The sequence below is a fragment of the Dendropsophus ebraccatus genome, chromosome 1, assembly GCF_027789765.1.
Source record: "Dendropsophus ebraccatus isolate aDenEbr1 chromosome 1, aDenEbr1.pat, whole genome shotgun sequence".
NCBI classification, from domain to species: domain Eukaryota; kingdom Metazoa; phylum Chordata; class Amphibia; order Anura; family Hylidae; genus Dendropsophus; species Dendropsophus ebraccatus.
Genome location: NC_091454.1, coordinates 62776635 through 62848723, shown reverse-complemented (window position 1 = coordinate 62848723; position 72089 = coordinate 62776635).

Here is a 72089-nt window from a genome sequence, read left to right as displayed (position 1 = left end):
CACAGCGAACAATCAAGCTACGAGTGAGAAATTGTTCATTTCGTTCTTTCAACATGTTCTCAAATCGTCGTGGGTCGTTCGCCAAAAATTAGCAGATCGTTTTGTGTAAACAGTCTCTCACCGATTCACCCTATGTGTGAGATAGGCTTAAGCAATCTTAAAACGATCGCAATAACAATTTTTCCAGACAATATATTGTTCCGTCTGAATGCTGATTGTTATAAAAAACAAATAGTTATTTCAAAATCGTTAATCGTTCAATTGGGCGAATTATAGCTCAGTGTAAACGCAGCATAACTGTAACAGTACACTTAGGAGACTGTGGTGGCTGCCTAACAATTAAGTGTAGGGGTGCAAGAGACAGTATTTAACCCATTTTCATTTTGGGACATATTGCATGTGTGGTATTTGAACAACATTTTGTATTTATTCTGTTCAGCATACTAGAGCATACTGTGGAGTAGCACTTGCACTTTATTATTTATATATGCGTTTATGCTGACAGGTTTACTAAATGCTTGTCCAAGTAGTGGGGTCTCCCACCTTCCAGGCCTTGTTTTTAGTGTTTCTTGTGGTAGATCTAATAAAGTTTTGTCATGTTTCTAAATACATTGGTGTGAATTTAGTCATTGTGGGTTCCTTATGCTATGTACGTGTTTTTAACCCATTTTCTGCCTGCCAGCAACAGTGGTAGGGCGGGTTCACACTACGGAATTCTTGCGACAATGTCCGCGGAATTCCGTCAGCTGTCCGCCCGCACGGGCACGCGCTTTTCCGCCGGCTCCATAGACACCATTCTATGGGCCTGCGTATTCCGTGATCCGCTAAAAGAAGTGACAGAGAATATATAAACAACTTAAACAGATATGTGTTGTTGAACGTATAATTGGTGGGCAGGCACCATTCTAAGTCCAGCTGAACATTCTGAGCTCTGGGCATAGCACATTTTGATAGTAAAACTGTGTCTTTTAAAAACAGTTTACCGTGTACCCCCCAGAAATAGTTCTTTACACTGTGCCCTTAAATAAAACCCTTTCAATAAATTGTATGCTCTTCAATAAGTACCTCAATATACTGGGTCTCCTGAATAATGAAAACAATATATTGCACAATACAACTAACTTAAATGATATTACATCTCAAACTAGATTTGCATTTCCAGGGAAATACATAGTGCTTGAAAAGAGCGCCCCTTTACCAGTGACTTTCTTTTAAGAGAAACTTTAATCCTGGGTGCCGTCTCTTTAAGAGCATCTTGGGTCCCACCCCTTTAAGAGCAACTTGGCTCCCGTCCCTTTAAGAGCGACCTGGGTCGCTTTAGGAGCGACCTGGGTCCCTTTTCTCTCTTTCGCTCTTAAAGGGACCCAGGTCGCTCTTAAAGGGACCCATTTCGCTCTTAAAGGGACCCAGGTTGCTCTTAAAGGGACCCAGGTCGCTCTTAAAGGGACCCATTTTGCTCTTAAAGGGATATATTTCGCTCTTAACGGGACTTAGGTCACTCTTAAAGGGACACAGGTCCCTTTAAAAGGGACCCATTTTGCTCTTAAAAGTGACATATTTCCCTCTTAAAGGGACATATTTTGCTCTTAAAGGGACCCAGGTCGCTCTTAAAGGGACCCAGGTCGCTCTTAAAGGGACCCAGGTCGCTCTTAAAGAGACCCAGTCCGCTCTTAAAGTTACCCAGGTCGCTCTTAAAGGGACCCAGGTCGCTCTTGAAGGGACTCAGGTCGCTCTTAAAGGGACCCATTTTGCTCTTAAATGGACATATTTTGCTCTTAAAGGGACCAATGTGGCTCTTAAAGGGACCCATTTCGCTCTTAAAGAGACCCATTTCGCTCTTAAAGGGACCCAGGTCGCTCTTAAAGGCACTCAGGTCGCTCTTAAAGGCACCCAGGTCGCTCTTAAAGGGACCCATTTCGCTCTTAAAGGGACCAAGGTCGCTCTTAAAGGGACCAAGGTCGCTCTTAAAGGCACTTAAGTCGCTCTTAAAGGGACCCATTTAGAGCGACTTGGGTCCCTTTAAGAGCGACTTGGGTCCCGTCCCTTTAAGAGTGACTTGGGCACCGTCTGTTTAAGAGCGACTTGGGTCCCGTTCTTTTTAAGAGCGACTTGGGTACCGTACTTTAAGAGCGACTTGGGTGCCGTCCCTTTAGGAGTGACTTGGGTACCGTCCCTTTAAAAGCGACTTGGGTACCGTCCCTTTAAGAGCGACCTAGGTACTGTCCCTTTAAGAGCGACTTATGTAATTCCCCTTACACAGCGCCTTGGATACCGTCTCTTTAAGAATGGCTTGGGTACCATCCCTTTAAGAGCGGCTTGGGTGCCGTCCCTTTAAGAGCGGCTTGGGTGCCGTCCCTTTAAGAGCAGCTTGGGTACCATCCCTTTAAGAGCGGCTTGGGTACCGTCCCTTTAGGAGCAGCTTGGGTACCGTCCCTTTAAGAGCGGCTTGGGTACCATCCCTTTAAGAGCGGCTTGGGTACCCTCCCTGCTACATGGCTGCCTCAGCTCTGCTATTTTACTGACTGAACTCTGCTACTTATAATAGTAAAGATCATTGCTCGGTTACCATTGTTCGGTTATCTTACTCATGTCAGTGAGACTAAATCGTTAAGGACCTTCCATATATTACATCTTCTATTGGCCAATAGTGGACATGTGACTGTGGATGTTGTGATACATTGCCTGACGAGACCTTAGAATTTCTATTGGCTGCTATATTTCAGCTATTTGCATATGTGCTGTGATTGGCTGTTAGTGGTTAGAGTGTGGCCATTATTTCCAATGGGCCATTATTTTCTATGGGAAATTCGGGGTCTTTAAATGTAAATTTAAAAAAAAAAACGACAAATCCGATCGAAGCGAAAAATAGATAGCACACCTCATACCGCCGAGGGCTTCAAAACTCAACTTGAACGGAGTCTGTGCGCAAAGCGGTTCGGGCTGTATTACGCGCAGAAAAATGGCTGGAAGAAATGGAAGAAGAAGAAGAATACGGATTACAATATAGTGCTTTTCAAGCACTATAATTAAACTATACACTTGTAATCAATAGAATATTTTGTGATCCTGTCCAAGCAAAAGGTACACATCTGTTACAGTTTCAACCTTAATATCTTTTGTCTAGCTGATGCATGGTATGGCTAGGGGAAAGTTTAGGTACTGGTGCCACTGGATGGCGTCCTGCCAGAATTCCCTAGATTTGGCTTTAACCCCCTCCCGAAGCTGCACTGAAAATTAATATAGCTGCAGCCTATGCCCAAGACTGCATCAACCTTAATTTATGATACAGGATTACACAGGCACAGGAGCTGTGACTGTGTCATTCATAGCGAGTCCCGGCTGTCAGTGATAGCAGGGGAACCAGCTGCAACTGTTAGCCGCGCTCCGTTGCTGACAGTTAACCCTATAGATACTGCGGTCAGTGTGACCGCAGCATCTATAGAGCTTCAAACAGAGAATTCTCCCTTTTTTAAATAACTATCAGAGCTCTGCGATTTGATTGCGCAGCCCCGATTATAGTCATGGAAACCGGAAACCTCAGGATTCTGGTTTCCTAGCTATCAAGGCTAGCGGGGAAGGAAGGGAGGTAAGGCCGGCATGTGCCCACTGTCAACGCACGGACACAAGTTCTGCCCCCTCCCCTCTCTCCCCTGCCGCTGTTACAAGCTTCTAACAGCAGAAGGGGACAGAGGAGAGGGGGCAGAGCTATGGACATCAGCTTATGGGATCATTATGATCCCATAAGCTGAAGTCCAAAACAACCTGGGCATTGAGGCATCACTGACCCATGGTCTTAAAAGTGTTGACATGTTATTTAAAGCGTAACTGTCATGTTTTTTTTTATTGCAGAAATTAGTAGTATAAGTGATTTTAGGAAACTCTGTAATAGGTTTCATCAGCCAAAAAAGCCTCCTTCTGTACTCAAGAAGCAATCTCCCAGCCTCCCCCCCTGACTTCTTATCTGTGCATTATCAGGCAAAAACGTCTTCATTACAGAGAAGCCAGTGAAGACGGGCTCTGCTCTCTCCATTGTAAGCCTATGAAGAGGGGAGGGGCCGAGGGAGATGAGGGAGCAGGAAGAGGTGACATGAAGGTCAGCTGTTTGTAGACTCTCTGGGAACCTAAAACGCTAAATTCAGGTGTCAGAAAGGTCAGTGCTTATCTATGAACTTACTGAGAGAAGATTGCAGGGTGTTGTGCTGTGCAAGACTGCTCCGTGCTCAGTCACTCCTAACAGCCCCTCCCCTCTCCATAGCCACATAATGGAGACAGAAATCCTGCTTCATTTGATGTGAGGGGGGAGGCTGGGAGATTGCTTTTTCAGTACAGAAGGAAACTCTTTTAGTACATAAAACCTATTACAGAGTTTCTTAAAATCGCTTGTACTGTTGATATTTAATGTTTTCAGAAAAATGACCCTGAAATGACCGTTACGCTTTAATGTTATGTTATTTATATCCGGCTCTGTTGAAGCACCTTAATAAAGCTGCTGTTAAAGCCAATATTTGAAACTTTTTTTTTTTTTTTAGAGCCCTTAAAGCGGCTCTGTACCCACAATCTGACCCCCTCAAACCGCTTGTATCTTCAGATAGCTGCTTTTATTCCAAGATCTGTGCTGGGGTCCGTTTGGCAGCTGATGCAGTTATTTTCCATTATCGTGCCAAACAAGAGTTGCCTAGATTGTGTATGCATTAGGCTGACACACCCTCTCTGTCCCTCCTCCTCACCCTCTTCTTGATTAGGAATGCTCCATGCAGATTGTCTCCTATTCCTCAGCTGTTTAAGGTTGGCACATGGGCTGGATCGTTAAGCACCTGTGCAATGTTCAGACAGGAGAAAATGTTCCAGTGGCATTCCTAATGATGATGAGGGTGGGGAGGAGGAACGGAGGGTTGGTGCAAAGTTAGGGCACAGATACTCCCGTTGGGCACGGGGCTGCAAGTTTAAAAGTAGTTTTTTAGGACAATAACTGCATCACCTGCCGAGCGGACCCAGGACAGATCTTGGATTAAAAGCAGCTATCTGAAGGTACAAGTGGTTTGGGGGGGGTCAGTGGTTTGGGGGGGTTGTGGGTACAGAGTTGCTTTAAAATTTAATGGGATGGTTGGAAGGAGGGGTAGAAGAGGGGGAGATTGGTGTGGGGTAAGAGAAAAGGGGGCTAAGAATAGCCGTAGTGAACTCAACACAGCACTATGAAAATATACTTCTAATCTACGTCTAAGTATAAGGTAAATTTGCTGTTGTATAAATAGTACCGGATTAAAATAAGTTATGCTATGTTCACTTTTGCATTGAAAACCCATTGAAGGCGCCTAGAGGTGTATTGAAAAAGCTTGCATGTAAGGGTTTGTAGCATTAACCCTTGTTTTCATTATGTTTTGTATGCGCTTGAGCATAACAGCTTGTATTGCAGCTGTACGTGGTTTTCTTTCTTTCTTTTGGACTGCACATGCACTGTGCCTTTAAGTTATGACATTACAGGCGCATGCACCTTGACCTTTGTGGATGTAGATTGTGTGGTGCTGATATGATGGATAGTGAATACAACAGTGTGACTGTATTTCCAATTGAATTAAGGCATGTAACATGTTACTTGCCTTTTGACTACACTATAGCTGCCTGGCCAACCTATTTCACATCACTCCACAGTTCAGGATGGGTCATCAAAATAATTTCTTGCCTTGGTACTTTGAGAACCTTTTAGACACTTTATTATTCAGCAATATATTTTTTTATACATGTACATTTACTTTCTTGAAAGTGTTTATAGTCAGTTTGGCTATAAAAATATTTTTTGGTATCACTTCGCACTTTATGTTATAATTTGGTTTTAAGAGTATATGATTTAGGCTAGATTCACAGACAGTAAAACAAAAGCAAACTGTTGCCAGTTCATATCTAGGCATACATTGAAAAAAAGTTTGTTGTTACAATATGTGCAGATATTTTTCCATTATTAGATAATAAAAAAGTCCATATTTCTTTGTTTATGGCCACACTTTATTTTAATTTTTTTTTAACTGTGTGTGAATCCAGCTTTACTGTCCTGGTTCATAATACATTGTTCTATGGATGCAGCAGTGTGCGTTTCAAGCAGGGGACCGACACTGTGCTATTCTATGGGTTTTAATCTTTTTAAATTGTATATGATTTAGTTTTTTTTTTTCAATAAAGGATATTATCATGCATAATTGTTGTGGAGGTACAGCCATGTGTTTCTTTGTGTTTGCTTCTGACAACAGTTTAAAGCTTTTGGCACAACTGAAATACGATTTAAAGGCATTCATCAGAAATAGACTTCTCTTTTAACTTTTAAGTTTTGTGTTAAACATATATTTAGGAATTTTTAATACTGCATTTTCTGGCATGTAAGACGACCCTTGACTTTGAGGGCACAAACTCACTGGACTCACTGTTGCTGTCTCGCTGAAGATCCCTGCCCTGTACAGTCTGGCCAGACAAACCCGCTGCAGGATGCACATTTCGGTGCGAGTTTGTCAGCAGTTCGCCCTGTTAACCCCCGGCTGCCGGAGCGTATGCATCACCTGGTCCCTGCTCTGGCTTGCTTCGGGGCTCCCCGTGTCTTCACGTCCTGCACAGCCAATCAGTGCGCTGCGGCGGGGCAGCGCACTGCTTGGCAGAGCGGGACGAGCCGGGAACCCCCGAAGCAAGCCGGGACGGGGACTAGGTGATGTTTGTACCCTTAACCCCTTAAGGACCGGGCCTGAAATGGCCTTAAGGACCGGAGCAAATTTTATGAATTTGACCAGTGTCACTTTATTCATTAATTACTTCGGGATGCTTTTACCTATCCGGCTGATTCTGAGATTGTTTTCTCGTGACATATTGTACTTCACATTTCTTGTAAATTGGAGTCGATACTTATAACGAATCTTTATGAAAAAACCCAAAATAGCGTGAAAAATTGTGAAAAAATGCATTTTTCCAACTTTAAAACTTTTCTGCTTATACAGAAAATGGTTATACCACATAAATTATATATTAAATAGCATTAGCAACATGTCTACTTTATGTTGGCGGCATTTATTAAACTATATTTCATTATTTTTAGACAATAGGAAGCTTAAAACATTAGCAGCAAATTTCCAAATTTTCAGTAAAATTTCAAAATCAGATATTTTTAGGGAACTGTTCAGGTTTAAAGTGTATTTGAGGGGACTGTGTGTTAGAAAGCCTCACGAAGCACCCCATTTCAGAAACTGCACCCCCTAAACTCTGCAAAAGCACATCCAGAAAGTTTTTTAACCCTTTAGGGGAGTCACAGAAATAAAAGCTAAGTGTGTAAGAAATTTGAAAATTTTAATTTTCTGTGCAGAGATTTTATTGTAATCCAATATTTTTCATAATTATAAACCTATTACCAGAGAAATGCACCCCAATATTGATTGCCCCGTTTCTGCAGTTTATAGAAATACCCCATATGTGGCCCTATTGCGCTATTTGACGCAACCACAAGCCTCAGATATAAGGGAGCGCCTAGTGAATTTCAATGGCTCCGTTATTTTTGGTCATTTTTGACTGTACCACTTCAGGTTGGCAGAGGCTCTGGGGTGCCAAAACCTAAAAAACACCCCTAAAGGGACACCATTTAGAAAACTACACCCCTCAAGGAATGTAACAAGGGGTGCGGTGAGCATCTGGACCCCACAGGTGCTTCACAGATTTTCCAAACAATATGGCTTGAAAAAAGACTAAAGTATTTTTTACACTAAAATGTTGTTCTAGCCTTCAATTTTTCATTTTCACAAAGGGATAAAAGGAAAAAAAAAACACAAAACTTGTAGCACAGTTTCTCCCGAGTACGGAAATACCCCACATGTGGACATAAAGTGCCAAGCGGGCGCAGGACGAGCCTCCAAAGGGAAGGAGCGCCAATTGGCTTTTGGAAGCTGGATTTCACTGGAATGGATTTCAAGGGCCATGTCGCATTTACAGAGCCCTCGTGCTGCCAAGACACTGGAAACCCCCCACAATTGACCGCATTCTGGAAACTACACCCCTCAAGTAATTTAACAAGGGGTGCAGTAAGCATATGGACCCCACTGGTGACGGGCACAAATGTGGAAAAATGTGACGTGAAAGTGAAAATTTTCATTTTTTCACTTTCATGGCACAAATGTGCCCGTCATCCAGGGGTCCATATCCTCACTGCACCCCTTGTTAGATTCCTTGAGGGGTGTAGTTTCCAGAATGGGGTCACTTGTGGGGGGTTTCCAGTGTTTTGGCAGCACGAGGGCTCTGTAAATGCGACATGGCTTTCATCATCCATTCTAGCCAAATCCAGCCTCTAAAATCCAAATGGCGCTCCTTCCCTTCGGAGGCTTGCCCTGCGCCCACATGGCGCTTTATGTCCAGATGTGGGGTATTTACGGACTCGGGGGAAATTGCTCTACACATTTTTTTTTTTTTTTTCTCTTTTAACCCCTTGTGAAAATGATAAATTCAAGGCTAGACCAACATTATAGTGTAAAAAATTTAATATTTCATTTTCACGCCACATTGTTCCACATTTGTGCCCGTCACCAGTGGGGTCCATATGCTGACTACACCCCTTGTTACATTCCTTGAGGGGTGTAGTTTCCATAATAGGGTCACTTGTGGGGGGTTTAACTGTCTTGGCAACACAGGGGCCTTTTGAATGCAACATGGCCCCTCGAAATCCATTCCATCCAAATCCAGCCTTCAAATGGCGCACCTTCCCTTTGGAGGCTTACCCTGCACCCGCATGGCGCTTTATGTCCACATGTGGGGTATTTCCGTACTCAGGGGAAATTGCTCTACACATTGTGTTTTTTTTATCTTTTAACCCCTTGTGAAAATGAAAAAATCAAGACAAGATCAATGATTTAGAGTAAAAATTAAAAAAAAATTACACTAAATGTTGGTCTAGCCTTGATTTTTTTCCATTTCCACAAGGGGTTAAAAAAGAAAATGAACACAAAACGTGTAGGGTAGTTTCCCCTGAGTACGAAAATACCCCACATGTGGACATAATTTGCCATATGGGCACAGGGCAAGTCACCAAAAGGACAGAGCGCCATTTAGAGGCTGGAATGGGGGATGGAGGCCATGTCGCAATTACAAAGCTCCTGTGCTGCCAGAACAGTAGAAACCCCCGACAAGTGACCCAATTCTGGAAACTACACCCCATAAGGAATCTAACAAGGGGTGCAGTGAGCATATGGACCCCACTAGTGATGGGCACATGTGTAGAACATGTGCCGTGAAAATAAAAAATACCATTTTTTTCATTTTCACGTCCCAAATGTGGCCGTCACCAGGGGGCCATATACCCGCTGCCCCACTTGTTAGATTCCTTATGGGGTGTAGTTTCCAGAATGGGGTCACTTGTGGGGGGTTTCTACTGTCCTGGCCGCACAGAGGCTTTGTAATTGCATCATGGCATTTTCTAATGGGAATGGCGGCCATACCTATTTAGCTGGGGAAAAGGGACAATTCTAATTTATTTGGGGGTATTAGGCCAATTATTAGTTTATAAGGTTGAAAATGACAGGTGTCCATCAAATTCAACCTCGATCCAGAGGAAGGCAAAAACCCCTCGTGAGGCAGACGACAGTAGCCTCATCACAGGGGAAAAATTCCTTCCCGACTCCATAATGGCGATCAGAATAATCCCTGGATCAACGTGACCCCTGAAATAGGAATAAGGGACGGAATTTAGATAATGTAGAACCCCAGTGACGTGTGGTGCGTCTTGGAGCGATCCAGTATGCAGAGGCCGGGGGGATCAGGACAGGTGTCACACTGGTAAATGGCGTCCTTCCTGATCCCCCTGTTACCCCACACTCTGCACTTCTTCTGGGGTCTCCCGTTCTCCAGTGTGGGGGACGTCACCTGGAAAATGTTGCCCTGGTGCGATACGGGGTCCTTCATATCCAGAAGTGCTGGGTCCGCTCCATGGCTGCTAAATATTAGGGCGCTATTACTACTTCTGATATGTTCGGATCGTGCCGCAAGCTACAGTAGCTCGGGCAGCGAGGGATCGGAAGAGGGGGTGCTGGTATAAAAGTTATCCCCGTACAGGTGGTGACCTTTATCCAGCAGTGGGAAGATCAGTTCCCGGACGATGTCCCCACTAACTCCGAGGATGGGGGGGGAGGGGGCATCTGGGGGCTGGATTCGAGTGTCCCTTCCTTCATACACTCTAAGGGTACGTGCACACTGCGGAATCGCGAAGGATAACCCTTTGTGCATTCCGCAGTTGGCACCCGCCGGCGGACTGATGCAGGCGCACGTCTCCGTCCGTGTCGTAGACTCCATTCTATGCAGGGGCGGATTCCGCTCTGCGTCCAACGTGTTGATGGAATGACGGATGATGGAATCTGCCCATGCATAGGATAGAGTCTATGACACGGGCGGAGACGCGCCCCTGCATCAGTCCGCCGGCGGGTGCCAGCTGCGGAATGCACGAAGGGTTATCCTTCGCCATTCCGCAGTGTGCACGTACCCTAAATCTGTAAGTGTACCCTGAGGTACTCTCACAGAGTTTGTAGAATTTCACGCCATACCGTCATCTCTTATTGGGACGGTACTGGCGGAAAAGACGTGTCTGGGGGGCAGCGTACGCTACGCTACCCCCAGACATGTCACTGGATGATGAGGAGGATGAGGATGAATGGAGGAACAAAGGACCCCCCATTCATCCTCACTGGCTGTTTTGGTGTCGGAGGCAATAATAATGTATGCGTCCAATACCGAAAACACCCTGGGGGCCATCTTTATATGGGGATTGGTATATGGGGTATGTAGTGGTGTAGTGTAAAACTTTATTCAATGTAGTGTGGTGTAATGTAGTGTTTTTTTACGTGTTTTTTACAGTAAGTATACAAAAAAAACCTACGCCAAAAATGGTGTTGCTGATGAATGCCGCACTTATGTTCGGCACTTATCAGCAGACCGTGGCAGTAGGATATTAAAAAAAACACCCTACGCCAAAAAGGAGGAGTTGCTGATTAGCAGTGCACTTTCGTGCAATGCTGATCAACACTCAGCGGCGATAGGGTGCGGAAAATAGAAAAAAAAAAAATTGGGAAAAAAAATTTTTTTTTTAGTACATTCTGAACATCCCTGTAGTGGCTGATACGTGTATTACACTTATCAGCCGCTAGGGGGCAGCAGAGAGCAAGATCCGAAAATAGACGACGCTGGAGCCGGAAAAATACGAAAAAAGACGACGCTGGAGCCGGAAACAGACGATCGGGACTCACGGAAGAAGCCGAAGTCCCGACAAGATGAAGAGGACGCCGGGAACCCGGAAGACGCCGATCAGGACCCCGGGACAGGTGAGTAATGTACAAATACCTGCTCCGGACCCCTCAGCTACCTAGCTGAGGGGTCCGGAGCAGGTATTTATTACTTGTGGGGACTTTGATCGGCGTGAATGGCCGGCCGGCTGGCCGGCCGTTCACGGCGATCGGGACGGTGGTACCGTGACCACCATTACTTTTTACAGTAATGGCGGTCGGTGCCGTCCTCGGACAGCACCGACCGCCATTTTTTTCCGGGTCATCGGGCCACCGATGGCCCGGAAAGGTTCCGATCGCCGCTATGGGCTGATCAGCCCATAGCGGCGATCGTCGGCATGGGGGGGGTTAACAACCCTCCATGCCGACAGGGAGAGATGGCCTGCTATGTATTATAGCAGGCTATCTCCCCCGATCGGGACCCGGCCGGCCGCGGCGCCCGTTTAAAGGGCTGATGTACCGGTACGTCATGGGTCCTTAAGTGACAGTGATCCATGACGTGCCGGTACGTCATGGGTCCTTAAGAGGTTAAGAAGACTTTCAGGGGTTTATCTTATACAGCGGAAAATGTTAACCCCTGCCTGACCGCAACAGGGTTTACTAGCTGGAGCCCTGCTGCGATCAGGGAGGGGTTAACTGAAGTTGAAAAAAAAATTAAATAAATTAAAAAAAAATAAATAACTCACCTGTCACCTTTTCCTGGCAGCCGCATGTTTCTTATCATGTTCCCAGGGCAGGTGTGTGATGCACACTGCCTGCATCGGAGGTCCCTGAAGCTCTCCCAGCATCTGAGCGTTTCATCGGAGAAGCTCGAAGATGCTCGGTTGAGTAAAAATGTCCTTCGGCCTTGGGGACTTCCGGTGCTCCTGCCATTCTCCTGAAGCTCTCCCCGCAGCCGAGCGTCTCCAAGCTTCACCGATAAGACGCTCAGCTGCCAGGAGAGGTTCGGGGACCTCCGGCACAGCCAGTGTCTCTGCATTACATTGCCTGCGGCGGGAACATGACGGGAAACGCGTGGCTGCCGGGAACGGGTGACAGGTGAGTGAAATTTTTTTTTTTTTTTTGTTTTTTTTTATAGCGGTCGCCGCCACTATACCTGGTCTATAAGACGACCCCCGACTTCTGAAAAGATTTTTCGAGGTTAAAAAGCTGTCTTATATGCTAGAAAATACGTGTTTTTTTTAAAAATGTTATTTTATATTTTACAATTTTCATACTAGCCACTAAGCTGAATAATAAACTGATACTTCCTTTTCTGTAAATATCACTCTTATCGGTGTCCAGCATGGTGGCTCAGCGGTTAGCATGCTTGCGGAAGGTTTAGTATAAGGTGTATGGGGCTCTCCTGACTGTCCAATGGCAGATGATGTTGGTAAAAAGGGGATGGATGTTATGGAAAATCACTGCCTGACCCCTTTGTTTTCAAAGAGATAAGCCGCAGAGCCAGAGCAGATGATACATTCACCTTAAGTGCTATGTGCCGTATTGGAAAGGACAGGATGTGCCATATATGCTGGCCATCCTTCACATACTCATTTATCAAAATCATACCCCAGCATTTTGATTGGATAGGCTCCTGTTATTTTAACCTTGTATTGGCTACATGCAGTTTGACACATACCCTTATTATGCTTCGAAGAAATGTGGTGAAAGTGGTTAAATTATATTACAGATGCCGATGATAGAACACTTCCTGAGCATATTATAAGGGAAAGGTGCATACTGTTCTTTTATTTTATTGCACAAGATTTCAATTGAAGTAACAAAACAAGTGGATCATGACAATATGTTTTATTCAAGATGAAGTAAACACAAATGTCAAGTCCCCAGAGCTCTGCCAGCCATGACATAAGGTGTTGTATGCCAGTAGGATCTTGTGAGGTGTAACATCCCAGAATTATTTTTTTTACTATTTTCTGAACTGTCAATGTGAAATGAGGGATGGCTATTAAAAGAAGCTCTTGTTACCTGAAAGGAAGTGTAGAACTAATGAGCAGCTCCAGCTCCTACAGAGATATAAAGACCAGTTTAAGCCGACCTTGTGTACCTTTCCTGTCGGGATCACAAAGTCTCCTAGGTGACATTTGTATTGTTTCTTCAGTTGCCTGCCCTTCATTTATACTATAATAGATTTCAAACCAAAAGGGAAATGCAGGAAGCTCAGACACCAGAAAAATTTCACTGAGAAACCAAATCAAAGAGGAGCAACCGCCACATATTTATTTAATTCTGTGTAAAAATGCTGAACTATAAAATAAAGATAATTTTGTTTTGACAAAAAAGCTAAAATAAGACTTATGTCATTGAAAGTCACTTGCTATAAAAATGTATACTTTTCAAGATATGCTCAGAACAAAGAGACTCCTAAACAATCTGAAGATTTTAAACTTATTAACCCCTTAATGACGGAGCCAATTTTCGTCTTTACTTTTCGTTTTCCCCCTACAGACCCACATGAGCCCTTATTTTTTGCGTCACTAATTGTACTTTGCAACGGCAGACTTAATTTCTGCATAAAATATGCTGCGAAACCAGAAAAGAATTATATGCGCTGTGAAATTGAAAAGAGAGCCTGCAATTCTTTTTATTTGGAGGGGGGCTTAATTTTTACACTGTTTGTGTATATATATTATATATATTTCTCAAGTTGGTACGATTAAAACGATATGTAACTTGCATAACTTTTATATTATTTGATAGCTTTTTAAAAATAAAACCTTTTACAGAAAATAAATGTTCCTTAAAATTGCTCTATTACCATGCTTATAACGCTTTTATTGTTTTGTCTGTGGGGCTGTGTGAGCTGTAATTTTTTTTATTCCCCTGGGGGACTTCTAATATAACTACACTGATCCCTTATAGCAGGGGTCCCCAAACTACGGCCTGCGCATGCGTCCGCCCGAGGCTTTTTATCCGGCCCCTGCCGCACTTCCACACCGCTGCCTATCCCTGCCCTTGCCCCGTATCAACGCTGCCGTTGTCGTCATCCCTGGGCGGGCTGCAAAAAGCAGGTCATAACTAATGAGCATGGTCATTGTTTGGACAGTCATAATCAATTATGACCGGTGTGCTATACGGTCTATGCACTCCTGGCATACAATTGCCCTTTGGCTTCAATGAAGCACAATATTACATTACAAATTATGGCCATATTTTTACCTCAAAATCATAGCCATATTTTAGCTATTATTTACAGTCAAAGAAAAATTAGGTTGGCTTTCCTACAACATTATTCACACTAGGCAAGTTGCCAAGGCTGAAATTGTAGACGCACAAAAACACAAAAATTGCAACAGCTCACCGCAATGGCAAGATACAGACCCACCAATGAATATGATCACTGGCGGGCCCTGGAAGAATATATATTAGGAGGGGCAGGTCGGTAGGGAAGGATTGGTGCACCAAGGGCAGTAGTCCTGCCCCCAGTGCACCACATTGCCTAGTTTGCATATGAATAAAATGGTGCTGCGGATTAAGGCAAAAAAAATAATATTTATCCATCGTGTGCTATGAGGACATAGCTGCACTGCATGTAAGATGCTTCTAACCTGCTGGTAGTTTCCCTTAAACTTATATAGAGGAGATACTCTTAGATTAAGGGCACAGTAAGTTCTATTAATTACAGGAGCACCGTATTTATTAGCTAATTCTTCACACTATCACTCCACTTTCTACTTGCACACGAATAACAAATAGGTGTCAATATGTCAATTTTACCTTAAAGCCATGTTCACACTTTGTAAAACATGGGCCATTCTGTGATCCGACCGAGTCACAGAACAGCTGATGTTTGAGAAGATCATTCCAGTATCGGCCGAATGATCTTAATTTCTGATGAATTGGGATGTGGGCGCATCAGTGTGCGCCCACATCGCAATTAACTGCTGCACACAATGGATTCCCTCTAGCTGCAGCACAATGTTAGTAAAGTGTCAATTGATTAATACTTAACTTACGTTGTGTGAACATGACCTAATACTGTACCGAGAAGGAACTCTAGTCATTATGACATGAGTCTGGGTTTCCCCGCAGTACACAGCTTTATGCAACCTTATGTACTGCATGGCCCCAGGAGGTAAGAGGTGATGTGAGGCATCACCACCTTCTTCCTTAGGTATGTGGTGGAAAACATACATACCTATACTTCTGCAAAGAGCTGCAGGCTGTCCACCTTCTTCCCCTGATTAATTACATCATTGCACCTGCATTGGGGCATAGGTCACAATCTTCTGTCAGTGTAAGTTCATGTTTACACAACGTAAAAAAAAAATAGAAAAGGAGTCAGTTTTTTTCTATTTAAAAGACGTCCGTTATTGCTGTGATTTTACTGACTGTAATGCAATGCATAGAAGTCGATGAAATGAAGGACGATTAATGCGTACAATGTATAAAATGACAGACATCTGCGTGGATGTCAAAATAATGATCATGTTAATTATTTTTGGTCGTCTATTGCAAACAATTGACATTATTCTTTAGTTGTTCACACAGTTTTCCTTTTTCACCGTCCTTACACCGTTTTTACTATGAAATTCAATGGACTTTTCAACTAAAGACACATCCAAAGGCCAATTAGTCCACATAAACTAGAATAATGTGCCAACAGCCTTCATAACACTGATGGGCAGCCAAACAGAGAAATGACAGACGTAATTTTTGACTCAAAATGACGGACATAATTTTAAACGGAGCTGAAAAAATGTTGTGTAAACATAGCCTAAGCCGCATACAGCCCACAATGATCTGAATATCTTTCTGTGATCTCCTTTCTTATTATAATATGTATATCAAGTTGTCCATGTGTTGATTCAAAGCAGACATGTGTGTCTAATGTTAAATAGTATATATATAATATCTTATATTGTTATTAATAAATTTAGACATATAAAGGAGTTGTACAAGGTGAGGGGTATGACCTTGAGAGTTACCACAGATGCCTCTTCCAAACCTGTCTCTTAAGTGACAGGCCCCTTGGCCAATCACTGGCCGTGACGCTGCCCTGTCTTAGCCAATAATTGGCTGAGCGGCTTGTTACTTCAAAGATGGGGCCAGAAGTGTGAGCTGCAGCTGTGGTGACTGGAAACGTGGGCAGGTATGTATACCTTTATTATTATTTTTTACATTTAAAGCAAAGACTGCACAAACATTGCTAAAGATTACTATGCAGCCCTTGTTGCACAATAATTGAGCCACATAATAGGCTCTGTAAGCGAGCGCCGATCTGCTTAACCAAGGATATTGAGATGTTTTAAACGGCCCCTATTAGGCAAAAAATCTTGTCCCCCCAAGGCTGTGTTCCCTCCTGCTCCAATCACTTCTTATCTGTTCATTATTAAGAGAAAACTGTCTACAGAAGAGAGAAGCAGAGTGAAGTCGGGTTTGCATTGCCCATTATAGTTTATTGAGGGGGGAAGGGGTCAAAGGGCATGAGTGAGCAGGGAGGGCTGAGACACAGCTTGTGTAATGTGCAGACTTTATGGTCACAGAAAACACTTGATTCACATGTTAGACTGCTCAGTACTGGTCTGGGAAATTCTGAAGGTTTGCTACAGTGAGGTAGGATTGCAGGATGTTGTTGTTAGTGTGTATATATTGTATAGGAGCCATTACAGAGGCCAGTCTGAGCATAGAAAAGCTGAGCATAGAAAAGCAGACACAGATAGAGACTAGTGATGGGCAATCCCCATGTTCGGTTCAGATCCTGAACACAAAAAATAAAAAAAATATTGTGATCAGTTCGTGTTTGCTGAACATTCCTGACCATAATGCAAATGCGCAGAGATTATGAGGTGCAAAGTGTGAAATATGTAATAACAAAGCAATTAGGTAGCATTAGCGTATCTTTTATTCGCCAGTGCGTATATGTCACACAATCGAGCCGCATGCTCCATTGTGTGAACTGACAGGGTTTTCTGCAGCCAATATTCAATGAATAGCGGCCGCAGAAAACTGACTTGTCAGTTTCTCGCGGCGCTGCTACAGATCCCGGCCGGAGTGTAAACTATGCGTATACACTTCAGCCCGGATTCCCTCAGCCTTCAGCACAATGTCATTTCCATACTAATCATGGCCGTTACAGCAACGGCTGTGATTACTACAGGACTAACGTTGTGTGAATATGGCCTTATAGTGCTTAAACGTTGTATTTTGTCACCCTCCCTGCACTGACAATTTCACAACGTTCTACGCCCTACTCAGTCAGCTCTCCCTCCCTTGACGGACTAACTACCACTGTGAAAATTGCTGCCTAACTAAATTCAGATGCTGTCCCTGCTCGTTTCACTCTCCCTACTGAACGACACAAGAATTAGGAAAGACTGTGAGAAAATCGAGCATTTATAGCATGTACGTAACATATGTTATGACGCTTATCGTACAGCCACTCACAGTAATGCATTTTCATGATGTGCCCTTCTTTCCCCATATGTTCATTGGCTCTTTCAAATTAGTGGCAGTTGTGTACATTCGCATGTTTGAAAATGTTCTAAAAAAAAATGTTAAAGCCATTCCGATTATCAAAGAAATTGTTTGTGATTGATAAACCCGAACAATTAGCAGCATGTTCATATGAACATATAAACATTTACGAACATGTTTGCTCATCACTAATGGAGAGATGGTTTTCAGGGTGGTAATCAGGGGAAAAATGCCATATACTAGTTACAGAATGAGCCGATATATCCCTGCTTTAATTCCCAAGGATATTGTTGACAGTTAATATATAGGTATGTTATAATGATAGACTTACATCAAACAATCAGTCCCTGCTATACACTATTTTTGTACTTGTTTTCTGCATCACATGTAAGCATTAATTCAATACAGTGCAACCTATATTGTACTTTAAGCTTTGCATTGATTACTGTGTCAGATGTACAAAATGGCAAATCTCAGGAAATGTTCTGCATAGTAGTTACATGGAACATGAGGTTGGAAAAGATCAAATCCATCAAGGTCAACAAACTGTATGTCAAGTCAATATGTCAAAAACTGACATTTCCGCTGAGTAGTGATCCTCAAGAAGATGTGTATGCATAAAGAATAAGTACGACATTATATGCTAGGTCTTGATGAATAGAAAAAAAAAATTACTTGTGCCTGTCAAATTTATCACAAAATTTTTAGTTCTATTATAGTTGTTCCTAGCTAAAATATGTATATACTGTTTAACCCCTCAAATCCAGGCAGTTTATGTCTCACTAAAGCATTTTGCTTTAGTCATGCCTATACCTTCAGAAATAACAAAGTAACCAGATGGGCGCAACTTCTTGTCTTGGGCGTAATTTCTTGTCTTTATAAAAAAATATATATATATGGAACGATTTTAAAAATGAAAAAGTAAAAGCAGATTTTATTTTATTATCATACTGATAAATTTTACAGCTTATCCAGGTTTAGAAAAGCATGGCAGATTTTTTTTTCAGAAAAAGCATGACTCTTGTCCCCAATTTGGGTGTAGTTTTGCAGCTCAGTTCCATTGAAGTGTATGGAGCTTAATTTTAATACCACACTCAACCTGTAGACAAATGTGAAGCTGTTTTTGCAAGAAAGTAGCTCTGCTTTTTCTAATCTTTTATAACCCTTAAAGAGCTCATTCAGACCATGATTTATGCCTCTGAAGCACCGATACATTGAGAAACTGTCAAAATGGCCTGCTCATACAGGAAAGGCCCTATTCATTTCAATGGTGGTTACCTAGTGACTTGGTTCAGGTTATTCACCAACCATACTTGAGTTTTGTCTCGGACTCAAGTCTGGTTTGCAGCACCTTTTAGTCCAAGACATAACTTGCATACTTAACATAGTAACTAGTTCATTACACTCAAGTCATTGAATTGATTGGGGCATGGGCCTGTCTAAGCAGCCATATGTCGGCATTTTGACAGTTCCCCAAAGTATTCATGCCTGGGAGTAAGAAATCATGGTGTGAACCCAGCCTGAGTGTAATTTACTAGTGATCACACTAGTTGCATGCAGGGAGAGTTTTCATCAGTTCTTAGAGGGAAGTGTTGAACTGAGTGATCAATATACTGTAGTTTTCCATAGCTTTCAAAAATGTCTTACTATGACTTCTAGTAACAGTACAAATCAGAAGTACAAAAGCAATTATGTTTTATCATGTAGTTGGAGAAGTACTTGACCTGATCCAGACTTATTTCACTTCACTTAGGCTACGTTCACACTGCGTTTTCAGCATCCGTTTGTGTGCATCCGTTTTTGATCCGTTTTTTTTTTTATAATGGAAGTCAATGGAAAAACGGATCAAAAACGGATGCACACAAATGCATCCGTTTTTTGCAAAAAACGGATGAGTTAAACGGATGCTGAAAACGCAGTGTGAACCTAGCCTAAAATGGATGCATTTTTTTTTACGCACAATAAAGTACTGTTGACACTACTTTTTTGACCGTTAAAAAAACGGATCCGTTAAACGGATTGCAAAAACGCAGTGTGACCCCCCAATAATATACCCAATAATGAGATACTGGGTATATAATATGATGACTGTACTTACAAATAATAATCTTAATATGTAGCATAACAGTAAATAGATATCTCACACAAAACATTTCTTCCTAAAGGAATCTTAATTTATGATAAAACTTATACTGCTGCAAGGATGACCTGAGAAGGGAGGAGAGGAGGGCCAGGAATTGGTGAGCACAGTTGCCAGATTATCTCATCATTTCTTGATTCTATATTCCATTGTGCTACAGGTACCCAGGAGGACTGGAAATAAAGGAGCAGTAGGTATAAGGAGGTATCTAGATCTAAAGCCTGAAAAACTCTCCTTAACACAATCCAGGGTGCAGGGGATTATTTGATACTAAACATATGTACTGTCAATTCTTTTCCTTCCTCTGTACTTACTGTACTTACTAATAATAATCTTACTATGTAGCATAACAGTAAATAGATATCTCACACAAAACATTTCTTCCTCTCAATAGAAACTGCACAAGCCAAAATAAAAAAAAAAACGAAAAAAAAAAAAAAAACCTCAATTAAGTGACAAACACATCACTTACATTCTATTTATTATTCCATATTTTGGGTAGATACTGAATATATCTATGACTACTTTCTAAATGTTCCCAAAACTCAGTGCTGTCACAGATACTGCTATTTTAATATAGTTTTTACCTCATTTTATATTTTATTCATGGAAACTGTAGGTCAAGAAATCATGCACAAAATAATAGGTGAGGGAGGCAGCGCTGTTATAAGCAATGCCTATACACTGTATTTTACCTATAACTCTGTGCTTGACAGATTTCTACTTTCAATAACATATACAGCAGCTGCCACAGAATTTCAATCATCTGCTCTGTCACCAAGAGTCGACAAAATGACTCGGAGGAACAAAATAAATATATATATTTTTCATGTTTTCCAAATGAGCATTACAATGTCATGGAAATTAGGTTAGAAAAAGCATAAAGCATCTGCATAAGATTCCGTGTCCTCAGTACTGTCAAGGTCACATATATTACATTCATACTGCATTATATAATGTTTGACCTTCCTGTTCCAATAAAAAGTATGATAATAAAAAAACAATGATGATAATAAAGAATTTCTTCTGTTGTAGCCACTTACATTCTGAATTATTACAAATGCAAATTTAATGAAATATGAGGAGGATATTCATAAAATAACTTTGCTAGCCATGCAGGGACTTTCTGACTGTACTGGAGTTATCTACTAGTATCTACTTTTAAATATAAGGGGGATACAAATGAAGGATGTATATAAATTTATTAGTTCTTTTGGTTCAACAGATATAGAATTTCTAAAAGTGGTTATTACTAATAGAAAATATAAATGGATACCGTGCTACTTATGGTAGGTACTTTATCCATTGTATAAAAAATAAAAAACAAATAACAATTTAAGAGTTTGTAGGAGCCAAGAATCCCTTGAAGTATCCATTTTTCATTTGGTGAGCCATATCTATACTATTGACTGAGTATGCCAAAGTATCCATCTAGGTATCCATTTCTCATTTGATGAGCTGGAGCGTTTGCAAGCTTAGAAAGGAGTAAAGTAGCATCTTCCCTACACTACACAGTTTGCAGCATCTTCTTTACACTACGCTGTGAAAAAAAAAGGGGTCAGTGGAGCCTCGGTTGCGAGTCTCAAAACACGTGAATAGCCAGATATCCCTCCAGGGAAGGAAAACCTGTTGCTAAGGGGTGCGTCTCAGTGGGCAGATAACAGTGGGCAGATAACCAAACCACCCTGATAGGTAGCCCTTAAGTCCCACTCAGTTGAAAATATTGGAACATAAATAGGGAAATACCAGGGTGGACCCTTTTGAGTCAAAGTCTAACTCAGTTGCTAATATTGCGACATGACAGACAGCTGTTTCAGGGTGTCTGCCTCTCATCAGTTTGGAGCAGGATTCTGGCTAACAAGAGGCAATGAAAAGTAGACCAACAAAACTCAGCAATCACTGAGATCAGTGAAAAAATTCCAATAAAGTACTCACTCAAGAGTCTCCATTGATATATTGCCCCAATAAATTTAAAAATGCAAAAAAAAAGGGGGTCTGTAGAGCATTTACACTACACTGGCTTAATAACCGTACCCACAGAGTGGTGGTTTATGATTCCTACTATGAATGGTCCCTGGTTATAAGTGGTGTACCCCAAGGCTCAGTACTGGGCCCCTTTTCTTTAACTTGTTTATTAATGATAATGGGGTTGGAATTAACAGCAATGTTTCTATATTTACAGATGACACCAAGCTTTGTAGTACAGCACAGTCTATGAAAGATATGCAGATGTTACAGGCTGACTTAGACACACTGAGTGTTTCTACATCTTTTCCGCAAATGAGGTTCAATGTGGATAAGTGTAAAGTTATACACCTGGGTACTAATAACCTACAAGCATCATATGTCCTAGGAGACACTGGTAGAGAAGGATCTGGGTGTACTAGATAATAGACCACAGACAAGCACACAATGTCAATTGGCTGCTTCTAGGGCCAGCAAATTATTGTCATGTGTTAAAATAAGTATGGACCCTCGGGACAGTGATATAATATTACCGCTCTATAAACCATTGGTGTGGCCTCTTCTAGAATATGCTGTCCAGTTTTTGAACACAATTGATAGAAAGGATGGTGGGCAACTAAACTAATAAGGGAAATGGAACATTTTAGTTACGACGATAGATTAGTGGAGTTAAATTTATTTAGTCTTGAAAAGAGAAATTTAAGGGGAGTGTTATGATCAGTTACTCGGAGAGTAGAGTAGAAGAAAAAGACAGTGAACCCTAGGCTCAAGCCCGCCCAGTGTCTCTGCCTACTTGCCACGATCTGCCCTAGGCGGCAGTGAGCAACTTGTCGACAATCCTTATATTGTATAGGTGCAACACAAGATATGGACAAGACAAACAATACAAAAGCAAGGTGAACGGTCTGGGTCAATAATTAACAGGCGGCACAATACATAACAAGATCCAAAAAGCAGATTCCAAGGGAATAGCAAAAGGTCAAGGCAGGCAACAAATAGGAACGGTCTAAGAAGCACAGCATGGTCAGAAGCACAAGGAAATAGAAAAGGTACAGTATAGTAGCAAACAGACTAACAAAGTAGCTCAATAACCAGCAATGGGTCAGATCAGATCAGCCCCTGCTAAATGGTGCACCAGAGGTCCAGTCCAAAGGCTGATTGGACCAGCTAAACTCATGACATAGAGAACACCTGACAGGCTGGAGAATGAGTGGCCAACAAGCATTTCATTAATCCCCCCTGCAGCACAGCTGCGAAATACAGCATCTACGAGATAGGCCTGGTTACCAGGGACACTGTTGGGTCTCTGTGACGTCATCCGGCCTGGTCTAGTGAGACAGGGATGTGCTACAGCCAGGACCAGCTGCAGACACGAACCCCTTCACTGCTGGAAAGTGGGTGGCGGCGCCAGAGCGGCGAAGGAGGTATGAAATGAATAATTTATTTAAATATATAAATGGCCCCTTCAAGAAATATGGGGAAAAGATATTCCTGGTAAAACCCCCTCAAAAGACAAGGGGGCACTGCCTCTGCCTGGAGAAAAAAAAAGGTTCAATCTCCGGAGGCGACAAGCCTTCTTTACCATGAGAACAGTGAATCTTTGGAACAGTTTACCACAGGATCTGGTCACAGCAACAACAGTAGAGGGCTTCAAAACAGGCTTAAAACAAAATAACATCAACTCCCCCTCATCCACCCCCTCCTTTGTTGAACTTAATGGCCATTTGTCTTTTTTTTTTCAACCTACTATGTAACTATATACATATAGATTGCAGAATCTTCTTTACACTACATACAGTTATACACTACATAGCCTGCACATAAACTCCCTGCACAACATATTTAGGTGAACAGTATTGTTCTTTTTCTCCTATTCACCAGATGAAGCACCATTGTCTATTTATTTATTGGTTTCTATATTACCAGTTATTTGTCATCAAAATCACAGCACACTCAATATATAAAGATTTGGCATTTTACGAACTAAGAGGAGAGACAAATTGAAGGCATGACCCAGTCATTGTTCTCTGTAACAATTAAGTGTGCAACCTTCACCTGCCACAAACTAACCTTTTCCTATTCTCCCCTGCCATGGTACAACAATCGCAATTTTCACTCACCAAAGAAGAAAAGGAAAAAAAAAAAAAAAAAAAAAATCTCTCTATATAATGTATCAATAACCTTATATCTTAACAATCCTTTTACTCTCTTCTCTTACCTCCAAAGCCAGAAGGAGCGTCCCATCCGTATTCCTCCTATTCACACTTATCGGCTACCTCAGCCAAATGCACACCCCCATCCGGAGCGCCACATCTCCCTGAATCGCCGATCATTTCACTCACGCCTCAGAAAAAGTTAACCCTCAGTGTTACCGAGGATCCTTCTCCATTAGACCCTTCAGTGAGGATGGATCCACCATGATGGCGATCCAACCCCCTCAGGTCTACCCGATACCACTCACCCAACACGCATGAGACACTCCCCTCGCTATTCCAGAGAGGACTTGAAATATTGGTAAATTCGGTTTTCACAACAAAAAAAAAAAAAAAAAAAAAAAAAAAAAAAAAAAAGAAAACTTTTACCATACTCTCACCTTATCCATATACTCTCACTCACCTACCAGGCAAAGGAGACCACCCCCCTTAACCTTACCCTAGTGGTTACTACCTAGTACATCTAACAGGACATCCGAGGTCTCCCCTCTCAGTCACATCATGACCCACTGTGTTTATACTCAATTTTATCCAATGCCAGGTCTAACCCCTTCCCACCCCTGTTCGGCGAAGCACTGATATATAATTATAACCATATCGTTCTCCACCCATCAATTAGGTCTCTTCCAATACGCATTCCATTCGTCCACACATCCCTTCAGGGTCACCCACCCTGTCTTACCCTTATTATACCAAACCTCATATCGCAATATTCTATCAACCACCTCTTTCCACTCTTTCACAGATGGCGCATTCTCCCCCACCCAATTCCTAACTATCAACCATCGTGCAGCAAAAAATATTTTGTATATCACTCCTTTTACCACTTTACCAAGCTTTATATCAGTAATATTTCCTAATATTGCATATGTGTATTCCCTCCCTATATCCACCCTATAGACTGCCTCAGTGATTGTAAACACTTCATTCCAAAATTTACTCATTTTACTACATCCCCACCAATGGTGATCTATATCCGTTTCTTCAGAGCCACATCTAACACATTTCGCTTCCTGGATTCTTTTCCATTTCATTATATCCCTAAGTGAATAATAAAGTCTGTGCGTGATAAAGAATTGAATAACCTTGTGCCTTCTATCCGTGAGATTCTTTTCTGCCAAACTATAAACTTCAGACCAAAACTGCTCCGTTCTCTGCCCAATCACTCTTTCCCACTTCCTCTGTGCAATTATCTCAGTTTTCCCAGCCATCACATCTCCCCACCACTGATAGCTTCTTGTTAACTTCCCTTTTTTCCCTTTAGTGTTCTTTATATGTGCTGTAAACGTAACATTATGAGATTCCCATTTACTTGTCCCCACCACCCCTCTAGTTGCACTCTGCACCTGCATATATCTGAGGGGACATATCCCTCCCTCTACCATCTGCGATATCTCCCTAAAGCTCTTAAGATTATTACCATCTTTAAACTGCATTACTCTAACTAGACCTCTACTCTTCCAATAATACATATCTGGGATAGCATCCAATCCTAGGAGTCTAACATTCCCTAATAGCGGAGTAAAATCATACACCCCATTCACCCCCTCAACATTCCTCACATGTTCCCAGGCCTTACAAAACATATATTCCAGTGAGTACCTAGGGTACTGACCACACTCATTCATCTCCAACATCCCAAAAACATCATCGGCAATCCCCTCCTGCTTTCCCACCCAGCAAGTCAAAAAAGGTACTCTATTCCAGATAATCATCCAGGACACCAAGGCAGAAACATAGTACCCAAAGAAATCCGGAAGTGCCAAACCCCCCTTGTCCTCCGGGAGGACAAGGACCCTCAGCTTAAGACGGACTCTTTTCCTATTCCAGAGTAATTCATTTATCACCCTTTCAATCCTTCTAAACACCGCTTTTCCTAACCAGACGGGAGAGGCCTTTAGAACATATAATATCTGTGGAACCCATATCATTTTTATCAATCCAATTTTATCCGCCCTTGATAAATTCATTTTATTCCAAATACTGACTTGCTGTCTCATTTTATTTAACCTGGGCTCAATATTAAGTTCAGCAAATCTCCTTGGATCGGCCGACAGCCAGATCCCCAGATACTTGCATGCTCCATTACACCCCTCCACTCGGAGTCCAGTATCCACCGTTACTTCACCCCTAATCGGCAATAACACGGACTTCTCCCAATTTATTACTAGGCCGGAATGGTCCCCAAACTCCTTCACCTCCTTCATGGCCACTTCCAAGCCACTCCTTGTATCACCCAAGAATAGCAGTACGTCGTCTGCATATAAGGCTATCTTGTCCTCTCTCCCGCCCACTCCAAAGCCCACTATATCTTTGTTACTGTTTATCCTTCGCGCCAACGGCTCCATGACTAAAGCAAAGAGTAAGGGGGAGAGAGGACAACCCTGCCTAGTTCCTCTTTCCAGTTGAAACATCTCTGAGACCTCCCCATTAACAATAACCCTAGCCCTAGGATGCTGGTATATCATCTTCAACCAACCAATAAATCCTCCCCCAAATCCAAATCTCTGTAGGACTGCCCACATATAGGGCCACTCCACACTGTCAAACGCCTTAGCAGCATCCAAAGACAGTATGGAGTGGCCCCCCACATCACTCCCCCTCTGTATGTTAGCCTGAGCTCTCATAATATTATCATGCGTCGACCTCCCTCCTATAAACCCGGTTTGCTCAAGTCCTATCAGGTCCTCCATTACTCTTGCCATCCTAAGTGCCAAAATCCTTGCCAATATCTTAATGTCCGTATTTATCAATGATATTGGTCGATATGCCCCCGGCTCCGTGTGATCCTTATCTCCCTTGGGTATCAACACAATATTTGCATCGTACATTGTTTCCGGCAGGGATCCCTCATCGCATGCAGATCTAAGTACCGCAAAAAGCTGTTTCAGGAGCACATCCCCATAACACCTATAAATCTCCAGAGGCAGTCCATCTGGGCCTGATGCCTTACCACTAGCCATACTCTGCACAACCAGATTTACCTCCTCCTGCTCCAACGGACGTTCCAGCCAATCCCTTTTCTCAGGGTCGAGCACCGGCACCTCTACTCCTTCTAGATACTTCAAACAGTTCTGCCATGTGATCTCCTCTCTAGCTGAATATATTTTCACAAAGTACTGCCTGAATACCTTCAAAATACTCTCTGTGTCCCGTACCATTCTTCCATCTGTATCCCTAATCTCTGCTATCAACCTTCTTCCTTTATTACACTTAATCAGGTTAGCTAGGTATTTACCAGGTCTTCCCCCCTGTGTATACTGCTCAGCCCCTCTGAACCAGCATTTATTCTGAGCTTTCTCCTGTAGAAAGCCTTTTAGCGCCTCAACCGCATTCTGCCATACATTCTGGTTTGTATCTGTCCTATCCTGAACATATTCGTACTCTGTTTTTTTAACCACCTCTCTCAACCTACCCTCCTGCTCCCTATATACCTTCTTCTGCCTCCCAACCTCCCTCCTCAGCAACCCTCTCAGATAGGCCTTAGCAGTGTCCCAGACCACGCACAGGTTCGCTGTACCGATGTTAATATCAAAGAATTCCAACATCTCTTTCTTTATCTGATCATTAGTATGTAATAACTTTAACCAATGTGGATTGCACTTAAACTCTCTGATCCCACCACCTTTATCACTAGCATCCACCTCCACCCTTACCAGAACGTGGTCTGAGACACTGCGGGCCTCATAGACCATTTTTTTAATTCTAACAAGTGCTGCCTCATTGGCGAGGGCCAAGTCAATTCTTGAGAACACTTTATGCGTAGCACTATAGCATGAAAACTCCTGAGCTTGAGGGTTCAAATAACGCCATACATCCGTCCATCCATATTCATTTACTATCTTACTTAATGGAGAGTTGCTATTCCCACCTCCCCCTCCTGTAGCCCTCTTTCTGTCTCTCCCCTCATCCATTACTGCATTCAGATCACCCATAATTATTAACATACAATTCACATACTTTGCTGCAAATTGGAAGCACTGAATCAGTACATCCGCAGCGAAGGGTGGGGGTATATACACAAAGGCAAGCACCATATTATGCCCCTCGATTTCTGCAAAAATAAATACATAACGTCCACCTGGATCTATTCTTGTGTCCTTTGGTACAAAATTTATACCCTGGTGCACCAACACACTAACTCCCCGCGAGTACACAGAGTATGTAGAATGAAACTGATGCGTCACCCATTTATGTGCTAGTATACTAGTGCGGTCTGGCTCCAGGTGGGTTTCCAATAGGCACACAATCGCTGGCAAGTGTCTGGATATCTCTCTAGTTACTACAAACCTTTTAATTCTATCACTAATACCTCTAATATTCCACACTACTAACTTTACCATTACCCTTTATCTTTTACAGGAAAAAATAGAGGAGGAGAAAACCTCAGTTGAGAAAGATAAATAACTAATACTTCGCCGTAACTACCCCCCCCCCCTCCCTCCCCTCTCCCTCCCCCCCCCCCCCCCCCCACCCCATTGCTCACATACCACAGTGTGTGAGCCTTAACTAGTGGATTAGGATGTTCGGCCCGCAATCACCCAAGATGTCCCACTATGTCAACTACTCAACACAATAACAAAATACAAAAAAACTCCCTACCGCATCCCATTCCTATCTAACCATTCAGAAGCCTCCAATGGTTTATCAAAGAAAATCACCTGCTGCTGGTGGACGATCCGCAGCCTAGCTGGATACATCATCGCATACTTAATATCATTTTGTTTGAAGCGTCTCTTTATGTCCAGAAATTTCTCCCTGGCCTTTTGTGTAGCTGCAGAGTAATCTGAGTAAAGGAAGATCTTGGACCCATTGATCTCATGTGGCGGCTCCCCCCTCAGACTCCTTAAAATAATATCCTTGTCCCTCACACAGTGAATTTTTGCAATGATGGACCGGGGCTTATTCCCTGCGACTCCTCTTCTCACAGGCAATCTATGGGCCCTTTCCACACAGAAATGACTAGATAGCTTCCCAGCCCCCACTCTTTCCACCAGCCACTCCTGAATGAATTTTGTACAGTCCGCTCCTTCCACGCCTTCAGGGACCCCAATCACTCTGACATTAGCCCTCCTATTTCTATCCTCGAGATCGATCACCTTGGCCTGTAGTTCATTATTCTCTTTACAGACCCTCTTCAGGTCTGCATCCATTCTTCCCACATTGTCCTCTAATGTACTGATTCGGTTCTCAGTTTCTGTGACCCTTTCTCTTATTTTATTCATATCACAACGGTGAAGTGGGATTAAGGGAGGGGAATAGAGGGTAAGAGGTTACTGAAATAAAGACGTAAGTGTTGGATGGACATCCTGGGGGAACCTCTCTTGGAAGGGCTTCATTTGTTGAGGCACTGAAAGGGTTGTGGGGGGGGGATAGCTAATTTTGATTGTATAGTGACCTTGTATAAATGGAGGTGGTATAAGCCGGGTCTGGATTGGGGGGGGGGGTTCTTTTTGTGTCTTTTTTATGGTGCTTTATTGTATTTCTTTTTTTTTTGTATTCAATAAAAAATTTAAAAAAAAAAAAAAAAAAAAAAAAAAAAAAAAAAAAGTAATTCACTTATCTGTTCAGCATTTATATCACTATTTTATGCTGCCCTCATTTAAGGCGGCATTAAGTTAGTGACAGATTCCTTTTTTATAGAGATAAATGGAGATGAAAGGGGGTCTGCAGACAAATAGGTGACAACTCCGACTCTAAAAAAAATAGTGGTTCTACTGTCTATTGCATCACATGTAGAGGACTATGCTCATTAGCATTCTACACGTGGCCTGTACTGGTGATAACCTCCTAAGGATCACCATCAGCTACCTGCACCTAACAAGTTTATAATGCAGATACAAAGAGTAAAATATGCCAGTGATTCCTATTCTACACCCTGATATTCCATCAGAGAGTATTATACATTGTCAATTGTTTGCATTGCATCAAATAAAACATTTTATAAAGAATAAAAAAAAAAAAAAAAAGTGTGCAACCTAAACTGCTAGAGCGGCGCATGAGGCAACTGACACTGGACCCAGGTCAGATAAGTTCCTGATATGATTAATTTATTTAAACATATAAATGGCCCCTACAAGAAATATGAAGAAAAAATGTTCCAGGTAAAATCCCTTCAAAAGACAAGGGGGCACTGTCTCCACCTGGAGAAAAAAAAAAGGTTCAATCTCCGGAGGTGACAAAGCCTTCTTTACCATGGGAACAGTGAATCTGTGGAACAGTCTACCCCAGGATCTGTGCTTTAAAACAGGCTTAGACAAGTTCTTAGACCCAAATAACATAAATGCATATTTAAAGAATCTACCCATCACCTTCCCCCTTCCCTTCATCCATCCCCTCCTTGGTTTAACTTGATGGCCATGTGCCTTTTTTCATCTAATTATATGACTATGTTACTATATACATATAGATTGCCTAATCTTCTCTACACTACATACAGTTTGTAACATCTTCCCTACACTACATATAGATTGCAGCATCTTCCCTACACTACATATAGATTGCAACAGCTTCCCTACACTACATATAGATTGCAGCATCTACCCTACACTACATATAGATTTCCACATCTTCTCTACACTACATACAGTTTGTAACATCTTCCCTACACTACATATAGATTGCAGCATCTTCCCTACACTACATATAGATTTCCGCATCTTCCCTACCGTACATATAGATTTCCACATCTTCTCTACACTACATATAGATTGCAGCATCTTCTCTACACTACATATAGATTGCAGCATCTTCCCTACCCTACATATAGATTGCAGCATCTTCCCTACCCTACATATAGATTGCAGCATCTTCCCTTCGCTACATATAGATTGCAGCATCTTCCCTACCCTACATATAGATTGCAGCATCTTCCCTTCGCTACATATAGATTGCGGCATTGTCCCTACACTACTTATAGATTGCAGCATCTTCCCTACACTACATATAGATTGCCATATCTTCTCTACACTACATATAGATTGCCATATCTTCTCTACACTACATATAGATTGCCATATCTTCTCTACACTACATACAGATTACAACATCTTCCCTACACTACATATAGATTGCAGCATCTTCCCTACACTACATATGGATTGCAGCATCTTCCCTACACTACATACAGATTGCAACATCTTCCCTACACTACGTATAGATTGCAGTATCTTCCCTACACTACATATAAATTGCAGCATCTTCCCTACACTACATATAGATTACAGCATCCTCCCTACACTACATATAGATTGCAGCAGCTTCCCTATACTACATACAGACTGCAACATCTTCCCTACACTACATATAGATTGCAGCATCTTCCCTACACTACATATAGATTGCAGCATCCTCCCTACACTACATATAGATTGCAGCATCCTCCCTACACTACATATAGATTGCAGCAGATTTCCTATACTACATATAGATTGCAGCATCTTCCCTACACTACATATAGATTGCAGCATCTTCCCTTCACTACATATAGATTGCAGCAGCTTCTCTTCACTGCACATAGATTGCAGCATCTTCTCTACACTACATACCGTAGTGTTAAATACAGTATATTAAGATTTGAAATTTTATGAACTAATAGAAGAGATAAATTGAAGGCATGACCCAGTCATTGTTCTCTGTAATACGTCAGTGTGCAACATAAACCTAAGGGAAAGTGTCCAGTAAGTTGAAGTATACCTTGTAAACTGTTGTAGTGACATGTCAAAAGTTTTGATTGATGGAGATCTGAGTGTTCAGACCACCAGTAACCTCTAGAAGAAGCATAGATAGCTCCATTTCAGAAGTCAGACTGGCTCTGATCTACGACACACTAGTAAGTGATACTGTACCCCTTTAATTAAAAACTTTATTATAGTAATAACATAAATTTAAAAAAAAATTGCTTTGGTTTGATGTGTTTCTCCACTGGAACAATGAATCTCACAGGTCACTTGACTTTATTTTATTTCTTATGTTGTTCTCTCTAAAATGAAAACTTGTTAAAAGTCCTTCGCTGTTCTTCTTTCCACCAACACAATTTGCAGTGAAAAGAAGGAATCTATAAGAAACAATGCCACTGGGATCCTGTGTGCTAAATAAAATTATAAAGAGACGGCTGCCATTATATAAAAAGATAGCTTATAAACAGCCTTGCTAACCTTTCGAGGCATTGTATTTCAGATGCATTGAACACCCATCAACAGCAGCTTTTTATTATTTTACGCCTGGCGACAGCAAAACTGCTTCACTCTTTTTTTCTGTTTTGTTTTACTCTTTTTTGCCATTTTTCTTTTCATTATGAGAAAGCTGTAAAAACTATTGTCTTTTCCTCACAGTCCATAGAGTGTTTGATGTTGTTGGTTATATGTGCTCCAATATTTTTTCGGTTACTATGAATTTATTTCTGAAGATCACGAAGGAAAAGAAACTTCAGTAGCCTGTGTAAAATTTATTGGCTTAGCTAAGAAAATATAATTTTTTTTTCCTGAACAAAAATGAGTAATAATTTCTTCCGACATCACAAACTTGATGGAGAAGTGGCTAAATACAAGGCAGATTCTTTTTAAAAGAATGTCCTTTTCGAATAAAACAATATGTTTATCTATGAACTTTGTGCACAGTATCTTAATATTCTGTTCAAACATTTACAAATGTTTCTTCATCTAGAAGATCCATGGATGAAGTAGCAGGCAAGCATAAGTAGCAAGTAGAATTTTTTGGCAGAAAAAATAATAATTGTTTTCCGCTTTACACCATACCTTTGCTTTTCATAATTGTCTACAGACCTTAAAGAGATCTTATTACATGTCATAGTAATTATATGTGACACCTTGTAGTAAACATTGATTCCCCCCCCCCCCCCCAAAACTAACAAAAAAAGCCTTGAAAATGCATTGAAAAAAACATGTTAAAAAACTTTTTTATAACACTAGCAGCCTCCAGCTACCACTAGAGTAGTTTTGAGCAGCTTATTTATGGAGGCCTGCTAAAATTTGAAAAATACTGTAAGAGAGCCATACAAACAGGGCCGTATTAACAGCTGCTGCTGCCCTAGGCACTAAACCTGAAGATGCCCCATCTTCACTCCCCATCACATTGATATCTGATCAATCTTAGGCTGCGTTCACACATTAACTGTATGTCACCATATGCAGCAGATACCAGACACTCATGCGGTAACCAATAGGCATATGGTCAACAATCCTGGTAACAGCACATGACTAGTGGGGAAGAAATGGGAGCGTGGTTTCCGCCACATGCATAACACCACCACACCACCACCACCTTGAAAATACACCAGATTTACTGGCATCTCTGAAGGGGAGGTGGGAGAGTAAAAAAATAAAACAAAAGAAAAGTTTTTTTTCTTCCCCCCTGCTCCCTGGTGCTGCCCCCCTGAAAGCTGCTGCCCTAGGCACCGGACCACGAATGCCTAGTGGTAAATCTGGCCCTGCATACAAAGACAGAAAAACGTAGCTGCTTTCTTCTAACAACAGCGCCACACCCGTCTTCCAGTTATGTATTATTGCAGCATGACCCCATTTATTTCAAAGGAACTGAGCTACAATACCTCACATAAGAAAGTCGATATGTTTTCCCAATCCAGGATCACCTCGGTTCTTACATTTAGAAGAGGTGCTGTTTTTGAGCGCAAATCTAATAATTGAATGAAATGCCAATAGCAGATAAGTAAATTCAATGCTATCAGATATTTACCTGAAAATGATTGCTCAAAAATCTATTATTTAATGTATTCCATAAAAAAACAAGCCTTAAATACCACTAAAGACCTAAAAAATATATAGTTATTGGCTTTCTGAGGCAAAAATAAAGCCTTAAGTGTCTGCTTAGATACCTTTGTATGTTTTATTTATTTACCCATTGGAGTATATTAATATCTGGAACCTATTTATACTCAACATTATTCAATCCACAGTAAAACCCACTGGCAACATGAACCAGTAAATTCCCTCAAACAATTCTATTTTAACCCAAAATGCTGTGATTTTTTAGATAAAACATAATTTTAAAAAGAGCTGGGTAGGCACAGGCAGAGGTTTCCACTGGATAACTCCTCTCCAGCTTGATTGGCGGGTCTTTCCCTATAGCATTTCAGAGTAAAGTCTAGTTCTTCTAATGAAGAAGCATGTTGGTATTCAGACTAAGGTTATGTTCACACAACATTTTCTATGCTCTATTTAAAATGATTTCTGTCATTTCGAGTCTAAAATAACGGACGTCATTTAGCAGCCTGGCCTGGCAAAAACGTCTGTTATTCAATACAATATGTGCATTGGACGTCCGTCTTTTTTGTTGACTTCAATGCATTGCCATTGCAGTTAAATTGCGGCAAAAAAGTATGTTATTTTAAATTTCAAAATCTGCCGCCCTTTCTCTAACATAACCTCAAATGTATTTATTTGTAGTAAGGTAGTCTGTCTATATTTTATACTTTTTGTTATTTCATTTAAATAGTACCACTGTATTGACAAACCCAATTCTGCTTCATCTGTGACTGTAATTTATAATTGTATATTATTATTATTATTATTATTATTATTATTAGACATAATTTTTATCTGTAAGTGATTTTGCATTGGCAACTACTGCAGTTTGAATTTGTGTTCCTGTTAAGACACAAGCAAAAACTTAAGAAATACATTTCCTGTAGGAAAGTTTCTGTCATTGACTTCAGAGTTTGTTCTTTATCTCTCCTTCCGAAAACAGATCTTAGATTTCTGTGTTTTAATTTCCTCGGAGCATTGATTGAATTCAATTAAGAGTTTCATTTTCAGTCTTTGAGTGTATCTTTTTTTGTCCTTGTTCACGTGTCCTTGGCTCTGTATGTTTGCATGGTATTTTGAGTTGTAAAATACAAAATGCCCTTTTACATAGACAGGACGTAGAATTCGTAAAGGGGCAGATCACTTAAAATGGAATTCCAGTTGAGGTTTTAAAAAATCTGCTATTCATTTACATCAGTGGAAGCTTTTACTTTTGTTGGGCCCTTTGAAGACTCAACTATGACAATAGACTGCACAGGAAATCTGGGGTAGTCTGAAACATGTCTCTCTGTGTCATCAATGGCTCATAATGCTCTCATGTTTTACTCGAGAACTAAGCTGTCAGGTGGCACTTTTTCAATCTTGAATAGCAAATGGGATAGTATGTCCAGTATTGTACATTAAATGCAATCAATTTCTATTGTGGATATGGTTTTCAAATGCATTATACAGTGAAACCTCTCCATAAATCCATTATTCAAGAAAACTACCCCTATATCTAGATAAGATTTCCTTTGACATATTTTAGACTCCAACATATTCTGTGTATACTAGCCTTGTTTTTTTGTTTTTTGGCAGAGACAGTGCAACAGTACTTTACTACCAGTTACTAAAGAGCTATTTCACAGATGGCAACCAATATGTTGGTCATTCACAGAAGGACAATACATCAAGTTGTTACTTTTCAAAAATAGCCGCTAAAACTAGATAATAAAATGCCAATAAATCTCTATATTTAACTAAAACATAATAGGACATAAATGAACAATATATTTCCTATTTTATGGTTTGGCTGGAAAGCCTTTTTAAGAAGCAATGGAGCAGAAATTACATGTAAGGCTATGTTAACAAAACATCCCCGATGTAGAAGACAACTGTGCTTGTCTTCACAATGGCATAGAAGCCTATGAAGTAGTAATGGCTCCATGGCAAAAATCACAATGGTCGCCACGTTGTGTTGCTGACTTTTGCTGCCCAGTTCAGAAGGGCCTTGTGTTTATTTTCTTCACAGCGGTGTGCCTTTCGAGAAGAAGACCTGCATAAGTAGTTATCACCTAGTATGAAATGCAATGGATTAGTCAAGGTTCAGCCCTTATTTCCAAGGATTACATGGCAACTTTATGGTCTGCCTCTTTGATACTACCGTTTTCCAGAAAATAAGACGCCCTCCCACAATAAGACACCCCAACTACCCTACTAACTAGCCTAAAGGAAGGCATCACCCCCAAATTAAGGCACCCCTACTCTAAACTAGGGCACCCCTGAAAGTACAGCCTCCCGTTGTCACCCGCAGCCACCCAGGACTCACCTAATTGCCTCGTGGACGATCACAGCTGCCGCAGGCATGCTGGTCCATGGCCCCTATGTCCTCCGTACGTCCTGATGCACGCCACTGCACACCGCCGCATGCTTGACGCACACCACCACATATCCTACCACATGCTTGATGCACGTCCCGCTGCTGATCCCTTCTTGGTCCCATGTCCCTGCTTCAGCAAGGATGTGAGTATTCCGAGGAGGTCTGAGGGGGAGAGAAATAAGAAATACCCCGAAAATAAGACATAGTGCCTGTTTTTGAGCAAAAATTAATATAAGGGGGAAACACAGTAGGTAGCCAAACAAACTTATTTAGTTGCTATCTAGTAAGCTTAGTTAGCTTGATCATCCAATAAAAATTTTCAAATGGAAAACTCCTTTTCAGCGGTTTTCTTATTATTCATTGTAAGCTGATAAAGCAAAAAATTTAAATTCAAGACCTCAAAGTAAGGAGTACATTGCTAATATAAAAGGCAGCACAAAGCAAACATGATTTTATACATTTTTTATATGAACACTGAAATTTAAGACATTTTAAATTCAATATCTATACCAAGGCCAAGCAAGAACTTGCTTTATTACTTAGGGTGAATGGAGCACGCTTCTCAGCAGGCAATGCGTGCTACTCCACATTTAAGATCACTGTTGGTATCATACAAAATTCAAGTAGTAGAAATAAAAAATGATGTTTTATTCATCAATGTATAAAAGAAATAACAGAATGGCAGCCCAGGGGGGGAAATAATAACACTAGAAACCTGAAAATGCACAGAGATTGCCATTGCTAAAAGACAAGGCTTTATCACAAGTTACTTAATGTTTATTTAATCTCTTGCTGATTAAATTATTTTATTATTTGATTTTTTTGCAGCAATGTATGTGCTGTTGGTAAGAACGTATATTAGCAAGGCAAGATCTTTCTAACAATATGTATTTACCCAATATGGATGCAGCCAAATGTGGCCTTAAGGTATATAATAAAGTGACACAACTGACACAATGTAAAAAAAAAGATGTTATTAAAACATAACCTTAACCCCTTAAGGTCAAAGCCAATTTTCGTTTTTGCGCTTTTGCTTTTTCCATTTTATGTTTAAAAGTCCATAGCGCTTGCATTTTTTCACCTAGAGACTTATATGAGCGCTTATTTTTTGCGAAACCAATTGTACTTTGCAATTACAGGCATAATTTTTCAATAAAATATGTTGTGAAACCGGGAAAAAATCATTTGCGCTGTCAAATTGAAAAAAAAAAGAATTTGTTTTGATTTCGGGGAGTTTTGCATTTACGCCGTTCGCCCTATGGTAAAACTGACTTGTTATGCATGTTCCTCAAGTCGTTACGATTACAACGATATATAACATGTATAACTTATATTGTATCTGATGGCCTGTAAAAAATTCAAACCATTGTTAACAAATATATGTCACTTAAAACCGCTCCATTCCCAGGCTTATAGCGCTTTTATCCTTTGGTCTATGGGGCTGTGTGAGGTGTCAGTTTTTGCGCCATGATGCGTTCTTTCTACCGGTACCTTGATTGCGCATATACGACTTTTTGATCGCTTTTTATTACATTTTTTCTGGATTTGATGCGACCAAAAATGCGCAATTTTGCACTTTGGGATTTTTTTGCGCTTACGCCGTTTACCGTGCGAGATCAGGAATGTGATTAATTAATAGTTCGGGCGATTACGTGTGCGGTGATACTAAATATGTTTATTAATTTATTTATTTATTAATTTATATTTATAAAATGGGAAAAGGGGGGTGATTTGGACTTTTATTAGGGGAGGGGATTTTTTATTAATAAAAACACTTTTTTACTTTTTTTTTTACATACACTAGAAGCCCCCCTGGGGGGCTTGTATATACATAGCACTGATCTCTCATAGAGATCAATGCTGTGTATATACACAGCAAAGATCCATTAGATCGGTCATAGATTGCTATGGCCTGCTGCAGGCCATAGCAATCTATTGCGGAGCCGGGATCAGCGTCATTCCGAAGAACGGATGCGATCGCGGGGGGGGAGATCCGTGCCACTAGACACCAGGGATGCACGGAGGAAAGCACTTCAATGCAGCTGTCAGGTTTGACAGCTGCATTGAAGGGCTTAATTAGCCGGCGCGGCAACGGGACCCGCGCCGGCTAATAGAGGCACTGCCCGGCTGCAGATTGCAGCCGGGATCGGTGCCGTTCAAAACGGGGTCCCGGCGGGACCCCGCTCTGAACACCCCCTGCGGCACCATGACGTATCAGATACGTCATGGGTCGCTAAGGGGTTAATGCATAATGATTATTTATTTATTTTTACTTTTTTTTTTTTTTGCTGATTTCACTGTAAGTCATGCAACTTTTTTTTTTTTTTTTCCAAAGAGGCAGTTTTGGCAAAATTGTTCTATTGCATTTCTGCATGTGAAAACCGAAATCTACATGGGAAAAATATGTGATAATGCAGATTTGAAATTTACTCAAAGTATGATATTAGGGAATATCACTAGGATATATCATAACTTTATTATATACTGTATAAAGGACAGACCTTTATGAACCCCACCAATTACAACAACATCTTCAGCTTACTTTCTGTGCAGCAAAGTGGTTGCCTGGTACTACAAAATGTGCAGTATAGGCTCAGGCTGGTATAAGGATGGAAACAAAAGAAATTATAGTCGGGTAGAGCAGTGCTTCCTGCTTTCATTCCACCTGCAGGAAATCATCAATTAGTGGACATAATGGTGACCTGCCTCAACCAGTGATTGGCTGAGCAGGCATTTCCTGCTCATTTTCCTCCAAACAATGGGAAAAAGGGACAGGTGAGTATACCTTTTTTTTTTACCAGCCTGAGCCCATAATGTACAACTATGTGGCCCTGGAGAACCCATTAAGTGATGCCATATACTAGAAATATGCCAACAATTATAATTAGCCAATATCTGAACACTGTACAGTGGTGCCTTGGATTACAAGCATAATTCGTTCCGGGACTGCGTTTGTAATCCAAATCCACTCTTAAACCAAAGCTAATTTTCCCATAAGAAATCACTGATATGCAGACAATTGGTTCCACACCCCAAAAATAATGATTTCTTATTCTGAATAACATGTAAAACAGATGAAACAAACATTCAGAAACATTCAGAATATGTGATATTATAAGTTACTGTACAGTAATGGAGAGGATGGGAAACAAAAGGACTGACAGAGACTGCAGGGGGTATGAAGGACTGAGCAGGGCAGATGTGGGCACATACATGCAGCACTCTCTGTCCAGGGAGAGAGGGGTTACAGTTATGAAGAGATTACCTCCACAGTCCTGTCCCCCAATGGCGGATTATAATGTGGGCGGTTTGGGCGGCCGCCCGGGGCCCGAGGCCCCCATGCCACGCCGCCCACATTATAATGAGGCTGCGGCCCGGCCCCCCCTCGCCACTGCAGGCTCTTGTGACCGCAAGCATTGTTTTGCTTGCGGTCACAAGAGTCCTGCTCTTACTGTCCACGGCTGTTGTGCAGCTGCCGGAGGTGTCCCGTCCTATCCCCCGGCAGCACGCGCATCAGACAGCTCCCCGTGCGCCTGTGGCTGTGACTTCCGGCGCACGGGGAGCTCTGTGATGCACACGCTGCTGGGGGATAGGGACACCTCCGGCAGCTGCGCAACAGCCGGGGGACAGACGGAGCCTGCAGGACAGGAGAGGATCGATGGGGGAATGGGTTGTAAGGTGAGTTTTCTTTTTTTTTTTTTTTTTTTAAATCTGCCTGCATGGGGGAAAGGGGGGGGACCATCTATTAGAGGGGGGAGAGGGGGACCATCTATAAGGGGGGAAAAGAGGGGGACCATCTATAAGGGTATAAGGGGGGGGAAGAGGGGGACCATCTATAAGGGTGGGAAAGGGGGGACCAGCTATAAGGGGGGGGGGGAGAGGGGTACCATCTATAAGGGGGGAAGAGGGGGACCATCTATAAGGGTATAAGGGGGGGAGAGGGGGACCAGCTATAAGGGGGGGAAGAGGGGGACCATCTATAAGGGGGGACCATCTATAAGGGGGGGAAGAGGGGGACCATCTATAAGGGGGAAGAGGGGGACCATCTATAAGGGGGAAGAGGGGGACCATCTATAAGGGGGGGGGAAGAGGGGTACCATCTATAAGGGGGGGGAAGGGGTACCATCTATAAGGGGGGGAGAGGGATACCATCTATAAGGGGGGGAAGAGGGGTACCATCTATAAGGAGGGAAGAGGGTGACCATCTATAAGGGGGGAAGAGGATGACCATCTATAAGGGGGGAAGAGGGGGACCATCTCCTATAGGATTAGCACCCTCCTTTCCTGACATCCTCTGTGCTGCTGTGACCTCCCCTATAAGATCAGCACCCTCCTCTCCTGACATTCTCTGTGTTGCTGGGACGCTGCAACCTCCCCTATAAGATCAGCCCCCTCCTCTCCTGACATCCTCTGAGCTGCTGTGACCTTCCCTATTAGATCAGCACCCTCCTCTCCTGACATCCTCTGTGCTGCTCGGACCTCTTCTATAGATCAGCACCCTCCTCTCCTGACATCCTCTGTGCTGCTTGGACCTCTCCTATAGATCAGCACCCTCCTCTCCTGACATCCTCTGTGTTGCTGGGACCTCTCCTATAGGATTAGCACCCTCCTCTCCTGACATCCTCTGTGCTGCTAGGACTCTCCTATATGATTAGCACCCTCATCTCCTGACATCCTCTGTGCTGCTGTGACCTCCCCTATAAGATCAGCACCCTCCTCTCCTGATATCCTCTGTGCTGCTGTGACCTCCCCTATAAGATCAGCACCCTCCACTCCTGACATCCTCTGTGCTGCTGTGACCCTGCGACCTCCCCTATAAGATCAGCTCCCTCCTCTCCTGAAACCAGGTGGCAATATGTTTATTGGGGGCAGTGGAGGTGGGGTGGACAATGCTTACTGGGAGCAGCAAGGGACCAAACATTATGTTTATTGGGGCCAGCAGGGAGGGGAGGCAGGCAGTGTTTATTGGGGACAGTGTGTGGAGGGGGGCAGTAGCGGAGTATAATGTGGGCGGATTGACGGGGGGGGGGCCAGGTTGGGTGGACAGCTCTTAAACCAAAACGCTCTTAAACCAAGTTACTCTTAAACCAAGGTACCACTGTACCTATTTTCAATGTTAATATAATGTCAGAAAAATAGATACAATTAAGGCACAAAAGTCTCATGATTGATTGATTGATTGATTGATTGATTGATTCAAGATTGAAGACAGGACATTCAGCATCTCAGAAACCGATTTCAAAACTATGACTGTGTACTTGAGTGAATATGCAGAGACAGTTCAACAGTACTTTACTACCAGTTACTAAAGAGCTATTTCACATGGCAACCAATATGTTGGTCATTCACAGATGGCCAATACAGATGGACAATACAAGATACTGCAATGCCAATAAATCTCTATATGTAACTAAAATATAATAGGACATAAATGAACAATATATTTTCTATTTTATGGTTTGGCTGGAAAGCCTTTATAAGAAGCAATGGAGCAGAAATTACATGTAGGGCTATGTTTACAGAACATAGTTCTGTGGCTGTCTTTTTTTGACGTCATGATTATTTTTAGCAGTCATAGTTATCTTTTGGCTTCAAAATGACGATCCAAAGAGACGTATGCAAAACAATGTGTGAACAAAGCCTTATAATGGTTATTTTTTGTAGCTTTATTAACACTGCAAAATGTGAACAGTGTGTAAGGGGGAAAAAATTCTGAATATTTCTTGAGCTGCACCTGCATGTGAACTGCACTGAATATGCAGTGATCAAGGAGTACATCTGTAAATATGATGACTGTTGTGGCTGCTCAGCACAATCCATCCAGCCAGGTCTGAAGCTTTTTAATAACAGCTCAGATTACAAAATCATTTGCTGTGGGTGAAACAATTTCACAGGAGAAAGCCTGTTGTTTTCAATCATGCAATGTCTGCAGTGCAACATCTCTCACTGTGGTGTCCAGGAAGCAAACTGTTTTATTCCTCATTGAATATTTTACGTATTGTAACACTCTTGCTGCCATTTTCAAGATGTCAGTTTTGTTTTAAAGAACAATGTGACCTTTAATATTTTTTTAGGTTTAAAAGTGTCAGAAAACTAAAACATGCCGCAGTAAAAGAACATGTTAACTTCTTAAGGGCTTTAGGGTTTTGGCATCTAAATGTTTTTGTTTTCAATAAAATTACAAGACTGTAGCAAAAAATGAACGAGCATGACAATACTATATTCGGGCTGTATTTTTGCAATGTTAAAATATTAAATTATAGGTTTACACAGAAATTTCACTCTCTTCAAATTTGCTATATTTATTTGAATGGGATTGTTTTGGCAGAAAGCTCATGGATTGGGACAAAAAAAAATAATTGCAAACATTTGGTCAAGAATGCTGAACTCTTGGTCAAGAATGCTGAAACTTCTTGACATACACCAATCAGAAAGAATGGCACTGAGCTAGGCAGTAAGTGGATGGGTTTGGAGAAACGTTTCTCAAATACCTGTAAGAGTAACATTTGTGAAGTGAGAATTCTGATTGTAGCTGAGTTAAAGTTCTCAGTATATTTGTCAATATCTGTTAGCATATCTATAGTACATATTCAGTCCCAAGAGATTTCTAACTACTGAGAGTCATGTCTAAGATAAGGAGGTCCAAAGTCAACAGTAGGGTTTTAGCTGGCTAAACAGAAGATCAGATGTCAGTGAAGTCTCCCAGTGCTGAAAAGGGTCTGTTATACAGAGCTTGTCAATTTCGCACATTTATCACTACTGACTAAGGTAAGACAAGACAAGAAGGATTAAAGAGAGTGAAATAAAAGTGAATTTCTCTTTATGGACACCCATCTATTAACTCACCAAGGTAACAACTAGTTTTTAATATTTGATCTATTAGAGAGGCTCTGAGATCACGACCCTCCCTCCCTTCAGTACAATAAGGCAGTAAGTCATCAGCTTAGCCATTGCCCGAAATACATAGAAACAAAATATAAGACAGTGCTCCATAGCGTAACTCAGACAGGGCTGAAGTGGTGAAAGTAAGCACATAGAACTCTCACCTGAGTAGGTTGTGCTGATGTAAGGCACAGCTCTTTCTGATGGCATGTGAATGAACCGCAGCCACTCCCGACTAATCCCCACAGGGATTAAAGACAGTCAGTATCCTCCTCCACTCCAAGGCGGGTAAAACAGGCGCAGGTCCAAGAGGTGATAGTGATATAAAATATCATAAAATTTATTAAAAGAATTATGCCAGCGACACAACATGTTTCGAGACCGGTCCAGTCTCTTTATCAAGTGTCTAATGACACTTTTATCAAGTGTCTAATGACACATTAGACACTTGATAAAGAGACCGGACCGGTCTCGAAACGCGTTGTGTCGCTGGCATAATTCTTTTAATAAATTTTATGATATTTTATATCACTATCACCTCTTGGACCTGCGCCTGTTTTACCCGCCTTAGAATGGAGGAGGATACTGATCGAAATACATAGAGGTGGTTGGGAACCTAGCTGTACATCACTGACTGAGACAGATCCATGGCCAGTGATTGGCTGAGGAAGCTGTCACTCTAGGGAGTGACAGCCTGCTAAGTGAATCACTGTCTGTAGTGCTGTCCCATCTCAGTCAGCGATTGGCTGAACAGGTTATCACTCCCAAGATAAGAGTGACAGCCAACTCAGCCAATCACTGACTGCGGCGCTGTCTCAGTCAGTGATTGAATGCCTTGGTAAGGTGGCTACAAGGGACACTGTAGACACAAAAGAAGACATTGGACAGTGGACAGGTAAGTAGGGATGAGAGAACTTGCTGAACCGCACTAAAACAGCTAAACACCTGCAATCATTAACTGTTTTAGTGCGGTTTGTTTTAAGGTTTGGTTCCTATAAACCTGAACTTTAGAGTTTGGGGAACCTGCCATACTGAACTCTTGAAAAGTTTGATCATCTCTAGTTAACAAGTGTGGCACTTGGGTGAATGAAATCAAGCCAACAATAGTTAATTGTGTTGTTCCTCCGTTAAGTAACAATTTTTAAGTCAAGAAGTCTTTAATTTAAGAGGTAATGTTAATGCTAACCATCTGTAATCTGGTAACATTTAGTTTCTAACTAGAGATGAGCAGAACTTTCGGACTTCGGTCCGAAAGCCGCTCACTCCAATGCGATCCCGGGTGCATAGTAGCTTTTGGGAATCTGCGGGCAGGATCTTCCAGGGAATTCAAGATACATTCAAGACCAAAAGTCCTACGGTTCGCTCATCCCTATTTATAACATGGTATATATTGTTATTGTTTTCCTAGCAATGGACACATGAATGGATGTTTTTAAAATGTGATGTACACAATTCGCTACATGTCATGTGGGTTTGACTTAAAGGGGTTGATTTTATTACAGACAGGCTATATTTTTGAGTTGTATTTTGCTTTTATTTTGTGAAAATAACCTCCAATATTGAGTTGTGTTACAGGACGGGGATCATTCAGATAGAACAAGTAAAAGCTTATCAGTCATCCTTTTAAGCTACAAAACACAGGCATAAATTGTCAAATAGGACAATATAGCCCTGTAACAGATAATTTTATGGCCTTTATTCGGAACTTAATAAACATCTGTCTTTTTTCAACCATACTGCCCTGAATTTACTTGATTGGTAGACAATTTATGCTTTTGTAGCTTTATCCAACTCCACACATCTTAATATTGAATGTTCTAAGGCCACATCCACATTCCATAATTCCCTGAAGCTGCACGGCAGAATCACAGGCCTGTGCGCAGCTGTGTCAGTACAGTCCTGCAAAGAGTGAAACACTTTTGGCACTCCTGGCATCATCATAATACAATTCCCGAATGTCTGTGACTCCATCATGGTTCGCAGCCTCCGTGATTTATGGAATGTGTACATGCGGTCCAAGGCCTTATGAACACTATTTGCTTTGAGGTATGGTTAACACTCAAACTTTCTTGAAAACAACAGATTTCTTAGTGATCCGACTTTGAGTGCCTTAGGGGGTATTACAGTTTTAGGAAATCGTATTTAAAAAAACCAAAAGCTTTTGTGACATGGTTATTTTTTTTTCCTATTGAAAGAGTATTCCTATAATGGGCAAAGCACCTGTGAAACCCTCCGCTTCCAATCGCAATGCAGTTCAAACCTCTTTAGCCAATGAGCTCTTATCATTAATGATGTGTTTACACAGACAGATGTATCTGACATATATCTGGCACATTATTGAAGCCAAAGCCAGGAATGGATTTGAAAAGAGGAGAAATCTCAGTCTTCCCTTTATGACCTGTTCTCTGTTAATAGTCTGTTCCTGGCTTTGGCTTCAATGACCTGTCAGAAGAATCTGTCTGTATTAACACACCCTAACACAGAGGTTCACTTTCATTTTCTCCTTGTACTGTGGATGCTTAGTAAAACACATTAAACAGTAGATCTGGTTTGTGTTATTAGTTTAATCTGATTGTGTCAGTCCATAATGGTTACTTAGATAACAATCAGACCACATTTCATTACTAATCAATGAAAGAATCCAGGAGCCAAAGGATTCTCATTCTTTTTCCTGCAACTTTTTTAGGCATTACCATAACAAAATGTGCTGCACAGAGAACCATATTATTCCGAGGTGATTGAGTTGAGCTTGTTTCCCTGAATGCAGTTGTTCCTCTCTTGACAGAAAGTCGATACTTTTAAACCTTTGTAATATTGAACTGTAAAGAAATATGTAATATAAGAAAAATAAAGAAATATTAGCGCCCAAGACAGCTTTGGGGTTTATGTCAAGATACACTACATGATTAGCAGGGGGAAAAAAATCATCAATACCTCGAAGCAGCTTCATAGTTGTTGTTTTTTTCTAACCAGTGAAGATTATACTGATAAAAAAATTAGCAGTTCTTGATGGTGTGGATAAAAGAGAAAGGCTAAAAGAGAAAGCCAGGAGCCCATAGGTAACTATATATATACACACACACAGGAGAGAGCTGTGGCGGTAAGTGGCCAAAGCACCACCCTAAGTCTTTTAACCAGCTGTCAGAGGCGGCGGTGCGGTCCTATAAGGTACTGGGGGAAGACCAGCCCAGGGGGCAAATGCCCCCCTGCCCCCGGACCAGCCAGCCAATATATATATCATTATACAAATTAAGATATTTTATAACTTTATTTAAAAATTGAAAGGCACACTACTAATGGCAATATTATCCAGGTCATTTTCTTAGAACTTTTTCTATAGGGTAAAAAGACTGCAGATACACTGGTATTTTATTTTTATAAATGGAACATGCGCTGATGCACTGTAATAGCATTGTCTGAACTAAACGTCAAGAAATGCAGTGTGTAATTTAGCCTAGGGCTATAGTCAGACATAATTCTTCTACTACTATGTATGGCCCAGGTGTCAAACCTGCAGCTCTCTGCTGCAAAACTACAATTCCCATCATGCCTAAACTGCCAAAGCTTTAGTTTTCCAGGCATGATGGGAATTGAAATTTCTAGCTACAAAGTACCATATTTTCCAGTGTATAAGACAAATGGGCGTATAAAATGACCTCTGACTTTTAAGATTTTCAGGGGTTCGTCTTATACACTGGAAGATGTTAACCCCTGTCTGACCACAGCAGGGTTTAACAGCTGGCGCCCTGCTGCAGTCTCCCCTCATGTTCCCGGTGCGAACATCGTGATGCAGAGACACTGCCTCCCTTAAGCTTTCCCGGGCAGCCGAGCGTCTCATTGGAGAAGCTCAGAGATGCTCGGCTGCTGGAAGATCTTTGGGCAGAGGTACCGGAAGTAACCAAAGCCTCTGCCATTCTCCTGAATCTCTCCTGGCAGCCAAGCGTCTCTGAGATTCTCCGAAGAGACGCTTGGATGCCCAGGAGAGATTTGGGGGCCTCCAGCGCAGGCAGAGTGTCCGCAGAGTGTCTTCGCCAGGAACATAACGGTAGACACACGGCTGCTAGGAGGAGCTGCCGGGAACAGGTGACAGCCACATACGGTGGGGATGCGTACGTTTTAGAGCTCCCCCATCATATGCCGCAACCATCCCTCCCATATAAGACAACCCTCAATTTCTGGGAAGATTTTTGGGGGTTAAAAAGTCATCTTATACGCCGGAAAATACGGTAGCACCATCAGATGGACCTGTCTGTAATGCAAAAATCATAATGATATAAAAAGTCAACAGACAGAATGCAGAATAAAATATTTTTAAAATTCTGCATTCTAAATAAATAAATAGGTAAATATAATTGTAAATGTTTCATCTCATCTCCTAGGTCCAGAAGCTGTTCTGCTATGAAGTGGTTAAAATTTGGAAAAAGCAGACTAGTATAGCTTCTTGTTGTGCTAAAGTGTGGGCTCATTTTATCACTCTGGTATTATTTAAGTGACTCAATCAGTATTTATTATTCTCTATTATTGTCTTACTTGGCTCAAGGTTGGGAATAAGCATTTGCCAAAGTACATTTACTAGTGTGGAAATCAAAAGCTTTGTCAATTTACAAAATACGGCAAATTCATGGATTTTCATTCATGTACAATTTGTACACTGAACTTGTTCTTTTATTCTATGTACTGTAAAATCAAGTATATTTTGCTGTCTGGGAATTAAACCAACATTTTTATATATTTGTTTAAAGGGGTTGTCAGGCAATACCTGGGGAGAGGGTGGGTGAAAACAATGACATCCACTTAATTACCTCCACCACCACCCTCCCTAGTGCTGCTATCCACAATTCACTGCACTGGTCACCAGCAGCCTCCAGGATTCTTAGATGTGAAGTGCCAGGCCTGCTCAGCCAATCAGTGGCAGAGACGGGACACACCTGCAGCTGCTGACTGGCTAAGTGGGGGCAGGCCTGCCGCATCACGTCTCAGAACCCCGAAAACGGTCGGACATCGGAGACTAAAGCAACAGAATGTGGAGGTCAGCGCTGGAGCCTGGGAGGCAAGTGGATATAATTGTTTTCAACCACCCTCTCCGGCTGGACAACCTCTTTGGATCTCAAATCACAAAATGTAAGGAAAGACCATGATGTTGATGAATTACTGTCATGATCAGGTAGGAGGGAACCACAAGATTATATTATTTAACTTGAAAATTTAAAAAAGGAGCATACCTGTTGCAATAATTGAATAATTATTATGTAATATGTTTCTGCCTCATTACAATGTATGACTTGTCAAAGAGAAAACGGGGGGGGGGGAGTTGCTCTGTTTTGTGTTTCTATTCTTCCTGGTTTGGCATTTCCCAGAATGCAATGCTTTCCCTCGTGTGATCATCACAGCCCCCACTCATAACAATCAGTAAAATTAGTGCAGCAGTTGCTTCTGACCGATTAGAGATGGTGAATCAGTCAAGGGATTGGGTTATCCAGCCAAGTCTCCTGTTACATCACGCCCTGCCCGCTGTATGCATCATCAGCAAACACACACAATGTGAGACAGAGGCATGTAAGATTTGTCTCCTGGGGGGGGGGGGCTAGCAGCAGGAGCAGGAGACAATGTGAATTGGCACAGAGGCCATTTTTTTTTACTTTTTTCCTGGATTTCTATCAGCTACCAGTGTGGCAGAACTGTACAGATACAGTAAAACATTGTATAGACACATCTATATCACTTTTAATGTACTTTAAATAGAAAAAAAAGTTTTTCTTATCTGGAGTTCCCCTTTAAGATAATGAAGCTTATCCAACTCCAGTGAGAGAATTTTACAAAAAATTTCTGATTCTTTATTATTTATAAATTATAAGTCTTGTTAATTGATACAAATCCATTCTCCTAGCATTTGAGCAAATTACACTAATGAATCTTCTGGGTGAGACATTATTTATAATGCTAAATAACTTATAAGACACTTTATTTAATGTGTCATATAGCAGTAAAGGCTGTACTTTTTTTCTGTATGAGAAGGAAACAGTGTAGTTTTCTGCATTAAATTGCTGGATGAGAGGGGCCATGGATGTCTGCCTCAGATTTTGTGACAAATAGACCTGCAGAAGGATGATACCTAATGACAACTTGAATTTAAAGTGCCTCAAAGTGTCTGACATATCAGATGTCAGACATTTTTTTCACAAGTTGTTTTTCAGTATTCATTAAGTTGTTTGCTAGCCTGTGGTATACAAATCAGAGAAAACCACACTGCTGATTTTTCAATCTCTAGATACTAGCATTTATTCTCCACTTGTAATTTAAAATAGAGAACCCTTATCTGCATTCATTTCTTACATCATTGCTCTAGCACTTTGCAGATTTTATCTGAGTGTGGCTTTTATAACCTTTTGGAAATTGCTGTGATAAAGGATGCATCAGCAGTTTGCAATCCTATTGCCTTTCTGAGTCGCACATCAAATCTCTCCTAACACATTAATGGATGGACCATGAGGCTTTACTGCCTTTTATTTTCAAATCAAGTGTTATTTGTTTTGTCGTGTACATGGAGGACCAGATAAAAAAAAAATCCCATGCTATCCTTTAACCTGATTTACTTTAGAAGCGGATATTATGAGCTGATCAGTATGGTGTCCTATGTATTGGTATTGCTTGAAATATAAATGTCCCCGAAAAATAAAGTTCCCAGTAGAAACGGAACAGTGGTAGAATGGGAGTTGTTCCCACAACGTTAAAATTAAAGCCATCCGGCTTTCAGGACAGCTGTCTTTATACTGCAAGAGGACGTCTATCTATCAGTAATGGTGGATGAAAATAATGTTCATTAAAAAATTTTGTGGCCATCATTACTCATAAGCAGAAAAATTACTGCCGTCCAAAAAAACTGACATCATTTTGATGGCATGTGAACACGAACATGACATTCAGTGACTGGTGCCATTTTCAAATAGCTTTCCTTTTCTTCTCCATCCAGTCCAGACAGTTAGGCAGTTGGGATCCCACCTCTCTCTGCTTGTTCAGGTTGCTTGCCCCTTCAGTAAGGAGTGTTTACTCCTGGCAGACATGTTTCATAAATATTAGTGATAAGCGAGTAGTAAAATATTTGGAAGCTCGAAATTTGGTTAAAGTAGACCGTGATTCTTAATTATTCGATTGAATATCAATACCCATTGAAGTCAATGGTAGATAAATGTTCTCTTTTTGGAAACAAATTCAACCACTTGAAGGTCACAAAGTCCACAATATCACCTCAGACATTAATTCAAACACCTCTGGAATGCAACTGGGACAGCAGGGAAAGCATGCCTGGGTGCATCTAACACACCCAAGTTTTACACCACTATCACAGGCTGTGAAAAGTACACTCCAAACACAACATAACCTCTACCTCTATTTAGAGTGAAAAAAGTAAAAGTAAACCTTCTTTCCTCTACATTAGCATGGACAGAAAGCCAAATTGTAATCAAAAGAAAATTTTTCCTTCACCCCTTTGAATCATGTTGCCTATAAAAACCACAGATGGCATATGCAGGGGGGGGGGGGGGGGGGGTCGAAGAACACCCACTGTCATTGTGTGTGTGTTTGTGTGATGTGGTCAGACACATCGTATACATAAAGGGGTAAGGGTCTGATGAAAACCATGTAAAAATTTAGTTTGAGGCCCTTGAGGTGACCCCTTAAAAATTGTGTTTTATGTAACAGGCAGGTGATAAGTAAAATACTTTTTATTTATTTAAACCTTGCGCAGAGCGCAATAAACTGTCCTGTGACAATTTGTATGTAACAGAAACTCAACTAAGCCAACACCGGCGTATATAGTATGCTTGTAAAGTTTATGGCGGCAGGTGATACATAACAGGTGTCCTGCAAGAATTTGAATGTAACACAAAATAGGCCAATGCAGGTGTATATAGGAGAATTATAAATGGTCTGCCTGTCTGTCTAAGTAGCTGATGTCCTCTATTCTATGCACTGTATGGATGGAGCTATATGCTGTGCTGTGTAGTAGCCCTGACAAGGACTTTTGCCATTTTGCCTGCCTAAAATCTGTGAACATCCTTACTGTCCCTACTCCAGGATCTCTCCCTCAACTTGTCCTGCAACAATTAAAATGCAGGAATAAATAGATCATCTGAAGCCTATTCTTCACAACGAGCAGCTGCCTGTCTGTGTGTGAGAATAAGCAGCTCATGTGCTGGTAGCTGGCCTATACACTATATATCCGGAGCTCTATTCTGTGCTGTGCAGTGTGGTAGCCCTAAGAAGGGCTTTCGGGGTCTTGTCAGCCTACAATCAGATAAATCCTAATGGTCCCTACTCCAAGATCTCTCCCTCACTAAGTTCACAATGACATCTGATAACAAGCACCAGGAGCTAAGTTCTTATAGTTTGAGGTCACATGAGTTAGCCATCCAATGGCTTGTAGAAATTGTTCTTACAATGCCTGCATGCTCCTAGGGTCTGTCAACCCCCCCTCCCCCCGCATAGTTATTGGCTGGAAAAATCGCCAAGCATGGTGGGAGAAGTAACAAATTTTTACAGTGTTTATGCTCGGATACTAAATCGAAAACAAATATATCAAATAATGTAATAATCAATCGAAAATCTACTCGATCAAGTACTACTCACTCATCTCTAATAAATATTTTAGTTTAAAGTATGTGTATTGAGCTTTATAAATTCAATAAGAAATTGGACGGCACTGCACACAATGTTAACCCCTTAACGACACGTTAGCCTTGGCTTTGGTGCAAACAGCATAAATGTACACCCCGCCGGGGTACCAGGCTATGGAGCGGGCTCAGGAGCTGAGTTCGCCCCATAGCGGGTTAGGACCGGCTGCTATCAGTAGCCGGGCCCTCACCCTCAATGGCGGGCCGCTGTTATCGCGCGCCCCGCGCCGCCATTAATCCCCTAAACGCGTCGTTTAAGTGTAACTGACCGGAGCATCTCCGGTCACTTACTGATCGGTGTCCCGATCACACTGCCCGACTGCCCGACTCCTATTGTATACATAAAACACATAAAAATAATAAAGCTAATTAACATATAATATACCGTAGCTTGCGTAATCGTCCGATCTATTAAAATGAAACAATATTTTTCCCACACGGTGAACGGCGTGAACAAAAAGTGGTAAAAAAAGCAGAGATAGCTTTTTTTTTTAAATTACATTTTATGTATAAAGAAAATTAATAAAAATCAATCAATAAGTCTGATCTAAAAAAAAAATTTTTTTACTAATAAAAACTAGAGATCATGGCGCAAAAAATGACACCCCATAGGTGAAAAAATAAAAGCGCTATAAGAGTCACAATAGGGCCATTTTAAATACATCTATTTCCAAAAATAGTTTTGCTGTTAATAAAAGTAGTAAAAAATTAGAAAACCTAGAAAACATGCATATCGCTGTGTACAGACTGACCTATAGAATAAGTAAAAAATGTCAGTTTTACTGGAAAGTGTATCATGTAAACACGGACCCCCACAACCACAAAAAATTGGTATTGATATTTTGGGGTTTCCGTCATTCATTTTATGGCAGATTGAAAGATGCCATTACAAAGTACGCCTGCTCCTGAAATAAACAAGCCCTCACATGGCCCTGTAGGTGAAAAATTAAAAGTGTTATAGGTCTTAGAAGGCGAGGAGAAAAAAATGAAAACGCGAAAGTGACAATTGGCCCGGCCCTTACGGTAATTTCAGGCTCTGTCCTTAAGGGCTAAAGTGTACCTGTCAATTATTAATTTTTTTTTTATTGCAGAAATCAGTAGTATAAGCGATTTTAAGAAACTCTATAATAGGTTTTATTAGGCAAAAAAGCCTCTTTCTGTACTTAAAAAGAAGTTTCCCAGCCTCCCCTCCTCACTTCTCATCTGTTCATTATCAGGCAAATCTGTCTTCATTACAGAGAAGCAAGTGAAGATGGGTTCTGCTGTGTCCATTATATCCTATGGAGGGGGAAGGGGCCGAGAGAAATGAGTGAGCAGGAAGAAGAGACATGAAGGTCAGCTGTTTGCAGACTGTCTGGGCACCTAAAACGCTGGATTCAGAGGTCAGAAAGGCCAGTGCTTATCCAGGCACTTGCTGAGAGAAGATTGCAGGGTGTTGTGCTGTGCAGGACTCCTCCGTGCTCACTCACGGCTGTAATAGATTACAACTCATACTAATTATTTATTTATCTATTATTTACTTTAACAAATAATTTCTATTTTAATTTGAATTATTTAATTTTTTTATTTTTCTGTCTATAAATCTATTACAAGTAATAACTAGTGATGGAACACATGGGAAACTTTATTTATTGTCTGTATTTACCTGTTTGAGTGTATTATGCATTCCTCCGGCCGATAATTCATTATCGGCCGTGGTAACATAATTTTCCACCCAAAGGGGTCTGCTGGGCAAATGGGTGTGAATGAAAATCAATTAACCATTAACTTTCATTCACACTATGGCCGGCAGGACGGCCACACAGTGTGTGAACTATTTTCTATGGTTCATAGACTGTGGCCATAGAAAATAGACATGTTCATTCAATTACACAGCTGCAGTAAAAAATGGCCGTGGTTGATGTACTGTGTGCACAACAACGGCTGTTCTTCTATTGAAATCAATGGAAAGTAATGAATTCGAAAATCTACTGCCATTGTGTTCAATGACCACTACAGCCGTAGGTTTTCCGAATTTATTACACTTTGTGAATATAGCCTAAAACTAAATACAGTGGTCCCTTAGTTTAAGAGTAACTTGGATTGAGAGAAATTTGCAAGAAGAGTTCACAGTTTTTCAAAACTGTAACTTGGTTTAAGAGCATAGCTTTGGTTTAAAAGCTCCCTGTACTTGGTGGGAGGGAAAGTCAGGGAGGGGCATGGTCTGCATCGCATCATCTACAGCACTGTACTCTGATCCAGGAAGGTCTCCCTCACCTTCAAAATCAGAGCAGATCCACTTCAGGCTGGTGGTTGCAGGACAGGACTGTGGAGGTAATCTCTTTATAGATATAACCCGTCTCTTTCCAGACAGAGATTGCTGCATTTATGTTTCCACATATGCCCTGCTTATTCCTTCATGCTTTCTGCAGTCTCTGTCAGTCCTGGTGTTTCCCATTCCCTCCATTCCTTTTGTACTGTGCCTGCACTAACACTCAGCTATGCATACTGCTTCTATAATGTGCCTTCACTTACACTCAGCTATACAAACTGCTGCTATAATGTGCCTGCACTCACATTCAGCCATTCACACTGCTGTATAGAAAAGTTTCTGTCACTGTCCTCCTGCACAGCTTTGTGATTCCCCCTTCCTGATTGGTCCATGCTGAACAGACACCCCCTTTAACATTGTGATCAAGTGACCACACAGACCTCTGACAGCAGCCCTGCTTCTTCTATTCTATTTTATCGCTCCTGGACAAAGCGGTAGCGAAACGCGTTGGAGTGTGGAGAAGTGGAGTCAGGACGCATGGCCACCGGGTCGGTACAGGGTGACATGTGGGGAGAGTTGGGAGGTATTTGGGTCTGACTGGGGTCTTTATCATAGACTTCAGTACTTCAGCTGAGCAGTAAGGGATAGGTGCAATTTTACCCATATGATTTGTAGGCTGAATGGTTTTGGTGCAATATAGAGTGGATATTATCCATGTGCAATAGATTGGGTATGCAATATAGCTTGCTCTTGTTCCCTTGTTTTGGACTTGATGAATTCTACCAGTATTATATTATATACACTGTTTTGTATTACTAATTTATATTGATACCTCTCGATCCCCAGTGCCCTAAGCTTGTGCAATATTTTGTTTACTATTTTTGTTTCCATTTGTAAACTACCTCATTGTGATTAGATGTTCCTGACTCCCGATTTACATGGTTTTAAATGTCTGTAGTGTATATGTTTTTTATGGGGGGACTGGTTTTGTCTGAAATAAAATTTATGAACTTTTTCATTCATCATTGTGGACATTAATATTTCTTGGGGGATTTTTTTTGTAGGGGTTACATGCATTTGTAAAAAATCTCGCATTGGAATACGGTTTGGAGGTTGATGTTCTTATGTAGGTTTAACTGCTTCTCTATTCTAGCCTGATGTACTACGCTCCTGCATTATGGGGATCTGCAGTTCCATCCCGTATCTACAAACTGCTACTGTTTTTCCATTTTTATGCACTTACTATACATTATACACCGCGTGCTGATTGCTATACTCTACAGTAACCTATGATATGACATATACAGCTTTCTAAATGTTTGTTTTACCTGTTATTTAGAATAAAACATTATTATTGGGGTGTGGAACCAATTGTCTGCATTTCAATGATTCCTTGTGTGAACATTTTCTTTGGTTTAAGAGTGTTTTGGATTACAAGCACAGTCCCTAAACAAAATATGCTCGTAATCCAAGGCACCACTGTATTTGGTACATACAGTGGTTGTGCTGTACTATAGTATATTTTTATGTTTTATTTCATATAAAAGCATTTCTAGTCAAAAGCAAAGAGGAAGACTTGAAGAAAAGCAGAAATAGAAATTCAAACAGCTTTAGTATAATGCGTGCATAAAAATTCGGTAAAATCTTCTATTTTCGTCTGACAGGCAGTTTATATTCCATCTACTGACATAAAAGAAATGTCCTCTTTACTTGGAGCTAAGGTTTATAGATTATATGCTTGTTGGATGTTACATTTGCAACACTTTTCAGTAAAGTTTGGTGCATTGTAATTTAAAGGGTATGTTTACCTATGAACACCATCTTAGACTTTATGTATAGGTATAATTACATGAAAAGCGAAGCTCATTTGTAAATACATGACTTATACTGCAAAAAACGAGAGAGGTTTTAAATTAAAATCTAAGAAATGATACAGAGAGAAGAAAAAGATAAAAGATAAATGTATACTATACAAAACTTCTTAAAAGCCCAGTTTTAGGGAAAGATCCATAGTAATTTATAGAGTAAGATATTTGTAGCCAGTGTGATTAATTATTTATGGAAGAACATTCCTTTGACTATAAAATACTTAATGGATTGGCCACCTTTTCAGCTGATTTTAGTAAAAATAGTTACTTATTGATATACAGTGCAGTAGCTCTGCTTCACAGTGTTATGTACAGTAGGTCCACTCCCTCCTTCTGCACCTTTGTGGAAAGGAGCTCCTATCTAGACAATGGACAAGGGTTATGATGTGACTAAACTATGTCACCCTGCCTCCACCATTGAATCCGTGCTTGTTTACCAAGCCCAATAGTACCAAGACATTTTTCCTGCCCCCCCCCACCAACAAGAAAAGTCAAGTTCTCTTTTTTTTTTTTTTAAAGGGGCTCTGTACCCACAATCTGCCCCCCCCACCCACCCACCCAAACCGATTGTACTGTTGGATAGCTGCTTTTAATCCAAGATCTGTCCTGGGGTCCGTTCGGCAGGTGATGCAGTTGTATAGCCCTGTGTCAAATTGGCATGACCTAGAGGGTCTGTGTTCTAGCCTTTCACCTCTTCTCCGTCCTTCCTCTCTGCCTTTCTCATCATTAGGAATGCCCCAGGCAGGATTTTTCCTAATCATCACCTGTCTGAACACTGCACACGTGCCGCAACAAGCCAGCACATGTGCAGTGTTCAGACAGGTGACGAATAGGAGAAATTGTTCTAGGGGCATTCCTAATGGTGAAGAAGGCAGGGAGGAGGGACGGAGGGACAGGACAGACCTTGGATTAAAAGCAGCTATTTGACGGTACAAGCTGTTTTTTTTTTTTGGGGGGGGGGGGCAGATTGTAGGTACAGAGTCGCTTTAAATATTGAGATCTCAGTAGAGCTGGCAGGCAAGCTTTTCCCTCCTAGGACTCAATAAAGAGCTTTTACACAGGAAGCCACTAGCAGAGTGAGCTGTTATAGCAGTTAGAGACAAGCAAACTGAACTTCACAAACATTCATTACGAATCTTTGCATCGTTCCTTTTTTTTTTGGTCTTCCCTTAGTTTTTCCTTTTTCCCTTGTTATTACTAGAGATGATCGAACAGCGGGAATCTTCAGGTTTGTTCGAACTCGAACCATCGGATTTTGATTTCTGCTGCCTTCCCGTTCTGTGGGAGAGGTGGAGACAGCCCAAGTAACGCCTGGAAAACAGGGATACAGCCTATTACCTAGGCCGTATTCCTGTTTTCTAGGCGGTACTCGGGCTGTCTCCACCTTTTTCACAAAATGGGAAGGCAGCTGAAATCAAAACCCGATAGTTCGAGTTCAAACAAACCTGAAAATTCCTGCTGTTCGATCCTCTCTAGTTATTACCCTTCCTTTCTCTTACAAAGTGCTGTTATTATTAGAGATAAGCGAGCATTTAAAAAATCTAGTAGCTTTTCGATCGAGTACTGCAATACTCAAAAGATTAGTTTTTGATCAAGAAATTTTTAATTTAAATGAACTTTACTAAAACAACTAAACAACATTTTTTTTGTATGTTTCTCCCTGGTGTTGGTATCCTGAGGATTATGTCAGATTTTTTGGACTACAGTTTGTCTATGACCAGCGTTTTTTGGGATTTACTTTTTAAATAAAATGGTCAATGAAAGGTTTGGGGTTGTTTTAATTTGAATAAAAAAAAATAAATCACTTGTGTCTTTGTGTTTATTTCTTTACTTTCAGACTTAGTAGTGGAATCCATTACTTAATCGGGGCCTAGTGTTATCCAATATAAAATGGCTAACACTAACCCCCCCCCCCCCAATATTACCCCAGTACCCAATGCCACCAGAGGGGTTCTGGGAAGAGTCGAATGTCAGTTGTCCCAGAGCGTCAAAATTGGCGCTTGTATGTGTTTTTTTTAAATAAATAAATAATTTGAAAAAAAAAAAAGAAAGAAGTGCATAGGATCCCCCTCCACCTCTTTTTTCTGGAGTGACAGTCTTCTCAGCCAATGACTAACTGAAAGGTGACAGCACATTGAGCAGTGATTGGCTGAGCAGGGCTGACACTTCTGAGATGACAGTGACACCCCACTCAGTCAATCACTGACTGATTGAGATGGGACAGTGATTGGCTGAGTGGGCTGTCACTCTCATCTCAGTAAGGAAGTGCAGGCAGCTGTGATAAGCTGGGTTCACCAGGGGAGGGCAGACAGGTAAATATTAATGAGGGAACTTGCTGAACTGGATTAAAACAACTGTACGCTGCAATCATTTCTTTAAAGTTTGAGGAATCTGCCGAACCAAACTTTTGAAAAGTTTGCTTATCTCTAACATAAATTTTCCCACTTAAATATTGGTGACAGGAAAGAGACCTATGTTACCCCTTACTGCTACAACTCAACCGAAGTTAACATATAAAGAAAAAAGTACATTATTTTTTAAATGAATTAATATTACAAACCCTTTAATTACTTACAAAAGGCATTGGGCCATGTAACATAGCTCTTAAATATAGGGAATCTGTGTCAGAATTATACAAGAAAAATATCGGCAGGATAGTTCGTAGAATCTAGCCATAAAATTTGGGTTTGTCCAAAACTAACCGTAAACAAACTGCATTAAAACATCTACATTATGGCAGCTACACTAGTAGTACTATTGGGGCTCATTTGTAGCAAAAATTGTATACAAAATGCATACTTTGTGACAGAAAAAAAAAATCATTTTAATGTCCCATAGGAATGGTTCTTTGGTAAATTTTTTCTTGTGCTTCTGCGGCATTGCCCCCCCCCAAAAAAAAAACAAAAAAAACCAAAAAAAACCTTAAAACTGGTAAAAGAAAAGCCTGCTAAACACCATAAGAATGATGCATCCCAGCCCCTGTGTTTCCATCCCTAGGGAGCTGCTTACCTGAAGTCTGGTGTCCACAGATCCTCTTGAGGTGGTTTAAAGAAGAAGTCCGGTGAAAATTTTTATTAAAGTATTGTATTGCCCCCCAAAAGTTATACAAATTACCAATATACTCTTATTATGGGAAATGCTTATAAAGTGCTTTTTTCCCTGCACTTACTACTGCATCAAGGCTTCACTTACTGGATTAAATGGTGATGTCACAACCCGACTCCCAGAGCTGTGCGGGCCGTGGCTGCTGGAGAGGATGATGACTGAGGGACACCGGGCACTGGAGGGACACTGAGCATCCCCCTGCCATCATCCTCTCCAGCAGCCACAGCCTGCACAGCCCTAAGAGTTGGGTCGTGACATCACCATTTTATCCAGGAAGTGAAGCCTTGATGCAGTAGTAAGTGCAGGGAAAAAAGCACTTTATAAGCATTTCCCATAATAAGTGTATATTGGGGATTTGCATAACTTTTGGGGGGCAATACAATACTTTAATAAAAATTTTCACCGGACTTCTCCTTTAAGGGAGAAGAATATGTCCCCATGGCCCTTTACACCACCTGCCAGCTACCGGGAGGCTATCGGGTCTAAGCTCGTTTGCTTTTCTGAGCATGCAGCCTTCCCACTGAGGCTGGTCGGCGTTCCTAAGCGGGCAGCAGTGACATTGAGGCTGTTATGCTGGCTTGAGCCTTCTTAAAGTACCCTTAAAGGCTGATTCTCAACTGCTCCATCATCATCTCCCCTCAGACCACCTTTGTCTTATGGGAGATGGTTCCAGAAAATAACAATGGGAGTGGTACATCAAAAGACGTGTTGAGAATCCATACCCGGGTGAAGCATTTCCTGAGTGGAGGAAAGCAACTACACAGGAGTTTGACAACGTGAAAGGTTATTGCCATACCTTGTTGGTGAACAGGAGCTCCATAAATAGGGACTACTTCCCGGGGTTTAGGCATAATCTTGAACCCGGTGAAGAGGTTAAGTACACTCCTATGCAAGGGTGGCGTGGATGGGTGGTTTCACTCACCTAGAGCTTGCTCCAGGGTACTCTCGGCTCTAAGCAGGAGTGAATAATATCTGGGATCGAGGCTCTTCTGTATGGACCTTGCGCAGGTATTGGGGTGTCATTCTGGGCAGTTACTCATCGGCTTGATGACCATGTGAAGGGCAGCTACAATTGCAGCAACGAGACCAAACTTCAGGTTGAACCAAAAGATAAAAAACGTTTATTAATGCAATGTGTTTTGTTGCTATATTACATGAGCGCCTTTCTAAGGCATACAGTATTTCCAAATAAATTAACTTACAGAGCTATGACCTTTGTATGAATTCCAGGTCAAAACAACACCCATACAGAACACAATACATATATTTAAATTCCTCGAACATAATACTTTACAATCTACCTAGAAATAAAACCGCACCTTAGACCTGTCTCAATTTGGGGAGAGCAAAGGTCTGTTTATATGTATCTCCTCCTTGTTGCAGCTACAGAAAACACTGCAGCTGAGGGCATAGTCACAGGACATCTGAGTCACATGATTGAAAAAGCCCACATGATTGGAGTCACATGATTCATGTCACAGGATCAGAATAGCCCAGCTCATGTGATTGATGCAGCTGAGTACTAAGTGCTATTCACAAAGACAGATACGTACTGCTACTAAGTGAAAAGTGCATCTAATCTGCTCATTGTAGGAGCATTACCCTTCATTATATGGCAATCTAAAAAAAATAGCATGAAAAAACTTTTTTTTTATATAGCCTAATCTGAAGAGGGGTGAAAAAATGCAAGTGCAATAAGAACCTATGCTCAGTTGCAAAATCCACAATACAAAAATTTTACATATTGATATTTGAAATATTTGAAATTGCCTGTGGATTTTGTGGACTGAGCATAGGTTGTTATTGCATTTTTCCACCCCTGTTCAGATTAGGCTATATATATATATATATATATATATATATATATATATATATATTGTAAGGCATTTTTAATATTGAGACACAAAGTTTTGTTGTTGACACGTATGGGGGCTTGAACCTGAAAACAGGACATGGAGGCCACCTAACAGAAGCAGCCATCCCTGCAGAAGTTGGTCAAATCTATAGCTCCTCCTATAAGCCATGGAGTCCCTCAAGGAGCTGACACCATCTCACCTTCTCCCATAGTGGCAGTCCTCCCCCTGGAACCCGCCTCTACATTCACAGGTGCCAAACTAAAAGAGTGTCCAGAAGTCTCAGGGGGCAGAGGTTGAACCTATATGCTGTGACTCTAATGGACACTACTTGCTATGTGCTAGAATACGTCTATCTACAAAAAAGGATTTCTTTTTCAAAGGACACTATACAGATATTTTAGTTTCAGAACATTAATACGGGTGCTTTGTTAAGTGACTGTTAAAAATTAAGGGTGTACTCTGTACTCTAATGGATGCTGTTTTCAAGTGCTCTTTACAAGTGCCTTATAAATGACTTTTACCCCTTAATGACCCATGATGTACTGGTACATCATGAGATCCTGCCACACCAAGGGTGTCTCTGTGATCACCTCAGACAACAATATTAAGGAGTTGGCCCCAGATGAAAACAACAAGATCCATGAATATCACTGACACCTAGGTTCAACCCCCATCAACCGAGGCCGATCTCTCAACATACTCTCTTCTTATTAACAGGGTAACTTCACCTAGGAGAGCTGTGGACAGTATTTATTGACACAGAAAGTAACAGGACAGGAGTGATTTCACAGCTAAACAGATTACACCTTCACACTATTCTCTATTGGCCTTAATACCTAATCAACCTTATATAACCCCCTTTAACCCTGCCTCTCCCAGCCTCTATCTATATGTCTGTAATTTGTGTTCAGTTCACTTTACAGGAGCTGACTTTCTTAAAAAAAAAATTAATTATATATATATATATATATATATATATATACATAGTGGTACCTTGGTTTAAGAGTACTTGGTTTAAGAGCGTTTTGGTTTAAGAGCTCACAGTTTTTCAAAATTGTGACTTCGTTTAAGAGCATTGCTTTGGTTTAAGAGCTCCCTGTACTGGGTAGGAGCGCGCGTGGGGGAGGGGCAAGGCCTGCATAGCGGGGTCTACAGCACTGTACTCTGACCCAGGAAGTCTCCCTCACCTTCCAAATTATAGCAGATCCACTTCAGGCTGGAGCTTGCATCAGGGGACAGGACTGTGGGGGTAATCACTCCATAGCTGTAACCCCTCTCTCACCGGACAGAGAGCGCTGCATGTATGTGCCCACATCTGTCCTGCTCATTCCTTCATGCTACCTGCAGTCTGTCAGTCCTGATTGGTCCATGCTGAACACACACCCCTTCCCCATTGCTGTCATGTGACCACACAGACCTCTGACAGCAGCCCTGCTTCTCTATTCTAGCCTGTTGTACTATGCTACTGTATCATAGGGATCTGCAGTTTCATCCTGTATTTACAAACTGCTGCTGTTTTTCAGGTTTATGCAGTTACTATACATTATACTCCACATGCTGATTGCTATACTGTACAGTAACTTATAATATCACATATTCAGCTGTTTTTCATTGTTTGTTTATTTGTTTTACATGTTATTCAGAATATTAAATCATTACTTTTGGGTTGTGGAACAAATTGTCTGCATTTCAATGATTTCCTATGGGAAAATTTGCTTTGGTTTAAGAGTGGATTTGGATTACAAGCATGGTCCCGAAACGAATTATGCTCGTAATCCAAGGCACCACTAAATATATATATATAATGTTGCGGGGTAGCCTTTTGCTGTGACGTGGAAAGAAGGATGTCCAAGGATACCAAGTATCAAGTTTAAGGGCATGTAGCCCGAAACATGTCGATCCTTTAAACTAGGAGTATCTGATTCATCTTCAAATAAAGTTTGCTTTTATGGGACTGGATATCTGTAGCCGGACATCCTTCTTTCCTCGTCTCTGCATTTGCTGTGTGCCAAACAGCTGTCCCCTGCACCATCCAGGTTTTCCAGTGGAGATTTAGTGAGCTGCCTTACTTTTACTCCATTTAGCCTTTTGTTGTGGCCTTTTGCTCCAATGTAATGTACAAAGTGCGGCCATTATTTTGAACTAACTTTTTGAAAAATTTGGTGAGTTCACAAATAGAATTTTTGGCAAAGTTCAGAACGAATCTATGTTCAGGAAGTTCTGTTTGTTCACTCATGTCATCTCTAATAACAATAAAGGAATTCACTATAACCTTCTCTACTATTTCCTGATAGCAGAGAATAAGACAACATCTTAGGGATGACATTTCCTACCATGTAATGAATAGCATTAGTTCTGACTTTAATGACAACTGGAACCATTGATTTCTGTAGTGATATCTTTACTAAGATAATGAGCAACAAAGATACAACTTTTTATTTGTTTGCAAACAGGTAATAACTTTGTCTTAAACCTAATGTTCACAATAAATAAACCTGATTGTGTTACAACCCTGTTTGTACCGCTTCACCATAGTTTATAATTGTAATTTCCCAGCTCAATATAGATCTATTGGATAGTTTCCATATAGAAAAAACATCTCCAAGATGCTGGGACATCATGCACATTGATATTTATTTCCTCATGTAATAAGCTGACTTAGGTCCCTAAACTGAAAATATATTATACTGTCTAGTTTGGTTTTATTATCCATTTGATTTTTCGAGTTATACAATTGACAATTGAAAAAGTGGGATTTAGATAAGACAGATCCTTTTATTGCAGGACTGTTCCTCTTCTTTTATATAGTTCTTGAGATGAATGTAGAGAATGATCTTTTCATAAACAAGTTTGTAAAATGATTTCTCTCCTGTCTACATAAAGTCCAGCGAAGCCCCTTGCGTTGTGTAGCCTTGTATGAATAATTAGATATTATTCAGAGACATCTGCCCTTTTATTTTACTTATCAATCCAGCAGCTTAGACGTTTGCTAGTGACACTCGAAAGTGAACCTTGCATGAAATGTTAAGGATTTTGCAGTTCATTTTATTGGTCTGATGATTTCAGTTTAAGAAATCCAATATGGGGAATTGTGGGCTAAGCACATTCTAAATGGACTCTTAGCAGCTCAGATGTTTTATAAGCCTCTTGTATCATTTAGTTTAGACAGGCTGAGAATATGGTCCAGAAGTCGTTCATTGTAACAGAGCATTTTACATGTCAAGATTATATTTTAGACATATATTTAAGCAGAATTTTAAAAGCACCAGATGTTAATGTTCTTTTATAGGATTTTTTTCTCTGGGGCGAAATAGAAGGAACCATCTGTAAATTTATTCAAAAAAAATTATTCTAGTAAGACTTCCGCGATTTAAAGCAAATAAACTTTTAAGGTTATTTCATATAAATGGACCTCTGTGGATATGTATCATAATAAACATGGTTTCATATTGTAAAGTGACACATATGCTTTAAATTGTGCATATCATCTGGAGAGAAGAGCATTGCTCTGCAACATATGCCTGATTCTTGGTAAACATGTAATAAAATAAGTTTATATTACCACATATTCCCATCATAAACATTAATCATGGTTCAAACATATGTGTGTTCTTCAGATAAACATTATACTGATTTTCCGCTTCTTCCAGTTGTAGCAGTCTGCATCAGTGTAAGCTGTTTCTTGGTAAATTGGAACTATGTCTAGGCCTAGTTTAGGTAGAAAAGTGCTCACTGAGCCAAAAATGCAAGGCCGGGTTAGTCTGTCTGATCTAAAACTTAACCACAAACAGCGATTCTGAAACACTGGATTGGCTCATAATAGCACAAAGAAATTTTGGCTTTCACTAATGACGTCTATTTCTTCTATTTTTGCCTTCTGACCTAGCCTTCTGGATTCGTTGGCCAAAAAAGGACAAGTCTTCTCCCTGGTAGTACACACCATCTGCATCTGGGACAAGTGGATATTCAAACATTGTAACTTTAAAGGACCTGGACCTCTGACTCCTATGCTGGGAATACTGTATAAACGTTCCTGTCTTTGAATGGGTATTAATGTGTGCAGAGCCGTTTCAATGCGATTGGTCATGCACACATTACTGTCCCCTGACCATAATGACAGGCAGCCCGGAGGGGACTTATATGAGCAATACAAATTGTTTAAAAAACAAAAGTTTTAAAAACAAAATCCTTATAAAATGCCCCAATAAAGATTTATAGTAGTCCCTTTCCCATTATACAAATAAAAATATTAAAAAATCATGAAAAATAAATGTATTACATTTCGTAGCATGTGGAATTATTACTTAAGCTTAAACTATAGGAAAATTGTTCCTGCATGGTGAAAAGCGTAAATGAAAAGCGGGGGAAAAAAAAGAAAAAAACAGGATTTCCTTTTTTTTTTTTTAGAAAAAAATAATATATTTTTTTTTCTCTTACACTAATATGATAAAAGGAAGAGATCATGGGGCAAAAAATGTCACCCCAACCAGCCCTGTAGGTGGAAAAGTAAAAGCGCTATGGCTCTTAGAAGTGACCCTCTTTCCCCTTTATAGATGGTCCCCCTCTCCCCCCTCCCTTTATAGATGGTCCCCCTCTCCCCCCTCCCTTATAGATGGTCCCCCTCTCCCCCCTCCCTTATAGATGGTCCCCCTCTTCCCCCCCCCTTATAGATGATCCCCCTCTCCCCCCTCCCTTTATAGATGGTCCCTCTCTTTCCCCCTCCCTTATAGATGGTCCCCCTCTCCCCCCCTCCCTTATAGATGGTCCCCCTCTTTCCCCTTTATAGATGGTCCCCCTCTCCCCCCTCCCTTTATAGATGGTCCCCCTCTCCCCTCTCCCTTATAGATGGTCCCCCTCTCCCCCCTCCCTTATAGATGGTCCCCCTCTCCCCCCTCCCTTATAGATGGTCCCCCTCTCCCCCCTCCCTTATAGATGGTCCCCCTCTCTCCCCTCCCTTATAGATGGTCCCCCTCTTTCCCCTTTATAGATGGTCCCCCTCTCCCCCCCTCCCTTTATAGATGGTCCCCCTCTCCCCCCTCCCTTATAGATGGTCCCCCTCTCCCCCCTCCCTTATAGATGGTCCCCCTCTTCCCCCCCCCTTATAGATGATCCTCCTCTCCCCCTCCCTTTATAGATGGTCCCTCTCTTTCCCCCTCCCTTATAGATGGTCCCCCTCTTTCCCCTTTATAGATGGTCCCCCTCTCCCCCCCTCCCTTTATAGATGGTCCCCCTCTCCCACCTCCCTTTATAGATGGTCCCTCTCTTTCCCCCTCCCTTATAGATGGTCCCCCTCTTTCCCCTTATAGATGGTCCCCCTCTCCCCCCCTCCCTTTATAGATGGTCCCCCTCTCCCCCCTCCCTTTATAGATGGTCCCCCTCTCCGCCCTCCCCGTCAGTAAATAACACAAAAATAACAAAATACAACTCACCTACCCTGCGTTCCCCCGTCGATCCTCTCTCCTTCTGCAGTCTCCGGCTGATGCGTGGCTGCCGGGGGTGTCCCGTCCTCTCCCCGGCAGCGTGCGCATCACACAGCTCCTAGTGCCGCCTGGGCCCTGACTTCCGGTACGTGCGCTCCCAGTACCGGAAATCAGGGCCTCAGGCAGCACTAGGAGCTGTGTGATGTGCACGCTGCCGGGGAGAGGACGGGACTCCCCCGGCAGCCGCGCATCAGCCGGAGACTCTTGTAACCGCAAGCGAAACAATGCTTGCGGTCACAAGAGCCTGCAGTGGCGGGGGGAAGGGGGCCTCCCGGGCGGCATTATAATGTGGGCGGCGTGGCATGGGCCCCCCCGGAGCCTCGGGCCCCGGGCGGCCGACCAAACAGCCCACATTATAATCTGCCACTGCAACCCCCATCAACCGAGGCCGATCTCCTCAGGAGAAAGTTATAGGAAATGGCCTGTGATAACACTTTATTATTGCTTCAACATACTCTCTTCTTATTAACAGGGTAACTTCACCTAGGAGAGCTGTGGACAGCATTTATTGACACAGAAAGTAACAGGACAGGAGTGATTTCACAGCTAAACAGATTACACCTTCACACTATTCTCTATTGGCCTTAATACCTAATCAACCTTATATAACCCCCTTTAACCCTGCCTCTCCCAGCCTCTATCTATATGTCTGTAATTTGTGTTCAGTTCACTTTACAGGAGCTGACTTTCTTAAAAAAAAGATTTTATATATATATATATATATATATATATATATATATATATATATATATATATATACATAGTGGTACCTTGGTTTAAGAGTAACTTGGTTTAAGAGCGTTTTGGTTTAAGAGCTCACAGTTTTTCAAAATTGTGACTTGGTTTAAGAGCATTGCTTTGGTTTAAGAGCTCCCTGTACTGGGTAGGAGCGCGCGTGGGGGAGGGGCAAGGCCTGCAAAGCGGGGTCTACAGCACTGTACTCTGACCCAGGAAGTCTCCCTCACCTTCCAAATTATAGCAGATCCACTTCAGGCTGGGGCTTGCATCAGGGGACAGGACTGTGGGGGTAATCAAGTGGATATTCAAACATTGTAACTTTAAAGGACCTGGACCTCTGACTCCTATGCTGGGAATACTGTATAAACGTTCCTGTCTTTGAATGGGTATTAATGTGTGCAGAGCCGTTTCAATGCGATTGGTCATGCACACATTACTGTCCCCTGACCATAATGACAGGCAGCCCGGAGGGGACTTATATGAGCAATACAAATTGTTTAAAAAACAAAAGTTTTAAAAACAAAATCCTTCTAAAATGCCCCAATAAAGATTTATAGTAGTCCCTTTCCCAATATACAAATAAAAATATTAAAAAATCATGAAAAATAAATGTATTACATTTCGTAGCATGTGGAATTATTACTTAAGCTTAAACTATAGGAAAATTGTTCCTGCATGGTGAAAAGCGTAAATGAAAAGCGGGGGGAAAAAAAGAAAAAAACAGGATTTCCTTTTTTTTTTTTTTAGAAAAAAATAATATATATTTTTTTTTCTCTTACACTTATATGATAAAAGGAAGAGATCATGGGGCAAAAAATGTCACCCCAACCAGCCCTGTAGGTGGAAAAGTAAAAGCGCTATGGCTCTTAGAAGTGACCTTGGTCATAAAGCAATTAAAATGTTGTTACATTGTTGTTGTCCATCAGAGGTGAGATCGCTAACACTACAGTTACACCTTAAGGAGAGCTACCAGTTTTGTACAGTGAAATCTGCCTTATTTCGGTTAGAAGTGATAATGTACAGGAGTCTATAACAATGACTAGAAATATTGAATGGAAATATAATTCTTCTATTAACTTTACCTTTCCCCTAGAATCAATTAATACCTTGGTTACATTTTATCCAGTTTTTTCTCTCTTTTTCTCCGTCTTCCATTTCTCTTCCATTTAATTACCTGTCTTCACAAAGACACAAGATCAGATTGTCTCCTTGCTCTTCACTATGGTATTTTCCACATTTGTTGCAATCATTATGCAAATAGAGAAAAGCCAGCTAATAATATTGTACCTATCTCATTATATTTTTGCTCTCAGCAAAATTCAGATTGGGTGCCGTCTCACACAAACAATTTACAATTTGTTACATTTTCCATCATTTTTTGCCCTAGCTACAAGTGACATAAAAATATAATCCACAATAGTGTTACAATTGAAAAATGTAATGAAGGTATTGTAATTGTTATTACTATTTCCCCATTGTGCATCACTATGATTTAAAATGCTGCTGTACCTGCAAGGCATTTTATAATATTATAATGTTTACTATGACAGCAACCAAAATGCGGTCTCAGCGACAAGCTGCTTTTAGCTAGCATGCAAATGTGCAACACACAAGGGTTTAACTAAACTGTCTGCCACAATCACAAGCTATCGCTCTGGAAAGTTTAATCAGTTATGAAGGAATAAACGTATTAATTAGGGATGGTACAAACCCGAACTCTCGGAAATTATTCCCGTTGTCTGCCCGCTCCGTGGAGAGGGTGGATACAGTGGGAGGACCGCCTGGAAAACTGGGATACAGCCATAGCCAGAGGGTGTATCCCAGTTTTCCAGGCAGTCCTCCCGCTGTATCCACCCGCTGCACGAAGCGGGCAGACAGCGGGAATCTGATGCCGAGTGTTCGGGCTTCATACGAACCCGAACCTCTGCAGTTTCAGACGATCCCTAGTATTAATCCATCCAAAGTCATGAGCATTTCTAAACATTTAATCAAAGTCAATTTACAAAGCATTTCCACCTAAGTCTCAATTGTAAAGACAAGTCCTTGAGTTTTCCTCTTCTGTTAGTTTGTTAAAAGGGTTCAATGTATAGTATTAGTAAGTGTACTCACTGTATATACTGACAGCAGCTCCCTGTGTACCTCATAGAGCTAAAATAAGGCTCCCCTTCTCCAGGCTGTACTGTCCTACTATGTGGTGAGTCTGTTCATAAGATGGCTGACATGGAGGAGCATGTGAACATGCCCCACCCCCAGTTTCCATCACTCAACCTGTATAATCCTATTGAGGACCATGTTGGCCATCTTATGGACATAATCACAACACAGCAGAGCAGTTTAGCCAGAAGGAGGGCAATGTAATTTTAGCTCTTTGCGGTACACAGGGAGCTGCTGTAAGTAATGTGAATACACTTACTTACAGTATACTACACACAAACATTTTATCAAGTGACCAACCCCTTTAAAGTCTCTTTTTTTTACCAAAAGTTCTTTGTTTCTGGTTAGGATAGCTGGAAAATGATATAGAAGTCTATATATTCCTACAGTCAGGAGCATCCCCAGCTGCTATACTGAGGGCTCATTTTTTGCTCCATGATCTTTAGTTTTGTATTGGCACCACACTCCAGAGGAAGCTATGGATATAAGCGGATAGCATATGTTACAATTTACATAAAGAGTGCATAACTGGGGTATATAGGGCTAATGGTGATTTCCCCATAAAAACGGCATAGATTGGCCTTTTTTTCACCTTCGGAACAAATCTAATTACAGTGGTGCCTTAGTAAATACCCTATGTATGCCAGGAGTAGTGATGAGAGGACATCCTGATGTTCGGTTCGGATCCCGAACACAAACATAAATTTTTTTTATTGTGTCCGTGTTTGTCGAACATTCACAAACAAATAATGAACATAAAGTCAAAATGCACGTTTGAGTCTACTGACATGCGTTCAGATTATGAGATGCAAAGCCTAAATTACTCTGTTGCGTACGTTTCAGTCTACAGTTAAAAACATGCGTACAAATTATCAGGTGCAAAGTGTAAATTGTGCAATTTCGTACATCGCAAAATAAACGTTCACAATGTGAATATGTTCCAAAATGATTGGTATAACCATTCTGATCATCAAACAAACATGAACATTTACCATCATGTTCGTACGAACATACAACATGTTTGCTCATGGCTAGACAGGAGGAATGCAAACTTTCTCTTTGACCTTGGTACTTAGATAGAGAGTTTGACTATGTTCACATAATGTAAAAATAGTGCAAGATAATTATTAAAGGCTATTATTATTTGTAGGGATGGTACGAACCGAGTTCGGTTCGGGTTTGTACGAACCCGAACCCTCGGTAATGATTCCCGCTGTCTGCCCCCTCCGTGAAGCGGGCGGATCCAGCTGGAGGACCGACTGGAAAAAGTTTTAAAGGCGTTCCTCCCACTGTATCCGCCCGCTCCGTGGAATCGCGGGAATCTACTGCCAAGCGTTCGGGTTCATGCGAACCCGAACCTCGGCAGGTTCAGACCATCCCTAATTATTTGCAGTTATTTTTACACAGTGAACATAGCATTATGGGAAATTAACAGAATCCTTGTATTAGGTGAAGGGAAGCTTAGTCTTAACTATACATTTGACCCATTAAAGTTTATAAGGCCAGTTGCACACGTACCATATCACAGCGGATTTCACAGTGCAAGGTGTGCAGTGAAATCCCTTTCGATACCCGGTACTGTCATTTTCTATGGCTTTCCATACACACAGCAGATTTTCCATTTCGTTGCAAGTATGTGAAGCCACTTAACTCACTGCTTCCGGTCCGGGCTAAGCAAGCGAGAGTGCGGGCAGGTAAGGTATAAGCACAGTAACGGTGGGTTAAGTGGGAAGGGGCTTTCCATTATCGCAGCAGAATGAAAAATTTGCTGCAGGGATATAAAACCATAGAAAATGACAGAAAATGACTTTATTATTTTCTTCACACATTTATCAGCCATTGCCGTTAGGTCAGAAATTATATGATAAGCCAATATTGTTGTCATCAGCTGATTGTTGGCAACCTGATTCGGCAGATTATCACTCTGTGCAATAGGGCCCTAACACAATAGTAAATTTAAAAATGGTTACACCTATTCTGGAAATAGCAATCACTGGAATATAACAATTGAGGACCACTATGGGACCAGTAGGATGGTAAGGAGTGGTATGAATTCTGAGAATAACTTAAAGTGACACTGTCACCCCCTATTTGCATTTTGACTTCTCTCCACAGGTGTAAAGGGTAAATTTTACAGCTGTCATTACTTATTTTATATCACACCTCATGGTGCTTGTTCTGGTAAAAAGTCGTTTTTATCACCTGTGGATTGGTATATGTAAGCGGGGCCTCGCGGCCTTTGTGCCACATCGTCCGCCCCTAGTGCCACTTAGCCCCGCCACCATCTGTGCCGTCATCACCACATAGGCCCCGCCCCCTCAGCGGCCATTGGTGTGGGACAATCTAGGGGTTGGGGCCTAGAGCTTTAGGCTGGCCCTTCCAATGGCTGCTGAGGGGACGGGGCCTATGCAGCGATGACTTCATGGATGGGGCGGGACTAAGTGGCGCTAGGGACGGAGGGATGTGGCACAAAGGCCGCGAGGCCCTGCTCACATATACCAATCCACAGGTGATAAAAACAACTTTTTACCAGAACAAGCACCATGAGGTGTGATATAAAAAAAGTAATGAAAGCTGTAACATTTACCCGTTACACCTGTGGAGAGCAGTCAAAATGCGTAAAGGGGGTGACAGTGTCACTTTAATCTCAACTGTGATTAAGTGCTTCCAATGTAGAGCTTTACTTTAATTCTTAACATCCTTTCATCGACAAGACACTTGGTATGTTATTAAATCTCCACAAAACATAAAAGTGACACAAATCCCTTTAGTCAGTACATGTAAGTGCCAGGGGAAGTTTCTAAGTTTGAACATGAAAATCTAAAACAAGAAATGAACAAAACCGTTGCAGATGTCAAGGTCCAATACATATACTTCAGTAAATTACCATTATTACTGTTGTGAAGCTTCACAAGCTTAGCTCTA